Below are 71,166 nucleotides of genomic sequence, written 5' to 3' on the forward strand. Positions count from 1 at the left end.
GATGGGGAAACAATGGAAACAGTGACAGACTTTACCTTCTTGGGCTCCATAATCATTGCAGATGGTGATTGCACCCATGAAATTAGAAGATGCTTGCTTCTTGGACGAAAAGCTATGACCAACTTTTTAGCATATTAAAAAGCAGAGACATTACTTTGCCAACAAAGGTCCATCTAGTTAAAGCTATGGTTTTTCCAGTAGTCATGTATGGATGTGAGAGTTGGATCATAAAGAAAGCTGAGTGCTGAAGAATTGATGCTTTTGAACTGTGGTGATGGAGAAGACTCGAGAGTCTCTTGGACTGCAAGGAGATCCAACCAGTCCATCCTAAAGGAAATCAGTCCTGAATATTCATTGGAAGCACTGATGCTGAAGCTGAAACTCCAATACTTTGGCCACCTGATGGAAAGAACTGACTGATTGGAAAAGACTCTGATGCTAGGTAAGATTGAGGGCAGGAGGAGAAGGGGGGGCAACAGAGGATGAGATGGTTGGATGGCATCACCGACTCAATGGACATGTGTTTGAGCAAGGTCTGGGAATTGGTGATGGACAGGGAAGCCTGGCGTGCTGCAGTCCATGGGTTGCAAAAAATCAGACATGACTGAGTGACTGAACTGACTGACATGAGGGAATGGTGCAGAGCAGTCTGCTCTGGAGAAGGCAAAACAAAGTCGAACTTAGAAAGCATGGAGCATTTGAGACGGGGTCCAGGAGAGCCTCTCTGGGGCCATGTTATTTGAGCGGAGTCTCAGGCAATGGGAGGGCGTTGGTGCATGGAGAGAATCTCATTCCAGGCTCTTGGCATCTCCCTGGCGCTTCGATGATCATTGAATTCATTCCTGGGCCCCAAGGAGGGTGAATGAAGCGGCAGGAACACAGGCGAGTAATGAGATGCTCAGGAAACTGCAGGCAAGGCGGCTGCTGCCTGAGGCTTGGCACAGACTCACATCAGAAAGCAGCGGTAAGAGACCAAGCTGGGCTGGCTCGTCACGGCCAGAGCTCACACGGCGACCAGGGCTGTCTGCAACTTCAGAGAGCGCCTCCAGGGACAAGAAGGTCCAGGGCATCCCCTGCACCCCAGCCTGACTCCCTGCTCCACAGAGCGCCCTCTGGGCTTCGGCCACTTTGGGAGAAGAAAGGGGCGGGGATGGTCCAGGTGGCTTCTCAGCCATAACTGACCCAGGCTGCCTGATCCTACCTGATCTCTGACTCCTGCTCTGCGTCCTCACTCCCGGCCCTTGATCTGGTGGCCAAGTCTCCTGGCCTGGCCCCAGGGAGTTGTGCCTTCGTTGGGCCTGGAGCCCCAGTGTGGGTCTGGTCTTTTCTTCCTGCCTAAATCTCCAGCCTAAGTCATTAGGCTTCTCCAGCCTGAGACGCTCCCGGTTCTGGGTTTGCACCCTGCATAACGACTGGACTGCCCCCACATACTGAGGAGTCACTAGATCCCAGTACCACCCTTTCCTGGGGTGCAGCCAACCTTGAAGGTGGCCCCTGGGAACTCCACCTCCTGTGTGCGCCGTCTTGAGCAGACCCCGCCCACATGTGGCACCAAGGTTGGTCTGTGGGACCCGTAGAAGACAGCAGATGTTTCTGAGATTAGATTACAGAAGATCCGAGGTGCTCTCGGAATAATTGTGGGAAGTCAGCTGCCCTGTCTAGAGCGACCCACCTGGTACAGACTGAGGCCACCTGCCCATAGCCGCGTGAGGAAAGGAGGTCTTCCAGTCCAGCGGGGCCTTCAGAGACTGCAGCCCGGCCAACATCCCAGCCGTCACTTCACAAAGGATCCTGAACGAGAACCACCTAGCTAAGCCACTCCCGCATTCCTGACCCATGGAGACCCTGAGATAATAAAGTTTGCTGTCTTCAGCCGCTCAGTTTGCGAGGAATTTGTCACGCGACAAGGGATGACTAACGCTCATCTCAGCTCTTCCAATCCTCAGAGCAAGTCTACGCTGTGTAGTGATGGCTGTCTCATTATACAGGCAGGAAACGGCTGCTCCAACATGTCAAATCACTGGCCCCCAGTCTCTCAGAGAAGTTGTGTAGAGGAGTAACCTTGGGCATTTGCATCCATTGTAACCAGACCTCTGGATTTCTATCCACTTCACATGTTCCCACTCAGCGCGTATGTTCTCAGCTGACGGCTTTACTCCTCAAAATAAGCCCTGGGGAAATACTACCATTTGCAGCAACATGGATGCAACTAGAGAGTATCATCTAACTGAAGTAAGTCAGACAGAGAAAGACAAATACCACAGGATATCACTTATACGTGGAATCTAAAATGTAGCTCGACAACCCTGAACATTCACTGGAAGGACTGATGCTGAAGCTGAAGCTCCAAAACTTTGGCCACCTGATGCAAAGAGCCAACTCATTGGAAAAGACCCTCATGCTGGAAAAGATTGAAGGCAAGAGGAGAAGGGGACGACAGAGGATGAGACGGTTGGATGGTATCACCGACTCGATGGACAGGAGTTTGAGCAAGCTCTGGGAGTTGGTGATGGACAGGGAATGCCTGGTGTGCCGCAGTCCATGGGGTCTTAAATAGTCGGACACAACTTAGTGACTGAACAACAACAAACAGAAACAGCCTCATTGATGCAGAGAACAGACTTGTGATTGAAAAAGGGGAGGGAGGAAGGAGAGGGATGGACTCGGAGTTTGGGGTTGGAAGATGCAAATTATTACATTTATTTATTTATTATTTTAAAAATATTTATTTGGCTGCATTGGGTCTTAGTTGCAGCACTGAGAATTTTTAATCTGCAACTGTAGCACTTGGGATTTCTTCTTTTTTTTTTTTTTAAGTTGTGGCATGTGGGATCTAATTTCCTGACCAGGGCTTGAACCTGGGCCCTTTGCTTTGGGAGCTCAGAGTCTTAGTCACCGGACCCCCTGGGAAGTCCCTGAAAACTATTACAATTAAAATGGGTAAACAACAAGGTCCTACCGTACAGCACAGTAAACCGTACTCGATACCCTGTGATCAACCAGAAAGGAAAAGAATATAAAAAAGGAATGTACATACCCGTATAACTGGGTCACTTTGCTGGACAGCAGAGATCGGCACAACAATGCTTATCACTATACTTCAAAAAAAAAGTCCTGGGGTGCTTACTTTATAATCACCCCTATTTTATGGATGAGCAAACTAAGGCTCAAAGAACCCTGCCTCACTCAGGATCCACAGCTGAGGTGGAGGGATTCTCAGAACTCAGTCCGCTGGGGTCACTGGAAGCTGCCTAGGGGTGGCACTTTTCAGAGCAGGGGTCAACCCTGGGGCTGGAAGTGGGGCCTGTGTGACTTCAGGCTCTCTTTCCCCTACTCAGGGCTGTGGGGTCCCTCCTCCACCTCTCCCACCCCTCAGCCAGCAAAGGGCTCAAAGCATGGCATGATGGGGACTACAGGACTGAGGTTTCGAGAAGCTGTTTACTCTAGGTCTTGAATTTTAAAGAGTTTAAAGTCCAACTTGGACCCTCAGCTCCCGGGATGCCTGTAACCATGGCAGCAGCTCATGAACAATAGCAAATATTTGCTGATTGAGAGAGAGAGAGAGAAGAGAGAGAGAAAGGTAGGGAGGGAAACAGGGCTTTGTCCTGGGTGCCTGCAGATGGCCTGGGGGCTGTCCCCAGGGGCACACGGATGCTTCCAGTAATAACTCCTCTACTGAGGGGGGCACATTCCCCATCTCTGGCCCAGGCCCTGGGTTTCTGCCTGAAACATGCCTTCAGGACAGCACGTCCAGGGCCAGATTCTGGGTGGACCTCTGCACTAATAAGTTCCTTCTTTTTCTCGAGCCTCAGTTTTTTTCATCTGTAAAATGGGAATAACAGACTTGTCTGCCTTTTTAGGGAAAGTCAGGTAGCTTAACTAAAGGTCAGCTGCCCTGGAGCATCATCATGAGGAACTGTTGTAAAGACCACCCCCTCAATTGGATTCCAGATTGAAGAGATATCAGGAGCTCCAGGCCACTGTCCAGGTGGCCCAGAGAGGAGCAGTGGCTTGCTCAAGGACACACAGCAAGAGCAGCTGGACCCAGAAGCCAGCTACCCAGGCCTGCTGTCGTCAGGCCAGGAGGCCCTCCCCGACCAGCTGTCACCAGCTGAGAGGTTGTGAACAATGGCTGTCGGGTGCTTCTGTGCGGACATGCTTGGGGCTTAACTGGAATCTGGGTCAGGGCCTGGACAGTGTCTCAGCAGAGAGAAGCCAGGGAAGCAGACTCTGAGCTGCTGAGAAGGGGTTCAACGTTCCCTGCAGAAGCCTGAGGAAGGAATCAGGGCTCTCGCCATAGGCCAGCTCCCTCACCTGGGCTTTCCAGGTCAGCCGCTTCATGTACACACCTTGATTTGTAAATAGGCCAATATTTTAAATTACATTCTAGTGAAAAAAAAAAAAAGATTGGCCTCCTGGTGGCTCAGCAGTAAAGAATTCACCTGCCAAGAAGGAGACGCGGGTTCGATCCCTGGGTTGGAAGGATGCCCTGGAGAAGGAAATGGCTCCCACTCCAGTATTCTTGCCTAGAGAATCCCACAGGCAGAGGAGCCTGGTGTGCTACAGTTCATGGGGTCGCAAAGAGTCGGGCATGACTTAGCAACAAAACAACAAACAAAAAAACAAACAAAAAAGTTACATCATATTATTAAGAGAAGAAGGTGTACAGACCAAGCACACAGAATGTACTAAAGGCCTGGAATTGAATCTTAGCTGTTTTAGAAATTTGGGGCCTCAGTCTCCCCACAGGTAAGCAGGGCCCCCACGTTGCCCAAGCTGGGAGCCAGTCTGAATGTTCTCAGGAGACACTGCTCTGAAAGTTTCCTCAGCGCCCTCTCCACTCTGCCTCCTCTCTCATCTGGAAGCAAGAATATATTTATTTATTCCATTTTCCTATTTCTTGCACTGGAAACTCCTAAAATAGAGCAGGAGGTGGGGCTATGAGGAGAGGTCCCTGGGCTCTGAAAGCTCCTCTCTGAGGGACCACAGGCACCTGGGACTCTGTCCACGAGGTTGGGGGTGAGGGCGGGTGGAGGTGGGGGTGTTTCCTGAGCGCACCCCGCCACACCCACGGTGCGCAGACCTGTCCTGGGTCCAGGAGGATGGGATCTTTTTGATTGCAAACTATGGTTAAGCCATACCTCGATTCTTCTGCTTTGCCAGAGGCCCTGGCTTCTAGCGGGTGGCTTGGGAACCAGCGCTGCTGCCCTGGGGAAAATGACGGCTGCGTCTGCAGCAACCGTGTGGCCCTCGGTCCCCCGGGGTAGAAAGACAAAGCCGGTTGGGAAGGAACTGGGCGTGCCCTTGTCTCCAGGGGGCGTGGTCAACCTCCGGGGGCGTGGCTGACCCCAGGGGACCACCCCGCTCCAACCGAAGGCCTACAGGCCAGTTCAAAACAGCAGAGACTCCAAGGGCTCATAGTGCCTGTTCCCAAAGGAAGGACTTCGGAGAGCTCCCCCCAAGTCAGATCCATTGCCCTTTTGGGGGCAGACAGATACCACTCAGTCATTCCACTGTCCCTAGACAGGGATGCCTGGCCTGCTGTAGTCCATGGGGTCGCAAAGAGTCAGACAGGACTTAGTGACAGAACAACAAGAGACAGGCAGGAACCCAGGCGCCCTGCCTTGGGAGGAGGCCTGCCTAAGGAGTCTTAGGCACTGGACCACCAGCTGCTGCTGCTGCTAAGTCGCTTCGTCGTGTCCGACTCTGCGACCCCAGAGACGGCAGCCCACCAGGCTCCCCCGTCCCTGGGATTCTCCAGGCAAGAACACTGGAGTAGGTTGCCATTTCCTTCTCCAGTGCATGAAAGTGAAAAGTGAAAGTGAAGTCGCATAGTCTGGTCCGACTCTTAGCGACCCCATGGACTGCAGCCCACCAGGCTCCTCCGTCCATAGGATTTTCCAGGCAAGAGAACTAGAGTGGGGTGCCATCGCCTTCTCTGGACCACCAGGGAAGTTCCTGAACAAACATTTCTTAAATAGAGCTGTTGGTTGTTGGTACGCAATTTATGATGACTTTTTAAACTGTGCCTATGTATTACATGTCTGTTATATATATGGTATCTGATGATAAATAGACTTCAAAGAAAGTAAATGCAGTATTTCTTGCCAGTCCTGAGTCTTGCCAAGACACAGACCCTTCATGACCCACGCCACTCCCTTAAGCACAGAAAGTCAGGGTTTGGGGTGCATTATTCCCGCATGACCTGGTCTCTCGTATATGATGAGTGACAAGGAAATGTCAATCTACCCACAAGCTTTAGTCTTCTGTGTTTTATTTCTGCTTGAACAAGGTTTTAAAATGTGCTCATGAATACTTGCACTGACAGCGACAGAGACCAGGACTGCTGCTTTGTAGAGAGAAGTAAAACCGTCCGGTAAATTTGCCTAGTGCTTCCTGAAGAAAACAGTGGGAAGCCAGCAGCCTGTCAAGGCCAAAGTCACATAACCAAACACGCACAGTCCTGGCCTTGACAGGCTGCCTTGTTATGTTGAAGTCCCCAGTAACGATCAAATCGCTTCCGTGTGACTGAGCAACACCAACCTCAGGCAGTCAACTGGTGGTTCTCTGAGCCATCGAGGTTGAGGTCAATGGCCGCATTGGTTCGTTCACAGCTGAATGTGGAGCAAGGAATCATGAAGGAAGAAGACCCCCATGGAAAATGCCCAGCCCCCAGCACTGACCACCTACAGCCTTTTTTTTTTTTTCCGGCTGTGCCAAGTCTCAGCTGTGGCAGGGGATCTTTGATCTTTGTTGCAGCATGCGGGATCTTTGGTTGTGGCAGAGCTCAGTGTTCTGGAAGGAGTACTTTGGTCCCATGTTCTGGGTTCAGAGCTTCTCCAACTGCAGGAAGGAAATTATCTGACTCAGCAGGGGTTCAAAGCCCTGATGCAAAGGTTTGCTCCTGGAAGAGGCCATGTCAGGGAATCAGGTAAGGTGAGCCCAGTGCTTAGCATGGGTGAGAAATAAGAAAACTCCTCAGCACCGTTCAGGGGGAGATCTGAGTAGCTGCTGGTTTCATCATGAAGGAGCTTCCAAATAAACCACTCTCCACCTGATCTCAGCACTTTTGGATTCCACGGGCCCCCAAGCAGGGAATCTGGCCCAATTTCATGTTCCACCCAACACGAATGATTGAGTTCCTGCCAGGTCATAATACACAACATTGAAAGTGGACTCCAGGGACCTCAGCGACCCAGGGATGAGCTTGGTTTTAGAAGTCACGGCTTCCACTGCGGCCTCAGTATCGAGTACACCCAGCCCATGGTGTCGTTTGGTTCCAAGACTGGACTCTGCGCCCTTAAAATAGACATTCAGGTGTTTCCATTTGGGAAAGGGACAAACTGAGTTATACTCTGCAGCTGCTGAAATGGAATAAAGATACAAAGTAGAAAGTGCTTATGAGGGGGGCATTCCTGACCTTGGGGGAGATGAGGAAAAGCATTGACACATATGCCAGGGCCAGTGGACACAGACAGAGGCACTGGCACAGCACGTTGGCACTGGGTCCCCTCGGAGCCAAAGGCCAGAAGGCGGGGGTGGGAGTGGAGGGAACTTCAGAGTCACAGGCTGGCTTGGGTCCCAGCTCTGCCCTGGGTCAGTTGTGTGTTCCCAAAGTCATGTTTTAATTGTTCCATGTATTCACCTGTCAACTGGGGTAAACTCTTTCAGGGGGTTGTGAATAGGACTAAATGAGATTTTATGGCAGAGCATACACCGAGCAGACTTCCTTGGTGGCTCAGTGGTAAAGAACCCATCTACCAATGCTGGAGACGTGCGTTCAACCCCTGGGTCAGGAAGATCACCCAGAGAAGGAAATGGCAACCCTCTCTGGTATTCTTGCCTGGGAAATCCCATGGACAGAGGAACCTGGAGGGCTACAGTCCTCAAGGTTGCAAAGAGTTGGACATGATTTAGCGACTAAACAAGAACAATGCACAGAGTAGGTGCTGAACAGGTGTCCCATCTAGGGCAGGGTCATCAAGTGAAGCTGGATTCCCAGTCGAGATGACAGGGACAGGCTGGGGACAGAGAGACTGGGTGGAGCCTGCAATGCACCCCAGACTGAGCTGGCTGGGGCTGGGGAGGCGAGGGTGTCCAGCACCACACCCTCCCCCAGGTGTTCTCCGCTCCCCTGCGGCTGCCCTCTGGGGCTCAGCCCAGGCTGACCAGAGAAGCCAGCCTTCCGCCAGAGGTTGCGAAGCCCCAGTGCTCCCTGCCCTCAGCCCCAGACATGGAGAAAGCAGACACCGAGGCTGTCTTCCAGTGCATTTTAATCAAAATTCCATCATCAGAAGAGTTCTTGTAGCATACAGTGTTAGGATGGGCATGTCAGTTTGGTCCTACAAATGGAACTTTCACAGATCTGCACTTTGAACATGTATGAAAAATAAAATATATAATATTTAGCTGTATAAATTTCCCCACTGAACCACATCTATCTTTTAAAATAAATGATGTCCTCTGTCCAATAAACTATAAGCAGTCTGGAGTCACTGAGCAGGCACCAGCCAACGACATCCGTTTCCTGAAGAAGTAGTTCTGGGGGAAATAGTGGAGACAGTCGGATGCTCACAGGAATCCACGTGAATTAAAATGAGCACGTGCCTCACAGTGGGGCAAGATGTCAAAAAACCGGGGCGGGTTAATGGCTGCTCTTTTCTGTTTGGGGCAGTGGGGGTGGTAAAAAAAATAAATTTCCAAACCACATGGCATGGTTGTAAAAGCTGCACTTTTGGCACCAGTGGGAAAGACACCTTTCAAAGCCAGCCAGGATTCCGCCAAAGCGCAGGTCAGAGGGCAAGCTGACAGAGGGCGGGGGGACAGCGGCCCGGGCCCTTCTGTGTCCAGGGTTCCTGTTCACAGCCCCCTCCCTGGAGCTGTGGATGCGCCCTCCACCTCGGAGATCAGGCAGGGCAGTGTCTGGACAGCCTGCCTTCCTCTACAAGCTCAGGAGTTCCTGGGACAGAAAGAGTCACAGCGTAAAGAACACCAAGAGAAAGACCCTTTTTTGGGCGGGTGAGGGGGAGAAGGGCGGGGCTTCGCTGCGTGCTCAGCTGACAGCAAGGGTGTATGCGACACACCAGGGACACGGCCGCTCCGGCAGGACGATGCACGGCCTTCGAAGGGGACGGACAGACGGCGCACACGAGACACCAGGGATCCGTGACAGCGGGCAGGGTTGGGGCGCACTAGCGTTCACAGGGGTTCTGAGCAGGAGTCCTTCCACGGCAGGAGTCAGGAATCCGTCCACCTGCGGCTCAGGGCTTCTTCCCTGCCCCAAACCAACAAAATCGTGGTTCGGAACAGATAAGCTGGTGACAGATGCTGCCACAGAGCCTCAGGCTTAGAGATGCTCTGGGAGGGGCTTTGGGGGCCCCCCGCCCACTGTGGCAGGAGGTTCGTGCCCAGTTCCACTTGGGGCATGAGGAGAACGGCCCGGCCCCTGCCTCCTGGACAGAGGGGCGGGTGGCTACAAGTCAAGGAGACGCTCCTCGCAGGTCTCCACCGGCCACTTGGAAGCTCCTCCGAACACGTCCACGTTGTTGTCCACCCAGGGGATGATGTTGCCCGGCATGTTCGTGGAGCAGTTGGCGATGTTGATGATCTCCTGTGCACGGAGGACGCGGTCCCAGATGTTGAACTGGCTGAGCTCCCCTACAAATGCCTGCGTGGCGTCGAACCTGCCGCCGACTGTGTCCTGGGGAAGGGGGACACAGTGCGTGGGGGCAGGCTCAGGGCGGACATGTCTGTCCCGTCTCCCAGGCGTGTGACCGGCCTGGCGGGGGAGCGCCAGCTTGAAAGGGACGTGGGGCAGGGGCGGACTCCCCTGACTCAGATGGCACCCCCTGACCACTGAGTCCTGCTGCTTCCAAAGGGTCTCATGAGGCCCAGGAGAGGGCGTGGCTCAAACCACCCCACTTTACGGAGGGGAGACTAATGAGAGAGATCCTCCAAGGCCCCTGAGCTGGAACTAGACCCGGGTCGCTTGACTCCCAGCCCCTCCCAGGGGAGAAGTAAAAGGGAAGTGTCTGGGGGGCATGGTGCGGAGAGAGCCAAGAGCCCCAACTCAAGGCCCCCCAGAGGACCGGGGTCTATTCCCTTGATTTCCACCAGCAAACCCCAAACACGGGCTGAGACGTGAACTCTTCTCTGCCCTCCGCTCCAGGGGCGAGCTTTCTGAGGGCGGCCTCTGAGCCCCCGACCTGTCTCAACCATAGATGTGGTTCCCCAGGTGGCTGTGCTGGGGATCAAGGTCATGACCCTGAGCCAGGAGCCCCTGGAAGATGCCAGTGCCAGCCAGGGCCCAGCATCCCGAGTCAACATAGCGGCAGGCAGAGGCCAAAGGGCCAGAGGCGGCCCGGCGTCCCTGCGGCTCCGGGGACGCTCCTGCCCGTGTTGCACAGACGCCACTCTAGAATCTACAGAACCCACCGCACCAACCTGGTCCCTGCTAGGAAGGGCAGGACGTGTCCCCATCCCTGCCCTCACCCCCTCAGGCCACAGGACAGCCGGAGTTAGGCCAGAGGGGACCCCAGGTGTCCAGCCCCGGCTGTCATGCCGCGGTGACCAAGGCCAGGTCCGGCAGGCAGAAGGCTGGGCAGGGCCCCGGGCGGGGAGACAGCCATGTGCTGTGTGGCCAGCCGCTGCACTCACCTGCTCCTGCCCGAGGATGAGCACACCGCCTGGCTTGATGGGGTGCCACGGGGCCAGGTTCTCCCCGGTGCCCAGCTTCTCCCCGTCCTGGAAGGCCTCCCACATGCCGTCCCGTGTCGTCCAGGTGACACAGATGTGGTGCCACTTGCCGTCACTGACAAACAGGGGCAGCTGGGCGACCTGTGGGTGGCAACATGCAGATGAGGGCCCCTCAGGGTCCCCAGGAGTCGGACCTGGGGGCACTGGAGGCCATGAGCCCACTGCTGCTCTCATCGGGAAGTGGGGGTCCCTTCTGATCTCCCCCCTCTCTGCTCTGTGGGTAACATGCCCAACCCTGCAAGCTCACAGGGACCCTTGGACTAGAGACACCATATACATCACAGACTCTTAAAGGGAAAGGGGTAGGCTGGGTACAAGCTGCTGACCCCAGGGGGACCCTGCTCTCGACTGGACACGCTTGGATCCTGGCTTGGCTGAGGGTCTGGGATACTGTGCAGACCAAGCAGATGAGACGGACAGCTCCCTGCTCTCATGCTCGTTCTGAACGCCCCTTGCTGGAGACCCCAAAGGGAAGTCAGAGCTCTACTGGGCAACTTCTTTAGAAAACAGTCAGACCAGGCATCTACACTCTGCTAGTAAGGTCCCAACAGCCATCACGACACTTGGGGATCTACACACGTGTGTGTCCTCCTGGAGACCCCAAAGGGAAGTCAGAGCTCTACTGGGCAACTTCTTTGAAAAACAGTCAGACCAGGCACCTACACTCTGCTGGTAGGGTCCCAACAGCCATTGTGACACTTGGGGATCTACGCGTGTGTGTGTCCCCCTGGGCAGGCCACCCACCACTATGTGTGAGCGTTGGGGGGAGGGTAGGAGTGCACACAGGGCCCTTCCGCCCCACACCATCTCCCCGAGGTCCTGTAAGTCCTCTACAGACCAGCTCTGCCATCAAGCATCATGTTGTTACTGTTGGTGTCCTAGCAACCCGGAGCTCCCTCCCAGGAATTGGCTGTTTACACGACATTGAAACCAAGAGGAAAACAAGGCTCTCGGCTCTGCTTTGTCCAAGCGCGTCATTTAGAACAATTAATCCCCAGCTCAAGGACGTGGTCACTGCCGGAAGGAGCCCCTCAGGTGGATTCTGTAGCGTTTCCCACTTAAACAAACTCCAGCCAGAGCAGTTCAGTAGAGACAGGCAGGGTGGGGGCCGAGTGCCCGGTGAGCCCTCTGGGGCTGTGCAGCCATCCGCCACTCAGCCCCAGGAAGGAGGATGTGAGGCTGCATGTTGGGTGACATGCAGCCCGCCTTACATTTAAGTGAGGCTGCAGGAGGGTCCCACAGACGCCCAGAGCTGATCTCTTAAGGAGACCATGTTCCTGAATGTCAAAATAAGCCAGTCTATCAAAAAGGGACATTTACTCTGGAAAAGGCAGGACTGGAGGGACAGGAGACGGATGGGTGGTTGCCTCAGGCTGGGGTGGGAGCAGGAGGTGACTATAAAAGGGAACAAAAATCAACACAACATTGTAAAGCAATTATCTTCCAATTTAAAAAAGGGAAAGGAGGAAATCTGGGTAAAGAGGAAACTGTTTTATATTTTAATTGTGGTGGTTACACAGTTATGCATTTGTCAAAACTGGTTGAACTAAAAAGTATAAATTCTACTGTATGTAAATGTATTTCAAGCTCCCCCCGCCCCCGAAAGACATGCTAATGAGAAATATCACACAATTGCACACACATACACAAACACACACCCTCCCCTATTCCTGGGGAACCGCCCTGACTGACTGGCCTGAGGGCCCCTGAAAACTCAGGCTGTCCCGAGGAGGCCCAGTTCACTCTGACCCTCCGTGGCTTCTTGGTGGGACTCACCGCTTGGATACCCACAAGCTACAGCTGCCTGGCCCTCTGCCCCCTGCTCGGTCACCTGCCCAGAGTGGGACTGAGTCAGGGCCAAACCATCCCCTTTGGGGAAAGGATAGCCTTGTGGTCAGATGTCAGACTTCCTGCAGCATCCCAACCTCGATGGCCACCTGGATAGGGGGGAGGGTGGCGGCCGTCCCAGTGAGCTCACCTTGTCATTGATGAGCAGCTCGATGGGGTTGTTGCCCCACTCAATCAGCACGATCTCGTTGGCCTGCCCGGGCACGGCATAAGAGAACGGGGTGCCGATGCCCGGCGAGGCACTGGACCGCAACCACAGGCAGATGGTGAAGGCATACAGCTCAGGCAGCGTCTTCTTGATCTTGCCGTACAGGTAGTTTGTGCGGAGGGGCAGGGACACTTTGAACGCATCTGGCGACTTGAAAGCACTGTTGCCTGGGGGTGGTGGTGGGGCGAGCGGGATGGGGAGGAGGGGTTGACAGCGTGTGAGCGCCCCTGTCTCTTTCCCCAAAACCAGCACAGCCCAGAGCAGCAGTTGACCTGGACCCCCTCCCTGCAAGCGGGTCCCCTAAGCACAGGGCACCTGCTATAGACTGACCGCTGTCCAAGGTGCTGAAGTGGGAAACAGGCACATCCTTGCTCTTGGAAGCTCGAGGAAGGGGGAAGAGGCACGCTGGATTTAACCTTCTGGTTAAACTAAGCCAAAAAACCCCTTCCTCAGCGAAGTTCTGTTGCCTCTGCTGTTTCCTAGAAATCTGGCTCCTTCAGCAGGGCTGGGAGGGGGCCTGCTGGACTTGGGCTTGGAGGTGGGACCCCGGCGCTCCATAAACACTTGTCCACCAACGAGTCCATGTCACTTCTCCCCCAGAAGAATTGCCACTGCCTGAGGTAAAGGAGTCAGGCACCTGTGACTCGATATTACAGCTGAACTCAGAAGTGGCTTTTGGACTAAATCCCTGAGTGAATTGCTTTGCTCAGGACCTGCCCGTCCCTCCTCGAGAGAAAACCAAGTTTACTGACCCATTTCCAGCAGGAAGCAGATTCCTGACCCACTGAGGTGAGCCCACCCTCCCTGAGCCTTGATCCCTTGGGGCCTACTTGGGGCTGTCCCCAAGCATGTGGTGCTTCCGAAACCTTTGGCAAACAACTGAAACTCTTAAATAGGTCTAAGTCATTTTTGGTACAGTTTTGGTTGAAGCTTGAAATTAACAATATCATAACTAAACACACAGAGGACAAGCCACTGTGTGCTTATCACAGATCCCAGCATTTGCAGGGGACTGCAGACTCTGTGCACCATCACAGCAAAAGCTTCTCTCTTGTTGGGGACCAGATGCTGCCAGGGAAGGAGCCTAAATGCCCGTCACTCCTTCAACAAGTATTTATTAAGCGCTGACGAGGGGCCAGAGGATCCTCATTTCATCAAAGACAGGCAGGCTCTCTCGGCCTGGAACCATACTGCCTGTGTCACTAATGGATGAAATCTGCTCCTTCCTCGCCCTGCTCTGGAGAACAGGAGCCAGAATGGATGAACCATTCTCCACCACGAGCCCCCAGTCTCATTTTTTAAAAAAAGATTTTTGATGTGGGACATTTTTAAAGCCTTTATTGAGTTTGTTATAACAATGTTTCTGTGTTTTATGTTTTGGTTTTTTGGCCATGAGTCATGTGGGATTTTAGCTCCCCCAACCAGGGATTGAACCTCCACTGCCTGCATTGGAAAGCAAAGTCTTAACCGCTGGACTGCCAGGGAAGTCCCACCCCAGACTCATTTACTGCCACAGTGAGGAACACAGACACGTGAGAGAAGCTCTTTGGTGCACAGTTCACACCCCACCCGAGGACCTTCTGACCTCTCTGGAATGGGCAATGTAGAAACATCAGAGTCTATGCTTCATATGTAGTATTTATTTCTATCTGCTGACTATGCAGTCTTGCCTGATCCCTCCTGACCTCCCAAGGCTGCAGAGTGCCGGGAGACGGGTGGGAAGACCTTGTTGCCTGGGGAAGCTGAGGGCAGGGCCAGGCCAGAGGTTATGCTGAGATGGGCCCCCTGTGAGGCTGAAGCAAAGCTGAGAGACCCAGAAAGTCCTGGATCCCTGATTTTTCAAATTTCACAGTGGCAGCAGCAAGGCTCAGAAAAGGGTACCAACTTACCCCAAGTCACACAGCCCGCAAATGACAGAGCCAGGAATGGAAGTTGTACTTCCCAAGACATGCAGCTGCAAATACTTAATGTGCAAATGCTTGTGTTTTCATGGGATGTGATTATCTAATACAGGGAAATGGCTTCTCTCCTTGCAGATGGGCAGGCTTGCTGATTTGATCAGACTTGGGGTCGGTAATATCATTAGCCCAGTGATAACAGATCGGTTCCATCAACGCTGGGAGAGCCAAGGGGCAGCTATACACTGAAAGCCGGCGCCCTCTATTCATATAAAACAGCTTGGAGGTTCAGAGGAAACTTAGTTAAAACCAATTAAGGAATTAAAGGGCCTGACCGATAAATCAGAGACTGCAGGTGGCCGACAAGCCAAGGATGGGGAGCAGCCTGGGGCTAAGAGACAAGGGTTCCAGCGTTTACTTCCGCTCTGAGCTGGGCTCTGCCTGGCTGGAGCACCCGGAGTCCCGAGGCCCCCACAGATGAGCAGGTCTCCCAGTAAAGAAAGCGAGCACCCTTGGGACCTGGGCGGCAGGAGCATCCACACGCAGGGTTGGAAGCTCAGCATTGGGCTGGGAGGAGCCTCCCGCCCAGCAGGGCTGAGGCCCACATGCCACTGTAGGCTGCAGTCTCCGTGACTCTGGTCCTTGGGGGTCGCCGCCTACCACCACCCCAGCTCTGCAGTCTGCCGGCCACGTGAAAGCGGGTGTCACTCGGTTCTGACTCAGTCCCTCATCTAACCAAATCCCATCTCACTGGGTTGTCGCGGGGATTACAGGAGACACAGAACATGGAGCTCAGAGCCTGGCATCTGGCACAAAACAGGCACTTAACAGGCAGGAAATGGTGCACGGAAGACCAGAGAACCCCCAGGGCCCCCCTCCGTGTGTGGTTGAGGTCTGTCTCCCCTGGGCTCAGCAGGATGCTTCTAAGGAACACAGTGTGCTTTCTACTCATGGTACATTTGGGGGCTGGCAGCTTCCGTCTCTGCTCACACCTGTCACATACATGACAGACACAGAGAACTGCTCAGAAGACAAATGATCACCTTCCTCAAAGACTCACCCCAGGGCTGGGTGGAGCACACAGGATTCTAGAGCTCTCATCCAGGGGTCGAGAGGCAGCGGACCCTGAGCCACTGCTCAGTGCCAGGGTCTGCAGGCTCTGTAAGAATGGCCCTGTCCTTGTGGAGTCCAGCTCTAGTTTGGACACGGACCTCCCCTCTGTGCCAGGCAAGCTCCGCAGGCTCCGCAGCACCCATGAGCATGGGTGCAGGAATCAGACTGGCTGAGGTGAGGCCTCACTGTGGCTTTCTGGCTGCGAACAGACACACCAAGGTCGGGAGGGAGAGTCACAAAGGGGCAGCCCCTGGGTGGCCAAAGCCACGATGAAGGAATTTGGAGGAACCCATGTGAAACTCAGAACCACCCTGGAGTCACAGAACAAGATGGGGAGGGGCGGCGTTATGTGCCTGTTGCCGTCCATTAGCCAGTGGCCTGGGCCCCACCTCGACCCCCTCTCCCCGAGACAGATGACAGGTCTGGCTGAGAACTTCGGAGCACTCTTTCTCATCTATGAAATGGGTATAACAAGAGTCCTGTCTCCCACACTCGACTCAGTAGACTTCTACTAACCCGCTTCCGTTAACCCACTTCCTTGTAGCAACTCAGCCACCAGGCCAAGCAAGGTACACCGCCACCAAGGTCTCTGGCAAAGCCCTCCCCTCACTCTGCAGCCATCCCCTCCCATCAAGGTACTGAGTAACTGCAGTGTGCCTGCTCCCTCGGCCTGCAGGTCCCACGAGGGCGAAGCTGGGCAAGGGAAGGTGAGCCACCCATCCCTGGCCCCAACGGTGCCTTCCTCTCCTCCTGCCCAGTGACAGAGAGGTAAGTTCCAGCTGCTCTCCCTTTGGGGAAGGCCTTTGAGACCTAAGGAGCTTCCTGAGGTCACCCAGCAAGGGAGGTGAGGCAGAGAGGACTTTTTTTAACTCAAGAATCCAAGTGCAATAATAATGGTAAGGAAGGAAGAATAGGCTTTCCTGGAAGAGGAGAGCAGGAGAGGGATGAAGGAACCCTTTGACTTTGGGGGTGCTGCTGAAAAAATGACTAAATCAAATGAAACAGAAACACTCTCTCCTTGGATGCCTCCATCTGGCCCAGCTGAGCCGACGTGGCTGGAAGAGTATGCGGACATTCTGCCACTGGACATTCACCTGCCAAATCATACAACTGAGTCATCAGAAGCTGCCCTTATCCGGTTAGTGCATTTGAAAGGTTATAATCCTATACCCACAACCAGCAAACCTAAAACTTCACACCCAGCACAGTCTGAATGATCTAGGGCCCTTGATCCCTTCCCTTCCTTTTCCTGTGGGAGAAACTCACCCACGAGAATCTGAGCAGAGAAGAGAAAGAGACTCAGAGTCCGCTGCAGGGTCTAGTTAAGGGACTGAAATGCCTGTGTGGCAGGAGGTCAGCAATCAGACTGGACGAGCGGATCTTGAGTGTCTTGCTTTTTCATGGACAATGCCAGTGGGGCTGGGGACAGGGTTAATTCCAGAGATGGCTGTTATCAGTCACCCCGATTGTTTGCTCAAACAGCCAGGAACCACCAGGCAGGCAGGGCCACAATCACTGCTGACAACGGGTCTGAGCACAAGTAATGAAAACCAGGACCCTCCCAGCCGCTAGCAGTGCCCCTTCCATCTCCACCGAGTCTCTGACAGGGCACACTCTGTGCACCAGGAGATGACTCAGGTTGAAACAGCAACACCTGGCCTGAGAGGTGAGAGGCAGGAGGGGGAGGCGGGCTGCGGCTGGGACGGTAAGGAGTCCGGTGGTTTTCTGCCCCCAGCATTGGAGGATCAGAGGTGAGGACGGGAGAGCAGTCTCAAAACCGGGCAAACTCAGGAGCAGAGCTCCCCGCCAAGAGTCACCAGGCAGGGGTCTAGCAGTGACCACTCCCTCAGGGGCCCAAGTGGCCGCGTCTGTCAGGGGGCATGATGGCAGTGCCACGGGCTCCTCCGGGCCTGCCCTCCCTTGCTCTGAGCTCCGCTTCACCCCCTTACACGGCAGCCAAGTACCAAGACGATGGACTGGGGGCGGGGCGGGGGGTGGGGGTGGTGGGGGGGGGGGTGGAGAGGCGGCTGATGGACGGCCGCAAGGGGGCGGCAGAGACACCAGCCCGGCGCTCACCTCGCTCCAGCTCGGTCACCCTCTGCAGCAGCGCGTTCAGGGCGCTCTCCGTCTTCTGGCGGTGAGCCGAGGTCTCGTTGTGGAGCAGGGACTTCTCGTCCTCCAGCTCGGCCACCTTGCGCAGCAGCTGTCTCTCCAGCTCCCCCAGCCGCCGCTGGAGCACCTCCCGAAAGTCGCCGGGCAGCACCGCGTTGGACACGTTCGCTCGGAGCTGGTGCTTTCGGTGGAGGAGGGAAGGGGGTGGGGGGCACAGGCGGGAGAAGTATTAGCGCCAGTTTAAAAAGGAACTGTGAAATGGAGCTCTAATGGCCCCCACCACATAGGGAGAAGCTTCCCAAATAGGAATATTAAATCGTGTCAATGGCGGGAACGGGAGCATTTCACTCATTTGTGGGGGGTGGGGGGGGGGTACGGAAAGGATTTAAAGTCAAACAGCAATTACTCTGCTGCAATATTTTAAATTTAGTAATCTCATTTCCCTTCTCAGGAAGCTGTGTTCCTCCTCTCACTAAAAAGTCAAAAATTTTACCAACATCTATCATTCTCAAGTAAGGACCAAAATACAGCTAGGATTTTTTTTTTTTTTTTTTAAAGAGGTAATCAAATGGTCCTCAAAGAAGACGAGCTTTCATCTAGCACCCCCCTCCCCAACCCCCGCAACCTCCAAGTTCCGGTAGGGCCCAAAAGTGCATGACTATGCTTGCAGAGATGTTACTGGAAAATGAGAACTTTAAAACAGGGCTAGTCTGAATTCCAGGAACCTTCGCTTTTAATGCTGCTTTTAAATCCTCACCTCCTATTTCTTTTATTCCTCCACCATTCTGCTGGCTCTGGAGGATGCCGGCTGCTGTCTAGCCACCAGTCCTTGGCAAGCTGTCTACCCCTCCCTCTAAGTGTTCCAAATTGTAAAACAGATTATAGGATCTGCCTGGGGGGGTTGTTGCACGGGTTAAAATTAGATAATATGCCTGGCGCATATTTAGTGTTCCAGAAACGTTAGCTCTTATTAATCATAATGAATCGAGGGATATACAGATGCTGCAAATACTGTATTTAGCCATCATGCCAGAGGAAACTCTCAAATAATTTTGCAATAATTACCACCTGTAATTGGAATCTAGTTTTGCTAAGAAGTATTTTTGTGAACGTGTGTAACAGAAACATCCACATTTCTTAAACGGGGCGGAGAGTAAAAATGGAAATTAAATGAAGATTTCTCTCAAAGTTCCAAACTGCAGACACCTTCCGAGAAGGGAAGAAAGTCTCTTCCCCCAGAGCAATCGGGAGGAGCACCCTAGGATCCGCGCGCGCAATTGGGGGACAGCGTCTTTGAAGTTAACCAGCTTAGAGGTGCGCCTGGTGTGAACCGTGACCCGCCCACGTTCGCCTTCCGCCGAGACCCCGGGGCCTCCGCCTGCTCTGGTCCAGCCGAATTTGATTTATAAAAGGTAACACCGGACGCCCGGGGCTGCTGACCTCCCGCGGAAGCTGCCTGTCCCCTGAGACAAGGTCCAGGAGCGCGTCCGGCTCGGGGAGACTGGGAGATTTATAAAGGGGGGGGGGGGCCGTCCCCATTCGCCAGGCTGGACCTCGGGGAGTGAATGGCCCCATAGCTGGCAGGCCTGGCACGGCTGGGTGGGGTGGGCGGGAATTTAACCTTTTCCTTCCAGCAAAGAGATGGGGAGGAGGGATGCGAGCCACGCAAGTTAAGTTTCGGAGCCAGACCGAGAGCGCCCCTGACCCCAAACCCAGCTCGCCTGGCGTCCGAGCGCGCCCGGGCGGCGGTGTCCCGCGCAGCCCAGAGGGCAAGACCACGCGCCTCTCCTCTGCCCCGCTCCTCGGGGTCGTCCCCCCAGGGACCCCGCGCCCTGCTACCTCCAGGCTCTCCAGGCGGTCTTTGAGGGTCTGCAGAGAGCGGCTGAGCTGCTCCACGACGTGGCCGGGGTCCCGCGGCAGATCGCCCATGGTGTCCTTGCCCGAGGCTGCCCGGCCCGGCGCCTTGCCCCCTGCCAGCCCCTCGCAGCGCGCCAGCTTGGCCGTGAGCTCGCGGATGGCCTCGCGCTGCGAGCCCAGCGTCTCTTTCTGCTGTACGACGGTCTCACGCAGCTGCAGCACCGCGGCCCGCAGCTCCTCCTCGGGGCTCAGCGCGCCCCCCTGCATGGGCATCGCGGGCAGCGGGCAGCCGGCGCGCGCCGCCTCCGGGGGCAACGCCGTGCACACGAAACGGTTGCTGGGCGCCGGGCCGTCCTGGGCTCCGGCGGCCACGGCGAGCACCACGCCGGCGGCCAGTAGCGCCAGCATCCCGCCGTTGCCTCTGCGCTCACTCCAGCGTCCGCGGGCAGGCCGGCTAGCCGGCGCCGTCGGGGCGCGCGGCGGGGGGCGCCTGCGCGGTGGGCTGCGGCCGGGCTCGCCGCTCGAGGGCAACGTGAGCGCGGGAGCCCGCTGAAGCCGCCAGCCGTCGCGTAAGCCGCGCGCTCCGTCCGGCTCTACGCTCTGACCCGGCCGGGCCCGCGCGCCCTTTCTTAAGCTGGAAGGGCGGGGGCCCCGGCGCGTGGGGCGCGGCGCCGCGAGCTCTGATTGGCCCAGCCTGGCGCGCGTCACGCAGGGGCGGGGCGGGGGCGCCTACTCGCCGAGCTGCGTACCAGCGGGCGGGCGCGTGGGCCGGAGCCGGGGGCGCTAGCTTGGGGCCCGCGGCCCTCAGGAGGGCACGGCTGAGGTTAAAAAAAAAAAAAAAAAAAAGGTCCTGGGTGCCTTCAGGGACCTCGGCCGACGAGTCCAGGCGCCCCCTCGGAACCCCCCTCGGAAGTCCGCGTCGTGGGCTGTGGAGAAGCCAAGAGCCCCCTGGTGCCCCTGCGGCCCCTGAGGCGGCTCTGAGGGCGCCAGGCCTCGCTCTGCGTTCGCCTCAGCTCCCGGGCGGGGACGACCCCCGTTTCACAAAAGAGGAGGCGCCCCGGGCGGGACTCGAACCTTGGGCTGCCGTCGCCGCCCGCCCGCCCGCGGCCGGCGTGGGCCACCCGGGGCAGGGCCGCGGCCACCTCACCCCAAAGGCGGGAAAGAGGCACGACAGGTCGCGTCCGCAGTCCCGTCTCGGAAAGAATTCTCAGGTCTGCGGCTACCAGAAACAGGCGGCAGATGCCGACGGCGAGGAGGGGTCGCCCGCGCACCCTCGCGCCACGTTCCGTCCAGCTTGGGGCGCGGAGTCGCGAGGCCACTCGCAGGGCTGTCTGGCGCGGGTCCCGGCGCCAGCCCGCCGGGTGGTGATCTCCGCAGCAAGGCTTGGGCCACATGGGCCTTGATCCGACCCGCAGTCGTCGCCATGATGCCAACATGGTGAAACAGCGCCCCACTCTCGGGAAGAGGGTGCCCACCGTGTCCAGTGTCCCCGTTAGAGACGCTGTCCTCAGACTCTTGGAGGGAACAGAGGCAGAGAGAAACCCCCCAAAGCAGGAGCAGATTGGTTTCAGAATCTGGGCTGTTTGCAAACAAGTTCACAGAGATTTTGATGCAAAGCAACAGACAGAGCTGGTTTACTGCACATTGAAAATGGAAATCTTTTACTTTTTTTCTCTGTTTTTAAGAAATCCTGTGGCAAGGTCATTAATAATATTATCCATTATACCCGAAACAAATGGATTTGTCATTTCTGCACAGAAGCTGAGGTTGATTCTGAAAACAAACTATATCAAAATAAATGAAATTATTATGATAATGTAAAATAGACTGCAGTGATTAATCTCCAGAAACCGAATTTTTGACCTGCTTTGCACTTCAAACAATAACTTCTGTTATGTAAATAGTTGTGGGATTTTCAAGGATAATGTTGCTAAATTACCAGAAAAGTTCTATACATGAAAATCTCTTCGTGGATAAACATTAGAGACAGGAAATCTGGTCTACATAACACCAGAGGCAGAGGACAGTGGAAGTAATGATGGCTCAGGTAAGAATATTCATTAGTAGAAAATGTAGGGGGTGGGGGTGGATGATGGGCTAATGTCTCTTGATCAGCAACACCTGGAAGTATCCCTTTCAAATTTTAAGTATGACCTTGAATAGATTCATTCCTCCTACATCCTTTTTACTTCAGCTCCTTAAAAAACTCCCCAAGTTCAAATGAGCCCTCCTATACACAGATTGCAAAATGAAGGTAACAAAGTTGCAATGCACTTAAAATGTTACATTTTAAATGATTCCACAATGCACCAAATCCAGACATGTTCAGAATTATTCAGATAAGGCTTTGACTTTTCAAATTTTCACTCACAGGTTTGATGTTTTTTTAACTCACAGTCCTTGGTGGATCTTAATTGGATGTGACAATTAGGGTAGTATGCTTGTATTTTTCCATATAGCCTTTCTTGGCATAGACTGATAGAGTCATATTTGCAACTTGAAATAGAGGCTTGTTCCTTTAATAATTAAATAAAATCGACTGTATTTCCAGAATTCTAATTTCCTCCTGAATGAAGAAAACAGTGGACAAGAAGACTCAGAAATAACAAAGCATATATCCGTAAGTATTTACTCAAGTTTCTCCGAAGATTTTCAATATGAGAAGTTACAGTGAAACTGCTAAGGCCCAGATGGAACGACCCAGGCATTTGAGATGTTATACCCTTCAGAGGCAGTATAATGAGAGGGCTTACTGAACAGGGTCTATGCTCTTTGGGGCTTTGTTTTGTTTTCCTGGTGCAGTGGAAAGTCTGCTGGCTCAGGAATGAGCCCTCATACCAACTCTGTCACTAGCTAAGTGGTTTGGGACGAGCCATTTCTCCTCTCTGGACATCAGTTTCCTTGTGTATGAGAAGAAGGGATTAGAGCAGACTCTCCAAAGGCCCTTCTGACGATGCTCGAGGACTGGTAATTTGAGAAAGAATCACTGTTCAGTATGATAAACATTCCAGAACCTTGTTCTTTCCTTTTGTGTTGTGAACCACCTGTAACCAAGGGTGACTCTGGGAAAGCAGAGCATTTGTGATACAGCAGGTAAGCCTTCACACAAGGAGAGGCCATAGCTGGGGTTGAAATCTGCTCTTGACAACATGGAGCTTCATCCTCGATTTACTCACAGTACAGTAACCTCGTCTACCTGAAGGACCCTGAATATCTGACTCATGCCACCTATGAGGGTGGTTACATGTGTGGCAGAGATCAGGGCCCACAGAATCTCCTTCACTTGAAAAGTCGTGCAGATCTGCAGCTGTGAATCAGCTCCACCTAATCTCTTCGTGTAACATGCTGCAGCATAGTAACCACCCACTCATTCACTATGTCTCCTGGCTCCCAGGTTAGCTGAGAGCCCACTATGGAGGTAAACCGTGTGCTGGGAATCCTGATGAGCTCATTCCGCCTCCATTTTATTGCCCCATCTGTTTGGTTCTCCGGTTCTTCTCACATGCATTTTTATCTTGGTCTTCTGGGAAATGTGCTAATTTCCACCATGGTGTCAGAGGATCCCATCTTATACTTTTTTACATTTCCTCCTCTCTTTCTCAGTGCCACTTGGGAAGTCAAGAATGGGGGTGTGAGCTCACTCACAGAATCCAAGGACAACTTCCTGCAAACATGACTCAGGAACTGTCCTCGGTTCTGAATTTCAATTAAGAGGGAGAACTAAGAGTGTGTGGTTGGTGGTGGCTGTTTCTGTTTTTTTTTTTTTTTTTTAAATGTAGGATTCAGTGCACATACAACAGAATTTGGAGGTTCCAGAGAATCCTAACTAGTAATCTTTTAAAAAATTCTAAATAATAATCTGTTATGCTTAAAATGCTAAGACCCTCTCAAGAGTGGATTTTTTATTAGAATGAACTGCATGGTCAAGTAGAAAGTGCTTGAGCTTCAGAGTCAGACAGCAGTTGCTTCAATTCTAGTTTTAATAACTTTCCATTTGACCTTGAGAGGATAGCTTAACCCCTGTGAGCCTCAGTTTTCTCAACTTGAACATCAAAGCTTAATTTACTACAAAGTATTGTCAGGCTTAAGGTAATGTATGTGAACATGTTTGGCATAGAACAGGTGCAAAATAGATCCTGATTATCCTTTTCTTCCCTCTTTCACCACTGAATTCAAAGATGAATTATATGCATTTAAAAAAAGCTTTTAAAAATGTCCTTTATTTTCTATGACACCAAGTAAGAAAGGATTCTTGGGAAAGAAAACACCAGCATCTTTGGAGGAAAGGCAAGATGAAAATTTCAGAAAAACTTACTGATATCTCAGCAAGAGAATGTTTTCCTAATTTGTGTGTGTTTGTTTAAGATAAGCCATTGTATTTATTAACTTTAATCAGAGGATTCAGTCAAAATGAACTATTTTACATCAACATTAACTTAATATATGTACCACCTGATGCAAAGAGTCCACTCATTGGAAAAGATCCTAATGCTGGGGGGAAATGAGGGCAGGAGGAGAAGGGGGAGGTAGAATATGAGATGGTTAGATAGCATCACCAACTCAATGGACATGAATTTGAGCAAATTCCAGGAGATAGTGGAGGACAGAGGAGCCGGACATGCTGCAGTCAATGGGGTCACAAAGAGTCGGACACAACTTAATGACTGAACAACAACAAAAATAAATGTGCCTGGACCTTAATAAAAGATTTGCAGTGACTCTGCATTTGTATTGCTAAGGGATCCCAGTAGAAACAGGGCCACCAAATAAAGCAAATGTTCTTTCTTCAATGCATCTGGGTTCTTCTCAGATAACATATTTCTGGTTTAATTTTGGGAGCATGTGATATGAGACACTGAGTTTCAGGAAGTGTTCCTGTATTAGTGTATGATCACATGTGACTGGAAAGCCATGATTTAAGGGGATTGATTATTAATATGACCCAACTGATTTCAACAAACAAAAAAGAGGCTTTTGGTGGCATTCTCTGACTTTAAGCATTAGAACAAGACACTGGATAAACTGAGGATAATGTCTTAGCTCAGTTTTTAAAAGTTAAGGATGACAGGGGATGGGAGGAACTGGAGGAGGAAACCTCATCATCTTGGTTTTCTTGGAGGAAATACTCTGAGAACATAGTCTCAGTTTTTCTATATTAGAAAACAGAAAGGGCCTCGGTTTTACACAGACTACAGCTAGTGAAATTGACACGTATCTAATAAATATTTGTAGCTCAGTGTCACTGTGTGGTCTAGGTACATGAGTAGCTTGCTTCAACCTCTGAAAGTGAGAGTTGACAGAGATTTTTATAGAATTTTGAAGTTTAGGAAGTAGTTTGCTGCTACTGCTGCTAAGTTGCTTCAGTCGTGTCCGACTCTGTGAGACCCCATAGACGGCAGCCCACCAGGCTCCCCTGTCCCTGGGATTCTCCAGGCAAGAACACTGGAGTGGGTTGCCATTTCCTTCTCCAATGCAGGAAAGTGAAAAGTGAAAGTGAAGTCGCTCAGTCGTGTCCGACTCTTTTCGACCCCATGGACTGCAGCCTACCAGGCTCCTCTGTCCATGGGATTTTCCAGGCAAGAGTACTGGAGTGGGGTGCCATTGCCTTCTCCAGGAAATAGTTTAAGAAGGGTCAAAAGGTCATATGGCCACCTAACAGCAGAGCCAAGCTGACACTGAGGTTCTCTGGTTCCCAGTCAAGGGCTCTTTTCTCTGTACCCCTCCCTAGCTTACTAATTAACCCTTTAACAGGCTTAGCTTCTTCAAAAATAGCTTTCTTAAAATTAATAATTTGCCATGCCTGATCCAATGATCATTTTCATATATTTCTCCTGGAACTCATTATAGCATTCAACATTGCTGGCTAAGTCTCTCTCTCTCTTTTTTTTAATTAAAACTTTATATTATTGCTTTCTATGATATTGTATTCTTCTGATTTTTTTTCTTGCTTTCTGGGAATTTATTCTTTCTTCTCTGGATCTTCTTTCATTACCTGTACATGTGTCCGAACAGTTTTGTACTTTCAGCTCTGGTCTCTATGTTAGTCTTTTTTCCCGATTTTTACAAAGCTTCATGATAAACGTGATAAACCAATCGCATGCCAGACATCTCAAGGATATGTTACCAGCAATCCTAACTCAATACGTCCTCAACTAAATAATTTTTCTCTTCCCCATCTCTCTTTTCTTCATCTTTTCTTCATGTATTAATGCTTCTCAAGTCATCCAAATTTAAAACTTTGGAATCTCCTTCCCAGTGTTCCAAATCCATTCAAATTCTAGTCCGTTTCTAAGTTCTAATTCTCCTTTTACAATATGTCAACTCTATCTTCACTGATACAACCTCATTACTTTTATTCTAAACTATATGGTTACCTCCTAACTAAACTCTGCACGTCTGCCACCTCCATGTCAGCTTACATTCTATTGCCGGATCAGTTTTCCTGAAGCACAACTCTAAAGCACTTAACCCTTCTGCTCAGAAGCCTGAGTATCTCCTTATGCATGTTTGTAAACTCTTTAGTCTCCATTATCTGTCTCCCAAAAACTTCTTAGTCATCCCTTTCCCTACTATGTCTCTTAATCTACCCTTCACTCTAATCAAAGTAAACTATGCTTTTCATATATGATGCACACTTTCCATCCTTCAGATTTGGAGCTCTGGTCTTGTCTACATCTGTAATGACCTTCCCACCAGTTCTGAAGACACAAAACTCATCCATCCTACACAGCTCTGCCATACATGTCACCTTGTCCACAAAGTTTACATGATTTTATTCAGTCTGAAATGACATTATAAAGGACAGAATGGCAACCCACTCCAGTGTTCTTGCCTGAGAATCCCAGGGACGGTGGAGCCTGATGGGCTGCCATCTATGGGGTTGCACAGAGTCCGACACAACTGAAGCGACTTAGCAGTAGCAGCAGCAGCAGTTTGTCTTTGTGTTCCTTATTTCTCTTGCTCCTTCAGCCTTTATTATAATTACCTGCTGTACTGGGCTATGAGCTCCTTAAGAGCAACATCTAGGTCTGTTGTACTTCCTCCTTTCAGTAAATGTCTTGTTGGGTATCTTTGTGCACAACAGTGGTGTGTGTTTGGGTGTGTGTGCTCAGTCGTGTCCTACCCTTTTCAACCAAGCTCCTCTGTGCATGGAATTTTCCAGGCAAGAATACTGGAGTGGGTTGCCATTTCCTTCTCCAGGGGATCTTCCTGACCCAGGGATCAAATCTCCTGCATCCCCTGCATTGGCAGGCAGATTCTTTGCCACTGCGCCACCTGGGAAGTCCTCAACAGGGGTAGTGCTATGAAAGAGAAACAAAGTTTTGCTCAATACATAACTAGTGTTTTTTGCGGGAAGAAAGTCATAGTATTGGAATTGCAAGGGACAGTTTCATGGAGAAGTTGGGAATTAACCCTTGAAAGGAGTAATGAAAGGCATAGCAGATAGAAAGTGTTGAGCATCTGAAGGAGCAAGCAAGAGAAGGGAAGTTAAAACCACTGGGAAGAAAACAAGAGATGTAGTTGGTAATCTCTGACTTTTAGTCTTCTGTTCCAAGTCTGTTCTCTGTTTCCAAGGATACCTTAAGATAAATTTATCTCATTTCCAGTAGATATCACTCATCTAGCGTCCATAAGGAAAGACAGGGTCTTTATTTTGGCTGAGTGACCACAATTGTTGCTTTCAAGAATGAACAAAGTGTGAGTAGTAACAATTTTTTTTTTTTTAATTGAGCAAAGGAAAGTGGAAATTTGTGTCTGAAATGTCTACACATTCCAGACTTTCTGAAATGCTCCCATCTGGATACCCAGATGGAAGTGTCACAGAAATGGTGGGGAAGGGTTAGTGTTTTTTTTTTTTTCTTCTGGGGGTTAATGTGAAATTACAAAAGAATGAAACTCTCTCTGAGTACTGTCAGAGGTTCTGAGCCCTAGGAGCCATTGAAGTTAGAGGGTCAGAGATAAAATAAGTTCTCCAATGACATTTATTCTCAACACATTAGGTTCAGTGCATCCTTGAGCTCCGAGCTAAAATTTTTATTGGCTCTTTCATCTCAGCTGAATCAGTTATTCCCCCTAGAATCCTGATGTTCATACCTGGAACAGCCTTTGCTGGAAAAAAATGTGCAAAGAGACTGCATATTTTAGATTGCTAATCAGAGAGGAACTGCACTGTTACCAGCTTCCATTAGGAAAGTGTGCTCATGTGTGTCCCAGATATCTCGTCACCGTCTCCACTCAGCCCTAGACCGCATGAAGGGACCCTTCATGTACATCCCTGCTTTTGTTGCAGAGATGGCAGCCTATTCCATCCAGACTCTCTTTGCTCTGTGATTCAGTCCGGCTAATGAACAAGCCTTCTGGGTGAAGAGAAGAGAGGACATTTTCCTGAAACTTAAGACACCTAAAACAAATAAATTCCCCAGCCACTTTTTTCCCCTCTTCAATAAGAACCAGTTAGACCATCTCTATTTTACTCCCCAACTCAAATGAATCCCAGTTGGGATTTATTAAGAAATATTTAAAAGTGCTTAGGATGAAGGAAAAATCTTTTGTGGAAAGAGATACTGTGTTATTAGTTTTTAAGTCTAGCTTCCTAAAAACTACATAAAGTAGTAAAAGGGTTCTGAGAACAAAGGAATAATGCTGTACTGCAGCCTTGAGTCTTTGGGTTTGACAGATAAGGTCAATTTAATGCTTAAAAAAAAAAAAAAAAGACCAAAAACCTCTCATGACATATGAAAGCAAAAGAATCTGAGTCAATGTGTGGTATTTTAGGTCAAAGCTTAGGCCTCATTCTTTTTTATTGTATTTCATATTTTTCTTTGCCATTTTGGCACTGGAAAGAATTCTCTCAATTTCCAAACCCCATAACAAAATAAATATGTATTTAGTATACTACTTGAAATTGCAGCTCATGCTTTGATGTTTAATCTTTATTTTTAAACAAATAAGCAGTATCATGAGTCCTGATTTGAAAACAACCTAGGCCAGGAAGTGTAAAGAATGTGTGTTTGCTGAGGGTTATGGCAGGGGTGGGTGGTGGGGTGGGGAAACTGTAATTTCCTTTGCAATTGAAGTCAACATTAATCTTCAAATTATTGCATAAATGTAATTCATGTTGCTTCAAATCTTGCTGAAGTTTTTGCTTATAAAGTGGCTAGTAAACTGGTAATATTTCCTCAATTGACAGTGATAAAGGATTAACACTTTGTTTTTGTTTACTTCTGTGTCTCTAGCACTAGAATAGTGCCTGGCACATCATAAGTGCTCAATGAATATTTGTTGTGAAAGGTGTGTTGTTGTGTAGAGGGGCTGTGTGCTTCACCCAATATTTCCATGAATAGGTGGTATTCTAGCTTCTTGAGACAGAGGATTACTCGGTGGTCTGATTTGCTTCTGAAAACTTCAGGCAAGGCTACCACGTTGCATTTTTAATTACACAGTGGAAATGTGTAAGTCCAGGAAAAATTAGAGAAATGGAAGCCCTCCTAACTGTGACTTCCTCTTAGGGAATTAGAGAATGGTGAAATGGCCTCACCCAAGAGTATCCTTTGAAAAGCAGGATCCACAAACAGAAAAAGCCTGAAAAGGTTTTTCCATGGGAATAAGCCTCAATTATTCTGTCTACATCATTGTAATTAACATTCCTTATGGAACTTCAGGCTTCCCTGATGGCTCAGTGGTAAAGAATCTGGCTGCAATTCGGGAGACAAACATTCAATCTCTGGGTCAGGAAGACCCCCTGGAGAAGGAAATGACGATCCACTCCAGTATTCTTGCCTGGGAAATCCCATGGACAGAGCAGCCTGGCGGGCTACAGTCCATGGGGTCCTGAAAGAGTCAGACATGACTTAGTGACTAAGCAACAACAACAATGTGGAACCTCAGCCACCACCTAAGCTACGAAGACACACAGACATTGCAAGTGGAATTTTGGAACTACAAAGCAAAATGATGATTTACCTCCAATATTTCTTGTACCCTGGTTGCTATTATTCTGGAGCTATAATGTTTACTGTAAACACAACTCTTGGGTTGACTTGGGTTGAGCAGGAGTTTTTTCCTATGACCCTCCTATCCCCATGGGCTAATATTGATAGCTCCAAGATACAAAGGGCTTGTATGTCCTCTTAGCCCAAATTAAAAGTGATCCCCCCCTTAAGTCTTGAATCATCAATCATCATCACATGCCTTTAGAAGGCTATTTTGACAAATCTAAAACAGAAATGGTTTTGTTAAGAGCTAGCACATTGACCTGTTTTCTGATCAGTATCTGAGCTGGCAGTTTGGAAAAGAATGGTATTGAAACTCAATTTCACAACACATCTCTCTGGTGGAAGAAATGAAAAGCAACCAAAAAAGTTAGCAGCAGAATGAGGGGGAGGACCTGCCCTTCGAAATTTGACATCTTTTCTAGTATCTGTAGAAGGACTAGGGAATATGGTTTAAGAACTGACTGTGAAATAAGAACTTGAGATCATGTCAAGTAGTTGATGATCTAAAAGCTCAGCCAGTACCCTCTTATATAATGCCAATTTTCATTCCAGACTGAACATCCTAATCTTTGAACACAACTAATACTAAATAACGGATTCATTGTGGAAATGGAGCCTGTTCTTTTGGTCATTATTGCATAAGTTGGGTGAAGATAAATTACGCCATCAAATTCCCAGTCCACTGGAACACCCCTATCTGTAGGGATTTAGGGCAGTAATAAATCAATTCCCTTCGTGGCCAAGTGTGGCCTCAGTATTCTGCATATTTCTCTCAGTTTCTGATTTCCCTAGGACTTTCTTACTATCTTCTCAGGCTCTTTGATGTTTTAAAGGAATTTTTTTTAAAAAACTGAAGTATAGGGATTTGCCTGGTGGTTCAGTGGCTAAGACTCTACACTCCCAGTGCAGGGGGCCTGGGTTTGATCCCTGGTCAGGGAACTAGATCCCACATGCCAGGATCCCACACTAGGACCCAGTTCAACCAAATAAATAAATAAATAATAAATAATTTTTAAAAATTAAAGTATAGTTGATTTACAATGTTGTATTAGATACCAGTGTACAACAAGTTCAGTTCAGTCACTTAGTCGTGTCTGACTCTTTGCAACCTCACGGACTGCAGCACACCAGGCCTCCCTGTCCAGCACCAACTTCCAGAACTTACTCAAACTCATGTCCATTGAGTCGGTGATGCTATCCAACCATCTCATCCTCTGTCATCCCCTTCTCCCACCTTCAATCTTCCCCAGCATCAGGGTCTTTTCTAATTAGTTGGCTCTATGCATCAGGTGGCCAAAGTATTGGAGTTTCAACTTCAGCATCAGTCCTTCCAATGAATACTCAGGACTGATTTCCTTTAGGATTGACTGGTTGGATCTCCTTGCAGTCCAAGAGACTCTCAAGAGTCTTCTCCAACACCATAGTTCAAAAGCATCAATTATTCGGTGCTCAGCTTTCTTTATAGTCCAACTTTCACATCCATACATGACTACTGGAAAAACCATAGCTTTGACTAGATGGACCTTTGTTGGCAAAGTAATGTCTCTGCTTTTTAACATGCTGCTTTTTAATGCTGTATTTTTAATATGCTGGTCATAACTTTTCTTCCAAGGAGCCAGCGTCTTTTAATTTCATGGCTACAGTCACCATCTGTAGTGATTTTGGAGCCCCCCAAAATAAAGTCTGTCACTGTTTCCATTGTTTCCCCATCTATTTGCTATGAACTGATGGGACCAGATGCCATGATCTTAGTTTTCTGAATGTTGAGTTTTAAGCCAACTTTTTCACTCTCCTCTTTCACATTCATCAAGAGGCTCTTAAGTTCTTTGCTTTCTGCCGTAAGTGTGGTATCATCTGCATATCTGAGGTTATTTCTCCTGGCAATCTTGATTCCAGCTTGTGCTCATCCAGCCCAGCATTTCTCATGATGTATTCTGCATATAAGTTAAATAAGCAGGGTGACAATAAACAGCCTTGACATAGTCCTTTCCCAATTTGGAACCAATTTGTTGTTCTGTATCCAGTTCTAACTGTTGCTTCTTGACCTGCATACAGATTTCTCAGGAGGCAGGTCAGGTGGTCTGGTATTTCCATCTCTTTAAGAATTTTCCACAGTTTGTTGTGATCCGCACAGTCAAAGGCTTTGGCATAGTCAATAAAGCAGAAGTAGGTGTTTTTCTGGAACTATCTTGCTTTTTCGATGATCCAAGGGATATTAGCAATTTGACCTCTGGTTCCTCTGCCTTTTCTAAATCCAGCTTGAGCATCTGGAAGTTCACAGTTCACGTACTGTTGAAGCCTAGCTTGGAGAATTTTGAGCATTACTTTGCTAGCGTGTGAGATGAGTGCAATTGTGTGGTAGTTTGAGCATTCTTTGGCATTGCCTTTCTTTGGGATTAGAATGAAAACTGACCTTTTCCAGTTCTGTAGCCACTGTTGAGTTTTCCAAATTTGCTGGCATATTGAGTACAGCACTTTCACAGCATCATCTTTAAGGATTTGAAATAGCTCAACTGGAATTCCATCCCCTCCACTAGCTTTGTTTGTAGTGATGCTTCCTAAGGCCCACTTGACTTCACATTCCAGGATGTCTGGCTCTAGATGAGTGGTCACACCATCGTGATTATCTGGTTCATGAAGATCTTTTTTGTATAGTTTTTCTATGTGTTCCTGCCACCTCTTCTTAATATCTTCTGTTTCTGTTAGGTCCATACAATTTCTGTCCTTTATGGTGCCCATCTTTGTATGAAATGGTTCCTTGGTATCTCTAATTTTCTTGAAGAGATCTTTAGTCTCTCCCATTCTATTGTTTTCCTCTATTTCTTTGCATTGATTACTGAGGAAGGCTTTCTTACCTCTCCTTGCTCTTCTTTGTAACTCTGCATTCAAATGGATATATCTTTCCTTTTCTCCTTTGCCTTTCACTTCTCTTCTTTTCACAGCTATTTGTAAGGCCTCCTCAGATAAACATTTTGCCTTTTTGCATTTCTTTTTTGGGGGGATGGTCTTGATCACTGCCTCCTGTACAATGTCATGAACCTCCATCCATAATTCTTCAGGCACTCTATCAGATCTAGGCCCTTGAATCTATTTGTCACTTCTACTGTAAAATCATAAGGGATTTGATTTAGGTCATACCTGGATGATCTAGTGGTTTCCCTACTTTCTTCAAGTCTCAATTTGGCATGAGGAGTTCATGATCTGAGTCACAGTCAGCTCTTTGTCTTGTTTTTGCTGACTGTATGGAGCTTCCCCATCTTTGGCTGCAAAGAATATAATCAGTCTGACTTCAGTATTGACCATCTGGTGATGTCCATGTGTTGTTGGAAGAAGGTATTTGCTATAACCACTGCATTCTCTTGGCAAAACTCTATTAGCCTTTGCCCTGCTTCATTCAGTACTCCAGGGCCAAATTTTCCTGTTACTCTAGGTATTTCTTGACTTCCTACCTTTGCATTCCAGTCTCCTATGATGAAAAGGACATCTTTTTTGGGGTGTTAGTTCAAGAAGGTCTTGTAGGTCTTCATAGAACCGCTCAACTTCAGCTTCTCAGCGTTACTGGTCAGACCTAGACTTGGATTACTGTGATAGTGAATGGTTTGCCTTGGAAATGGATAGAGATCATTCTGTTGTTTTTGAGATTGCACCCAAGTACTGCATTTCAGACTTGTTGATTATGAGGGCTACTCCATTTCTTCTAAGGGATTCTTGCCCACAGTGGTAGATACATGGTCATCTGAGTTAAATTCACCCACTGCAGTCCATTTTAGTTCACTGATTCCTAAAATGTCCATGTTCACTCTTGCCATCTCCTGTTTGACCACTTCCAGTTTGCCTTGATTCATGGACCTAACAGTCCAGGTTCCTATGCAATATTGCTCTTTACAGCATCAGACTTTACTTCCATCACCTATCACATCCACAACTGGGTATTGTTTTTGATCTGGCTCCATTTCTTCATTCTTTCTGGAGTTATTTCCCCACTGATCTCCAGTAGCATATTGGGCACGTACCAACCTGGGGCGTTCATCTTTCCAGTGTCCTATCTTTTTGCCTTTTCATACTGTTCATGGGGTTCTCAAGGCAAGAATACTGAAGTGGTTTGCCATTCCCTTCTCCAGTGTCCAGCAAAATGATTTATAATAGTTTAGAGTGTATATATATATATATATATACACTTCAGATTGTTTCCATTATAGCTTATTACAAGATATTAAATATTGTTCCCCATGTTTAGCTATTTGTATCTGTTAATCCCAAACTCTTAATATATCTCTCCCCCTGAAAGGAATTTTTCAAAGCAGATTTTAATTGTTTTCAGTGACAGGATTGGTCCAAATACTCTAGTTCCCTAACTCTGTTGAGCTCAAATTGTTCAGACTAGTTAACTCAGAGGGGAGAAGATGAACAGATGCTAGGCATGTGTGAGGATATGAGATTGCCATTTTCCCTTCCCTCTCCTCTCACCAAAATTTACCCAGAATCAAAAATGGTGTAAATTAGAGGGAAGCTTGGGTGTCATTTGGAACCACTCCCAGAATGGATACATGTGTACATGTGGCTGAGTCCCTTGGATGATTACCTGAACTAGTATAATATTGTTAATCGGTTATATCCCAATACAAAATAAAGCATTTAAAGTTTTTTAAAAAAATAAAAGCAGACTTGTAAATGAGAAAAAGAAAAGAACTACTCCCAGATTCTAGGGTTGAGAATGTTGAGATCCATAAAGATATAGGGACTAACCTAAAGTCACATAGTTAATTTGCTGCAGTTTGAACAAGGAACTTCGGACTTTTCATCCAGCATGTTTCCCATCTTACCTTGATTATTTCTTTGTCCACCTCCTCTGCAAGGATGTATCAAAGACCAATTGCATTGACTTCACTATGTCTTCTCTGTGGGCTACAGTTGTTTATCTTTTGGGTCATCTAAAATAACCCAGTGAAGTCACTGGAGTCTGGGACAGAGAGAAGAAAGAAAGGGGGCAGAAAAAAATGTTTGAAGAAATAATAGCCCAAAAGTTTCCAAAACTGACAAAAACTATAAATGCGTAGATCCAGGAACTCAGTGAATCCAAGGCACGATAAATGTGAATACAATTACACTGAGACACACAGCCAAATTTCTTAAAACCAGTGATAAAGAGAAAAGTATTAAAAGCTATCAGGGAAGCCCTAAAAGCAGCTAGAACATCTTTAAATTACTGAGAGAAAAATTTGTCAATCTAGACTTCTATAACCCAATAAAAATATCTTCCAAAGACTGAAGAAAAATATAGACTTCTCCAGACATTTGAAGTCACAGAAAATTATCACCAGCAGATCTCAGTATGCTGCTGCTGCTGCTGCTAAGTCACTTCAGTCGTGTCCGACTCTGTGTGCAACCCCATAGATGGCAGCCCACCAGGCTCCCCCGTCCCTGGGATTCTCCAGGCAAAAACACTGGAGTGGGTTGCCATTTCCTTCTCCAATGCATGCAAGTAAAAAGTGAAAGTGAAGTCGTTCGGTCGTGTCTGACTCTTCGCGACCCCATGGACTGCAGCCTTCCAGGCTCCTCCATCCATGGGATTTTCCAGGCAAGAGTACTGGAGTGGGGTGCCATTGCCTTCTCAGAAATCTCAGTATAAGAAATGTTAAAAGAGGGGACTTCCCTGATGGTCAACGGTTAAGAATCCAACCTGCAATGCAGAGGAGACAGGCTCGATCCCTGGTTGGAGAACTGAGATTCCACGTGCCGAGGGGCAACCAAGTCTGTGCGCCCCCACGAGACAGCCTGCGTGCCACAACTACTGAAGCCCGGGCTCTTTGCAGCCCATGTGCCGAAACTAAGACCTGATGCAGTCAAGTAAATTTTAAAAAGAAAATAAGTGTCAAAGGAAGTCTTTAAGCATAAGAAGAAATATTCCAGGTGGATATATAGATATAAATGAAGGAATGAAGGAATAATGAACACCAGAAATGGTAACTACATAAACTACATGATTGTCTATGGAGAAGATCCTATGGAATCTACAAAAAAAAAAAAAAAAGCTACTAGAACTAAAAAATGAGTTGAAGATTTCAGGATTAAAGATCAATGTACACAAATCTGTGATATTTCTATATACTAGCAGCAATTGGGAATTTTAAATTTATAAGAGCACCACAAATATGAAACACTTAGAAATTTCTAACAAAAGATATGCAAGACTAGTATACTAAAAACTACAAAATGTTGCTGAGGAAAAAATTAAAGAATTCCCTAGTAAATGGAGAAATATGCCATGTTTGTGGACTGGAAGATTCACCATTGTTAAGATGTCAGTTCTCTCAGGTTTCACCTCAAGATTCAATGTAATCCTAATCAAAATTCTAGAAAGCTATTTTGTAGAAATCAATAACCTACTTAGAAAACTCATATGAGATTCAAAGGACCTATAACAGACAAAACATTTTTGAAAAAAAAGAACAAAGTTAGAGGTCTTACACTATCTGATTGCAGCTCTTATTTTAAAGCTGCAAGTAATCAGGATAATGTGGTTTTGGAATAATGCGAGGTAAATAGATCAATGATACAGACTAAAAAGTCCATAAATAGCCCCCGCATATATAGTCAATGGATTTCTAACAAAGGTGCAAAGTCTAATGGAGAAAGGAAAAGTTAAAAAAAATTTTTTTATTCCCATGCCAAAAAAAAAAAAAGACCGAACTTTGGTCCATTCCCCACATAATATTAAAAATAGATTATAAATCTAAATATTAGGCCTAAAGACCAACCTAGACAGCATATTAAAAAGCAGAGACATTACTTTGCCAATAAATTTCCATCTAGTCAAAACTATGGTTTTTCCAGTAGTCATGTATTGATGTGAGAGTTGGACTATAAATAAAGCTGAGTGCTGAAGAATTGATGCTTTTGAACTGTGGTGTTGGAGAAGACTCTTGAGAGTCTCTTGGACTGCAAGGAGATCCAACCAGTCAATCCTAAAGGAAATCAGTCCTGAGTATTCATTGGAAGGACTGATGCTGAAGCTGAAACTCCAGTACTTTGGCCACCTGATGTGTAGAGTCAACTCATTAGAAAAGACCCTGATGCTGAGGAAGATTGAAGGTGGGAGGAGAAGGGGATGACAGAGGATAAGATGGTTGGATGGCATCACCGACTCAATGGACATGAGTTTGAGTAAGCTCTGGGAGTTGGTGCTGGACAGGGAACCCTGGCGTGCTGCAGTCCATGGGGTCGCAAAGAGTTGGACACAACTGAGCAACTGAACTGAACTGAAAGCTATAGACACTTCCAGAAGATTCACAGAAAATCTTTGTGACCTTGGGTTAGGCAAAGATTGCTTAGATACAACACCAACAGCACAATCCGTTTTTTAAGGATAATCCATTAGATTTCACACAAATTAAGAACTTTTGCTCTTTAAAAGGCACTAGTAAATGAGTTTTTTAAAAGCCATAGACTTGGAGAAAATATTTTCACTTTATAAATCTGACCAAACACTTGTATTCAGAATATATAAAGAATTGTTAAAACTTTAATCATAAGGAACAAAAACTCAGCTCATAAGTAGCAAAAGATTTAAACAGATACCTCACCAAAGATACATATAAATATATATATATATGGCTAATAAGCATATGAAAAGATGTTCAGCATTCATTAGTCATTGAGGAAATGCATGTTTATACCACGAGATACCACTCACACCCACCAGAATGCCTAAAATAAAGAGACTTACCCTATTAAGTGTCGGCAAGGATGTGGGACAGCCTGAACGCTCAATGACTGCTACAGAGTAGAAAATGATACAATCACTGTGGGAAAGTTTTGTTTCCTAAAAAGTTAAATATATGATGGTAACAATAACCCTGTATACAAGACAGCAAAAGAGACACTGATGTATAGAACAGTCTTATGGACTCTGTGGGAGAGGGAGAGGGTGGGAAGATTTGGGAGAATGGCATTGAAACATGTATACTATCATGTATGAAATGAGTCGCCAGTCCAGGTTCGATGCACGATACTGGATGCTTGGGGCTGGTGCACTGGGACGACCCAGAGGGATGGTATGGGGAGGGAGGAGGGAGGAGGGTTCAGGATGGGGAACACGTGTATACCTGTGGCAGATTCATTTCAATATTTGGCAAAACCAATACAATATTGTAAAGTTTAAAAATAAAATAAAATTAAAAAAATAAAACAAAGGCAAAGAATTATAAAAAAAAAAAAATTAAACATGTGCTGTACATATGGCCCAGCCATTCTACTGCAAGGCCTTTACCAAAGAGACATTAAAGCTATGTTCACACAAAACATTGTGCGTGACTGTTTATCACAGCTTGATTTGTAATAGCTGGAAGGTGGAAACAATCCAAGTGTGCATCAGTAAATTGATGAGTAGGTGAAAGGCGCTAGTTCTGTCCAACTCTTTTCGACCCCATGGACTTCTCCAGGCCAGAATACTGGAGTGGGTAGCCTTTCCTTTCTCCAGGGGATCTTCCCAACCCAGGGATTGAACCCAGGTCTCCTTTGCATTGCAGGTGGATTCTTTACCGGCTGAGCCACAAGGGAAGCCCTGATGGGTAAGTAAATTATAGTAGATACTCATCAATAAATTGGAATGAGCTATCAGCATATATGCATCAATAGAGGTGAATCTCAAAATAATTATGCTGACTGAAAGGAGCTAGAGAAAGAAGAGTATTCTCATGATTCCATTTATATAAAATTCTACAGAGTGCAAAATTAAAGCAGATAAGCAAGGGGAAGGCAAAGCAAAGAAGGGCAGTGCCAAAGAATGTTCAGACTACCACACAACTGCGCTCATTTCACATGCTAGCAAGGCAATGCTCAAAATCCTTCAAGCTAGGCTTCAAAAGTATGTGAACAGAGAACTTTCAGATGTACAACTGGATTTAGAAAAGACAGAGGAACCAGAGATCCAAATTGCCAACATCTGTTGGATCATAGAGAAGGCAAGGGAATTCCAGAAAACCATCTACTTCTGCTTCATTGACTACACTAAAGCCTTTGACTGTATGAATCAAAATTCTTAAAGAGATGGGAGTACCAGACCGCCTTACCTGCCTCCTGAGAAAACTGTATGTGGGTCAAGAAGCAACGTTAGAACCGGACATGGAACCACTGACTGGTTCAAAATTGGGAAAGGACTACGTCAAGGCTGTATATTGTCACCCTGCTTATTTAACTTCTGTGCAGAGTACATCATGTGAAATGCTGGGCTGGATGAGCACAATCTGGAATAAAGATTGCAGAGAGAAATATCACAGCCTCAGATATGCAAATGATGCCACCCTAATGGTTAGAAAGCGAAGAGGAACTAAAGAGCCTCTTGATGAATGTGAAAGAGGAGAGTGAAAAAGCTGGCTTAGAACTCAACATTCAAAAAACTAAGATCATGACATCTAGTCTCATCACTTCATGGCAAATAGATGGGTGAAAAATGGCAACAGTGGCAGATTTTATTTTCTTGGGCTCCAAAATCACTGCAGGTGATGACTGCAGCCATGAAATTAAAAGGTGCTTGCTCCTTGGAAGGAAAGCTATGACAAACATAGACCGCATATTAAAAAGCAGAGACATCACTTTGGCAACAAAGGTCCATATAGTCAAATCTCAGATATGCAAATGATGCCATCCTAATGGTTTTTCCAGTGGTCATGCATGAATATGAGAGTTGGACTATAAAGAAGGCTCAGAGCCAAAGAGTTGATGCTTTCAAATTATGGTATTGAAGAAGACTCTTGAGAGTCCCTTGGACAGCAAGGAGTCAAACCAGTCAATTCTAAAGAAATCAACCCTGAATATTCACTGGAAGGACTGAAACTGAAGCTGAAGCTCCAATACTTTGGCCACCTGATGTGAAGAGCCAACTCATTGAAAAAGACCTTGATGCTGGGACAGATTGAAGGCAAGAGGAAAAGGGGACGACAGAGGATGAGATGGTTGGACGGCATCACCAACTTAACGGACATGAGTCCATTTGAGCAAACTCTGGGAGATAGTCAAGGACAGGGAAGCCTGATGTGCCGCAGTCCATGGGGTCGCAAAGAGTTGGACACAACTCAGCAGCTGAACAACAAGAAGCAAGGAGAACATGCTACTAGAAAGGGGCTAAGAGGGATTACACATGGCTCACAGAAGACTTCCAGAAGTGATGGATATATTCATTATATCAATTGTGGTGGTGGTTTCACGGTGTATACGTATGTTAAAAACTTAGCCAAATTGCACGCTTTAAATATGTGAAGTTTATTTCATGTCGATTATACCTCAATGCGGCTTCCCTGGCAGTTCAGCAGTAAAGAACCCACCCGCAATGCAGGAGACTTGAGATTGATTCCAGGGCCAAGAAGATCCCCTGGAAAGCAAATGACAGCCCACTCCAGTATTCTTGGCTCAGAAATCCCCTGGATAGAGGGGCCTGGTGGGCTACAGTAAATGGGGTCGAGAAAGAGCTGGACGTGCCTTAGCCACTAAACACCACCAACAACAACATACCTCAATAAAGCATCATGGAAAATGGAGGAAAAACATAAGCCAATAATCACATTGGTACATCTAATATAACATGAATAAACAGATGCACTTTTGTGCATATGGGATTCTGTAAATCTAAATAATGCAGTATATGATATAACTATATGTAAAGGTTAATAGATACACCAGAGAAGCCATAAATACGCATTTGAGATAACATATCACATTCTATGACATTTGTAGTGGGGCCTAGCATGGAAATGTAATGTGATTTTAATAGAGGAAAACCAAAGAATACATTTTCATCCAATGAGCGTTAATTTCCTTCCTCCCTTCTGAACTAACAGTCCCGGCTCATGACATGAGTAACCTGTTTCCTGCTGTGAACCACCTTGTCTTATTACTCACTTCGACCTCAATAAGAAAAACACAATAGTCAAGCCTTCCATGGCTCTCAGATATAAGCTGGCAGCCTGTTCACACAGCACACCATTTGTTCAGGGACATTGCAGGTTGAGTCAAGAGGATTACTTCCTGAAACAAAATACTTTCAATAAAGCCACAAAGGAGAAAATGTCACCTCTTAGAGAAGCACATTGGGTAAAAGATGTAGAATTTAAAAAAAAAAAAATTATTCTTTTCTTTCTGCAAGAGGCCAAATCTAGGACTTGAGTTAGTGCAAATCCACAAGGAAGCAGAGATAAGCAATTCTCAACAATTTACTTGGACCTTGAGTGATTTTTTTTTTCAAGGTTAGTAAAACCGATCCTTAGAGAACCTTCCTGACATAATATAGGAAAAGACAGTTATATAAAATTGTGACAGTAATACGAGTCTTTTATACCATTCACTTTCCCTCCTTCCTTCTCTCTCCCTGCTTTCCTCCCCACAACTCACTCTCAGCACACACATTCTTTCTGCCACTCTTTCTTTCCTCCCTACCCACCCCAATACAGTAAATCTGTGAAAGAATACCTCTGGGCGACATTCCCTCATCTGTAAAATGAAGAGTTGCAGTATCTCTGAGGCCGTGAGAGAGCATCCAGCTTGCAAATGCTCTGAGATATACTGTTCAGTTGACCACTGGGGTTCTAGCAAAGGCTATATATTGAGGCACAGACTAAAAACTTCCACGAGATTGTGCTGTGTGATGTCAGAAAGTTGAAGAATTTTAAAAATTTAGTAACTCAACCTGTCTTTAAGATCTGAATGACATCAGCTGGTTTAACTGATTTTTTTCAATGGATTAAAATCATATCTGCATAAATGAGTCTCAACCCTGCCTGTCCTTTAGACTCACCTGGGGATTTAGTTAGTCTGATGGCGGGGCCGTGAAGGGTTTTGTCAGTCTTTCTGCTGCTCATATTCTTAGGCATTCAGGGCAAGTCTAATGTGTGGTCAGGGCTGATAACCCTTCATTTATACTTCACCAAATATCAGGTTAAAAACAGGCCACAGTCCAGCTCTCAGAAACTTGAATATTTGGATCTTGCTGGCTTTGTGTAGATCCAGCCTGAATCTGAGACAACACCTGGGAGTTTTGACTGTTTCTTTGCTGAAACCCAGGCCTGTCATCCCCTAGATGGTCACACAGGTCACTGTGCAAATCAAAAGTCAGTTTGTGCAAAGCAAGTATCTTTTCAATATTTTTAAAATTTCACAGGTAATTCTTGCTCGTTGTAATAGTTCAAATAACTCAGGGGTAAATAAACTTATTTATCTATTTGTTTCAATGTAGCACCCATAGAAATTTCTTCAGTGATCTAGATGGAAGAAAGGGTCAGCAGGGCTGTTGATTGTACCTTTTTTCTTGTCCCTATTTTTGCTAAAAAAAAAAAAAGTGCTAGTTTCTGATTCGTTGTCCACTGTTCAGCAAAGCACTTCCAAGATTCATTTATTTTATTTTGGTTATCCCACGAGGTGTGTGGGATCCTACTTCCCTCACCAGGGATTGAACCTTTACTTCCTAAATTGAAAGCACAGAGTCTTAACCGCTGAATCACCAGGGAAGTCCCAAGGGGTAAATAAATTTTAAAATAATAGCGTTCCCCCTCCTCTCTAACACAACTTCCCTGGTATAACTCATAACTAATGTCAGTGGCAGGGAGCGATTGAAATTCACACACAAGCACGTACAAATATATGAATTCATGTATTACAGTTTTGTTCTTTTTTCTTTCTCCTTTGTCATATATAGAAAAGAGACATCTTTGTATTTTTTCCCCTGCTGTGCTTTATTCACTTAATCTATATCCTGAGAGTTCAGTAAAACCTGGTGGATTAAATACCCTCCTGCAACCTCACTTAAAATGGCAGCAGAGGGACTAAAAAGGACATAAGCTGCAAGGATAAAGAGACAGCAAAGGAGACGAGAACAATAAAATCTCGGAGCTGGAAGGCAGAAGGGGGAGCTGCAGCTGTTTCAGGAAACGGAGAGATGAGAACTGGACCTTGGAGAGAAGCCCCCAAACCCTGCTGCTTTCCAATACAAAACCCAAGGCCGTGGAATCGGGGGCTCGGATCCCACTGCACGTGGGTGTGCAGGGAATGCTGTTGTTTTCCGTCTTCATGTAGCCAGTGTTTCTCACCAAGCGAAGAGTAACTGTTAAATTGTGAACGTGATGCTGAAAAAGAAAGCCCACAGCCAGCAGTGGCATTGTATACAGTTGGAGAATCCAGACTTCAGATTAAACAGCCTGTGTTCAAACCCTGGCTTCATCTCTACCAGTCTTGTAACTTGGGGCCAATTACCTAACTGCTGATATTTAATTTCCTCTCCTGTTTGTTGTTATTCAGTCACTCAGTCGTGTCCAGCTCTTTTCGACCCCTTGGACTGCAGCACACCAGGCTTCCCTGTCCTTCACCATCTCCTGGAGCTTGCTCAAACTCATGTCCATCGAGTTGGTCATGCCATGAAATCATCTCATCCTCTATCGTCCCCTTCGCCTCCTTTCTTCAGTCTTTCCCAGCATCTGGGTCTTTTCTAATGAGTCACCTCTTCGCATCAGATAGTTCAGCTTCAGCATCAGTCCTTCCAATGAATATTCAGGACTGATTTCTTTTAGGATGGACTGGTTGGATCTCCTTGCAGTCCAAGGGACTCTCAAGAGTCTTCTCCAACAGCACAGTTCAAAAGCATCAATTCTCCTACACTCAGACTTCGTTATGGTCCAACTCTCACATCTATACATGACTACCGGAAAAACCATAGCTTTGACTAGACAGACCTTTGTTGGCAAAGTAATGTCTCTGCTTTTTAATATGCTGTCTAGGTTGGTCATAGCTTTTCTTCCAAGGAGCAAGCATCTTTTCATTTCATGGTTGCAGTCACCATCTACAACCTTTCCTGTTAAGAGCTTACTAATTAACATCGTCTCATTGGGTTGTTTCGGGGGTTAGAGGAAATACTCTCTCTTTGTACCAGAGCATGGCACCTGGTCAACAGCAGCAATAATAATAATTAGTAGTAGTAGTAGTAGAAATACTAAACTAGTATTACTGGTACTAGTAGTAGTAGTAGCAGTAGTGGTAACCACAAAAATGAAGAGATCTGATAAAGTGATATCATCGACCAATCTGGTGACTCATAAATGTCAAGGACTTGTACGTGTTCAGTTTGCCCTTTATTATACCAATACTGTGTCAAAAAAGAATCCTATTTCTTATTTTTCTTTCATCCATGGTGAGATGGATTTTTCATTCTACGCATGGCCTTTTGGGAAAAGGCCTAATAGCTTATATCTCTATCTGTAACTATTTCTGAAACACAGCTTCAAGGTTTGAAAGCCTTCTCTTGTCTACTTCTCATTGTTAACATCACATTTAATGGTGTCTGGAAAAGATTCGAGTTCACAGTTTATAGGGGTGATCTGTCTATTCCAGGCATATATAGTACAGGGCAGAGATGGGGCCTGGGTTCAGCAGAGGGTACCACACATTCATGGGAATTCATGGCTCTGGGGCTTGTCCTTCACTGCACTGCAACACTGGAAGTATCGTGAACCAAATACCTGGTTAATGTCGGGGAAGCAATTCTGATACAACGTCTGTTGTCAAGAGATAAGAAAAACACCCCAGATAAGAGTGAGCATGTGGAAGCAGGTGGTTTTCTACTGGCTTAGCATCCCTGGTGTCAGAAGAGGATTCCATCTCCGCCAGGCCAGAGGCACATTCTGAGACGGCTGCGGCAGGGCATAGCTATTATCCTCATGGAGTCAGGGTCTGAGAGACTGGGAATGGTGACAGACAAGAGAGGTGACATTGCTGCTTTTTTACCATTTTACCACCATCCTTACTCCGTAGAGGGAGACAGGAAGGCTGCCTCCGGGGGTCTGTGCATGGGCTTGTCCACGTGGGTATGGCATCGCCACTCTGCCTACTTATCTATCCTCTCCTCAGAAAGCATCCACCAAGCATCACCCCCGGTCTCAAATGATCATCTTAAAAGACACAGACACTCAACAAAAACTGCTGAAAGGAACACACACACGCATGCACACCTCTTCTAACTCAATCATGCTTATGAGTGCTCAGCTCTTTGTGACTCCATAGACTGTATGTAGCCCGCCAGGCTGCTCTGTCCATGGGATTCTCCAGGTGAGAATACTGGATGGGTTGCCATTTCCTTCTCCAGGGGATCTTCCCCCACCCAGGGATCAAACTTCAGTCTCCCGCACTGGCAGACAGATTCCTTACCACTGCGTCACCTGGGAAGTCCCTCTAACTCACAGACAGCACTTTAAAACACATGCAGGATTTTCTTAGATGTTTTGCTATTTGATACCAATAACAACGCTGCATAGAGTACTTTCTTAGAGTTGAGGAAGCCAAAGAGATAAATGGGTGAATGATCTCATAATTAGTAAGTTGTGGAGCCCGCATTTGAAGCCACATCTCTAGAGATGACATATCTTTTCCATGATGCCATGCTGCTGCTTCTAAAGTAATAAGAATAATTGCATATATAAATATTTATTAAGCACTTACTGTGTGCCAAGTATATGGCTCTAAGCACTTCACATATGTTAAGTTATTTAATCCTTAAAACAATCCAGTTTTACAGAGAAGGAAACTGGAGCATAGAGGACTGGAATTTTTTTTCTTCAAAATAATAGATGACTGTCCTGGGAGGTTATGTCACATTCAAAAGGGGTTCAGTATTCTTGAAGACCCCACTTTGAGTTTGTTTTCTACTAAAAGCCAAAGTATTCTGCCAAATTATGTATGTCGTTTCAGTAGCTGAAAGACCTGTTAGCAAATGCCAACCAGATGTTTCTCTGGTTGCTTCCAAGGCTGTGTGGGGCTCTTGAAAGAAGCAACTCCAGAGAGGAGTGACCCCTCTATATAGTGCTCCCCTGACTTTGTAGAAGGGGCAAGGCAGAGATGAGACTCCCCAGGTCTTCTCAAAGTGATGGATGTGCTCGTTTTTGCCTCTGCACACACGTCTTCTTCCTGCCGTTCAAAGTGTTTATGTATCCTCACATCCCTGTCCTCAAGGCCTCAGACACCTGTGATTCCAGTGCCCCCTGCCCCACACCTCAGTCTGTGCACACGTGTCCTACATTACTTCAGAGACTTCCACCCTGTGCCCTGGGCCTCCACCTTCCAAGCCAGGTCCCTAACTTGTCCCTAACTTCTCTCTTTCTGCAGAAATCACTTCAACTCCTCGCCTGTTTGGTTGGCTTCTTTGAGATGCCCTCCAGATCCCTGGCCTTTCGCCCACAGTTCCCACAGCCAGAGCAGCGCCGAGCACTTCTGTAAAGGTCAGTGTTGAATCCCATTTCTGCCAGGTGAGTTCGTCTTCCTCATGAGCTCGGTAGACACCGCTGTCCTATGTGCTCAGAATCTGCACTGAGAACAAGTCCCACGCTCTCTGTTTGACCAAAGGTGTAATTGCCTGCCATAGCGTCCATCTATCTTTCCCTTCTGCTCAGTGCTCCACTGCCCACCCGCATGTATTCACTCGTTCATTTAGGAGACTATGAGCAGGGCACCCGTGAGGAGCTGGAAATACAGCGATGGCTAAGACAGTGAATGTCATTGTCTCCCAGGGAGGCTGTGCATCGTGTGGCTGGTGGACACACGCGAGAGGATGAGAGGCAGCGAAGAGGAGCTCCCAGCTTACACTGGGGCATTGCAAAGACTTCTAAAACAGCGGTCCTCAACCCTGTTGGTGCCAGGAACCAGTTTCGTGGAAGACAGCTTTTCCACAGGTGAGGCAGGGGGATGACTCTCAGAAGGAGCACACAAGTTTTCCCTTGGAAACCGCTCGCGTGACGCGCAGTTCACAGTAGGGTTCAAGATCCTCTGAGAATCTAATGCCGCCACTGATCTGACCGGAGGCGGAGCTCAGGTGGTAATCTGAGCGATGGGGACTGGCTGTAAATACAGACGATGCTTCGCTGCTCACTCACCTGCCGCTCACCTCCTGCTGTGTGGCCGCGTTCCTAACAGGCCTAAGACCATTACTGGTCCATGGCCCCAGGGGTTGGAGACCCTTGTTCTAGGGAATACACGAAGTAGAGAGTGAAGGAGAGGAAGTGTTAGCAGGTCAAATGTGCTTGAGCAAGTGGTTATGAGGACGAAGGAGGTAAGGGCAGAAGGGGCCATTACACACGCACGCGCGTTAATGCACAGGATTGGTACAGCCTTAGGAAGCCAAAAGGCCTTCCTAAGGTCAGAAGCTGAACATTCAAAGGACATGTCCAAAAATGAGGCTGCAAAGATAAGCAGAAGTCAGATCATGCAAAGCCTTATGAGCCATGATAAGGCGACCGGACTATTCTGAGGGCCCTGGGAAGCCGTGAAAGGGTTTTAGGCAGGATGGGATCAGACTCCCCTTTTGGAAAGGTCACTGGCTGGAAAACGAGGAGGAGCCTGGGGTGGAGGGAGGTGATGAGGGGCTGGCTGCACCAACAAACGGAGGCCGCGCCACATGTGTGTGCCCCTAGGGGGCCCCAAGGGCCCACCGGTCACTCAGCTGCCTGGGGAGGTGGCTGACAGTAGCCCTCAGCCCAGTCCCTGTCTGGGAAGAGTCGCCTCCCCCCAGAGCCACGCTGCTCCTCCGGGGCAGCCACGTCAGACGACCGATTGAGGGCATCAAGGCTCAGGCCCTGTGCCCTCGGGACGACTCTGAAGCGCGTCCCAGCCCCAGAGCGTCTGTGGTGCAGCCATGTCCCAGTTCAGGGTCCTCATCCTTCCTTCCCCACCCCCAGGCTCCCCAGGAAACTTCCTGCCTGCTCCACTCAGCATCTCAGAGCCTGTTTCCCAGGAAAGAGCTGGGATCGGGGGTGGTCCAGGGAAGACCTGCATCCCCCACCAGGTGGCCGGCCTGAGGCGGTCCACAGGTGGTGGCGCTCTGTCAGCCCTCGTGAGCTGTGGCCCCACAGCTGTGAAGGCTTGTGGCTGGTGAAGGGGGCTGGGTGGGGTAGGGTGTCCTGGCAGGGCCAATGAATAGCTCCGCTTTTGAGAGGTCAAGGGCATGAGATAATATAATGAAACGAATGAGCCCAACGAAATGAGATGCTTTCTAATGAGTGCCATTGATGCCTCAGAGAAAAACCATACAAAGCCAACTGTGGAATTCAGAGTGCCTTCAAAACAGTATATAAAGAGACTCTTATCTCCTGCATCCAGAAGGCAGGAGAAGCCAGGCCCAGGACTTCATGTGGCAGTAGCCCCAGTCCTCCAGGGCACAGCGGATTCTCAGCCCCAGCAAGTCTGCTGTGTCAGCGCAAGCTCTGATTCAGAAGGCATGGGACCCTGAGGACTGAGACGGGGTCATCTGGGCAGATGTACTTGAAAGCCCCAAAGCCCCAGACCCCTGGAAACCCCCTACCCTGCAGCTGTGGCCCATGGCTTTGCTTAGAGGCTAGCTGAGAGACCACACAGAAGGCTCAGCCTCTCAAGGCAGTGTGTGCCCACTCCCCAGGATGTGCCCTCTCCTCCCCTCTGGGCACCAGGCCAACCTCAGGGGTCAAGTCCTAACACAACCCATCTGGGGAAGCACAGGGCCTGCTAAGGGATGAAGGGGATTGTTCCCCAAAGGAAAGGGCTATGGGATTAGATCGGGGGCGAGGGGGAGCTGACGGGAGGGGGCATCAGACTGGACGAGGGAGAGCTTGCTGATGTGAAAACACGTCTACAGATGTTCTGCACTCAACACCCCGGCAAGGACCCCTGGTGAAGGGGCCAGCACGCTAGCGGGACACGTCTTGGGAGCTCAGAGGAGAGCAGGAGTGCGCGTTCAGTGAGGTAGGAATGCCCGAGTGCTATGGCAGGTGTGGGAGGACAGCCCAAAAGGCCCAGAAGTTCAGCTGCCCGTAGACTTCCTGCGGCAGAAACCCAGGCCCCGACCGGAGGCTTCAGATAGCTGAAAAAGTGTGTTCATATTAGTAGCTTACAGTGAATTCATTCCACTGTGGGGGGAAAAGGTTGGTTGGTTTGTTTTTTATTTGACTGCTGTGTCTTGGTGGCAGCACGCAGGATTTTGTTGCCATGTTCTGGATCTTTATTGTGGCATGTGGAATCCTTTTTTTTTTTTTTTTTTTTTCAGTTGTGATGGGTGGGATCTAGTTCCTTGACTGAGGATTCAACCCAGGCCCCCTGCATTGGGAGCACAATCTTAGCCACTGGACCACCAGGGAAGTCCCAAAACTTTTTAATTTATAAGAAACTTTGTCAGTTCACTTGAGGAAAAATGCCCCTCAGTTCGCTTGAGGAAAAATGCCTTTTGTGGCTCATGATCATTTTGAATATGAAGTATTTACTAAAGGAAATTTTCTTTCCTAAGAGGTCTCAGAATGCAGAATGTTCAATTTTTCTTTTTCAGAGAAAGCTCTCTTCTGTATCTTTCTTGAGAACAAATTTGCTCAATTCTTATCTTCCTGGCTGGTGAATAGGTTTACCCTGGATAGCATTACTGCTTGGCTTTCATTATTCTATTTTCCTGGCTGTGCTGTGTAATTTCTGTCCTTGTGATTTTCCTTGGTATGCCATGTGGATCACATAAGAAGTTTGCTTTGAGGCGTTCGCCATTAGTTTGGCTTCTGGGTAACATTTTCATTTTACCAACCGTGTCTTAGACCGTGTCAAACAGTAATATTGACACAGCAATGCTACAGTGATAACTTACAGGGAGTGAATACTTTGCATCAGGCACTGTTCCCAGGGTTTTCCATATCGACTCATTTCATCTGCACATTGGCCTTGTCTCTAGTCCCCTACCCCTTTAAGAAACCTCTCATAACATAAAGTAGACAGATTGGGAGGCTTCATCTCCAGGTTACAGATGGACACACGGAGCCACAGAGGTCGTCCTGCCTTGCCTGTACGTGAGCCCTTCCCAGGGAAGAAAGCTCAGGCTTTCTCAGACAGTCCCGATAAGGTGGGGCTTGGTGTCAACACTCTGAAGATTTGGTACTCAGAAATCTCACAATATCCACCGCCTACGCCCAACAGATAATGAGTTAGGCTGTGTGGGGTTGCCAACCATGGATGGAAATTTAGGTAACCAGGCCTCTAGTCCTGCCCTAGGAACAGGTAACATTTCCCGTTGGGACTCAGTCTCTCCATCCATCAAATAAGGGTGTAGACCAGATCAGGAATAGCATATTGGTGTCATGAGGGACACTTGGTGCCCACAGATGTGTTTTGTTTAGGCTACCCATTTCATTTTGCTTTGATTTGGTTTTTCAGAGTGAGGGGGTGAATTCCTTTAAGAGGTAGCCAGTTCAAACCATGCTCCATGACACCTTATGGTCTTAAACAAGTCGGAATTACACATTTATGTACTTGCCTGGTGCCTATACTTTTGAGATTACAAATGCAAATGTGGGATTAAATTATCTCTGAGACTCACCAGATCGATCGTGTATATTTCCCTCTGGAGTCCCTGAGCCAAGGAGATGGGAGAGCCCCCAAGTGAGGGGGGCTGTAAATGAGGGAGCAGGAGCAGTTGCTGGCCCTCCACGTTCTTAGTGTCCTGGGATCTGAGGCGCCCAGCCGGCCTTGTCCGGTGCTGCCCGCTCTGCAGCACCAAGGAGAACCTCGCAGCGGCGTGTCCTGGCTGGGAAGCTGGAGAGGTGTGTGGTGCCCTGCTCTCGTTCACAGGAGGTGGGTGATGGGTGGCAGGCCTGCTGCGGGAGGCAGACCTCAGCAACAAACAGAGACACTGTCTGGCAGCCCCTGCAGTTGCTGGGACCCCTGCACCGGGGCATGTGGGAGCCACCTGCAGTCTTCAAACCACATGAGGCTGTGGGAACTGCCCCAGTGGGTGCGGACCAGCCTCACCTGTGTACCGTCGGCCTTGACAGATCCAGCTCACCTCTGGCTTTTGCTCTCTGTGGTTGTCATAGTTACGAGGTTTCGTTTCCCCTGATTCCTCCTCTTCACGGCGGAGGGGCTCAAACCCACTTCTTACCAGGGGCAAACACTGAGGTCACCCCAAGTTTGCGCTGGTAACACCAGTTTGGCCCCATACTTCCTGGAACATAGTAAGGGCCCCATTTCTTTAACATGCATGAACGACCTTGACTTTATCTTAGAGTCTGTCTTCACTTACTTATTCCATGCCCAGCTCTGTGACTGACACAATCAGAGCTGGTATTATCTCTCAAGCAAGATGACATTTCAAAACACACAGGCCTCAGGTGGACGGAGATAATGTCAGGGGAGCTCAGTAGGGTTCCTCTCGGGCCCTAATGAGAAACACAAAGGAGCAAATTATGGAGACTTTCTATAGAGCCCTTTGGCGTGTGCAGGAAGAGAGAGGGGAGGAAAAAAGAATCCTAGCGGTAATAATGGCCTTTTTGAGAGGAGCTAGTGTTATTCATCTGCTCTCGAGTCCAGATTGAGTTCAGTAGGTGAGAGAACACCGTTCTCTCTTGGTGGATTTCTCCATGTGAGCTTTGGGAAAACATTTCAAGCCGAAGAGAGAATTAGATCAGCCAAAGACAGTGTGCACATATACCCCTGGCAGAGGAGCCCGTGAGTGAATTCCGTTCCTTTGTTTTGGCTCTCAGCTAGAATACCATGTTTAAATTAACGTTTTTAACAGCATTATTTAAGCTCTGCCAACATTTTCCAAGCTAGTCTTAAGGTCGGAACTTTGTTTTACTTGTTCATTTCCACAGAGCTTCGTTGAGGTGCAATTGTATATAGGGGAAACTGAGTCCTACAGAGACAATGTGTAAGCGGATTAAAAAAAACCTGTGTACTGTTACATTATTGTGACATAACATACTTGAGAAGCCAAAGGTCCTTGATAAAGTGTTTTTTTTCTTTTCTCGTAAACCTTGTAGCACTGAACATTATACCTTATACATACATAGTAGGCACTCAGTGGATGTAAGTAGCATTGGGTTTATCAAATATTTATTATGTCTTCTACATTTAATTATACAGTTTTGCTAGAGTAAGAATCCTACTCTAATAGCTTCATTCCAACTCAAGTTTTGCAGGGCAGACTTAATTTGCTTAATTTATCGCAAATAGCTCAAAAACTTATGCAATGTTTTGTCATTAACATAAGTCATTGGGAACTAGACCTAGGCTGCACATTCTTCTTACATAGTGCAGTTGGTACGTGGCTTAAAGTTAAGCCAGCAGAATCCTTAAACAGGTTTTTATAAACAGCCTTCTCCTTGATTATTGAATAGCATTAGTCTGATCCTTTAGAGTCCCAGCCATCTTAGAGCTCAAAATAAGCATGTGAACACTGCAAAGCAAAAGAAGAAAAAAAGAAAAAAGAAGCTCACCATCTCACCAGCCGCATGAAGAGGAACTCCATTCCCACTTGTCGGCGTCCAATTGAACCTTTATGAACTGCCAATGCCACACACCCAGAAGGAACTGGATTAAAGACCTACAGGAGATGCCTTATAGATCTTCTTAGACAGGTGCTCTTCACACCTCTGCAGTTTACCTGAGGCTCGCTTCACAGAGTCGTAGAGAGAGCTCTGCCCTTCCTGAAGCACATGAAGTAAAATAAACCCAGAGCTGAAAAAATGAGATGTGCAGATTCAAACCCCAAATTGTGGGAATGACAGACAAAAGGTGGACAGTAAGTCTTTTATTATTATTATTAAAAGCCTGTGTATTGGGGGGATTTCCCTGGTGGTGCAATGGATAAAATTCCACCTGCCAATGCAGGGAACCATGGGTTCGATCCTTGGTCTGGGAAGATTCCACATGCCACAGAGCAACTAAGCCTGTGGGCCACAACTATCAAGCCTGTGGTCTAGAGCCCAGAAACCAACTACTGAGCCCAGATGCCCTACAGCCCATGCTCTGCAACAAGAGAAGTCACTGCAATGAGAAGCCTGCTTCTGCAACTTGAGAAAGGAATGAAGACCCAGTTGCAGCCATAAATAAGTAAATATGAATAAAATTTTAAAAACTCCTGTGTATTTGGCGTTCACTATTTTCGGTGGAGGCCATCATCACTCACTCACTCACTCACGTGTTCACTCATTTGTTCATCCCATCTGGGGGGCACACCTGCTTTGGGGTGCCAGGAGTGTAAGTGGTCTCTGACAGGGCTGTTGGAATGACGCCCTGGCCCGCAAAGCCTGTGAGGGGCCTGGAGATATGAGTCGTGTGGACCCGCCTCACTGATCCGCACCTTGTGTATTTGGAAATATAGGGTCTTTAATTTAGTTTTCCCAGTTGCCCCACAGACTTTAGGTGAGGGTAGATGTGTTAGCCAAAGGAAAGTCTCACTCGGACTAAAATTATTTGTGATTCAAATTCTTTTAAAAAAAAATCCTAAGATTTCAGAAGGAGACTGTTATGGACTGAATTGTGCCCTCCAAAATTTGTATGTTGAAGCCCTAATTCCCAATATGACTGTATTTGGAGATACAGCCTTTGCAGAGGTAATAAGATTATAAGTGATCATAAGGATAGGACCCTAATCTGACGGGACCTATGTCCTTATAAGAAGAGGAAGAGACATCAGAGATCTCTGTGAGGGCAAAGGGAAGGTAGCCTTCTCCAAGCCAGCAGGAGAGGCTTCACCAGAAATCAACCTGCTGGCACCTTGATCTTGGAATTCTAGCTCCTAGAACTATGAGAAAACAAATATCTGTTGCTTAAGCTACCCAGTCTGTGATACTTTATGGCAGCCCTAGCAGACTAACGCAGAAACCTTGCAAAAATCCACTAAACTGTTTTCACAGGATTGTGACACTTAGTACAATGCTGAGCACACAGGGTGGACAATAAGCACTTGCCAAGCAAGGGCTGAAAAAAGAAGCAGTGACCGATTTTTATTTTCTTGGTCTCCAAAACCACTGCGGATGGTTTCTGGAGCCATGAAATTAAAGGACACTTGCTCCTTGGAAGGAAGGCTATGACAAACCTAGACAGTGTATTAAAAAGCAGAGACATCACTTTGCCAGCAAAGGTCCGTTATAGTCAAAGCTATGGTTTTTCCAGTAGTCACGTATGGATGTGAGAGTTGGACTGTAAAGAAGACCGAGTGTCAAAGAATTCATGCTTTGGAACTGTGGTGTTGGAGAAGACTCTTGAGAGTCCCTTGAATTGCAAGATCAAACCAGTCAATCCTAAAGGACGTCAATCCTAAATATTCATTGGAAGGACTGATGCTGAAGCCGAAGCTACAATACTGGGACCACCTGATGGGAAGAGCCAACTCCTTGAAAAAGACCCTGATGCTGGGAAACATTGAAGGTAAAAGGAGAAGAGGGTGACAGAGAATGAGATGGTTAGGTAGCATCACCAACTCAATGGACACGAATTTGAGCAAGCTCTGAGAGATAGTGGAGGACAAAGGAGCCTAGCGTTCTGCAGTCCTTGGGGTCACAGGGCTGGACACAACATAGTGACCAAACAAAGCGACTGGTGAAGAGAGAACTTAGGGCACAGTTCTCTGACAGAACAGAGAACCTGAGCCACGAGGTCCTTCCGTGGGTGGGGAGACAGGGACAGTGGCCCAGTGATGGAGCTTCCTGCTTCCTCTCCCCTCTCTAGAAACCACAGTTGCTCATCCATCTCTACTTTATGGGAAGACTCCAAAAAAGGCTGGATGATGACCCTAAAATAGCTTAAATCTGAAAACAAAAAGAAATGAAACTCTCGATCTCTAGCTCCATGCACTCTCCCCTGCCTGCTTCCTCCTTTTGCTAAAGAGTAAAGAGCAGAATGACAAGTCTGGGTCACCAGCATTTCTTGACCCGTGTGTTCATGGCAGCCCCCTCTTACAGGAAGATGCTCTGTCAGTCCTTTGGGGCCACATGAGTTACACATAATGATCTCTTTGGATATCAAAAAGATAAAGGCAAAACTATAAAGATGGCTTTGCTGGTCTTCTCCTTCCCACCCCTCAAAATGTGCCAGCTGCTCCCAGGTTACCTGATGTCCCTCAGCACATTGATCTGACAAAAGAATCCTTATAAGGTGTTAGCTGCTGCTGCTGCTAAGTCGCTTCAGTCATGTCCGACTCTGTGCGACCCCATAGACGGCAGCCCACAAGGCTCCGCCATCCCTGGGATTCTCCAGGCAAGAACACTGGAGTGGGTTGCCATTTCCTTCTCCCATAAAGCCTTAGAGATTAAGATTAACTAACATCTGCCACACTATAGGTTGGGTTTGACAAAGTTTACACACAGAAGCTATTTCTTTCCTTCTAGGTTTCGTACCTGAAATTTGGAACACTTCCAGCAGATAAATAATGGTGCTTAATCTAGAGACATGGTCCAATTGGCCAGACTTTCTGAATAAAAAGTCCACACACAAGAAAACCCCAAATTAGCATGTTTTCCACGCAGTTGAATGATTTCTATTAAAACAGGATTCATTAAAGTGATAAGTCTATTCACTAATTGTCACATTACTAATATTACCATGATTACACCCTACCCTCCAACTCCCCTCACTAGAACCTTGCCACTGGAAATGATGAGATGTCATAGCACATCATCTCTCTGAACTGAGAGCCACTACTGTAACCAGGCATGACTATCTCATCCTGGTGATGCCACCTGGTGTTACAGTGATTTGTGAACTTGGCTTTGATGAGTGTCTTCTGGCTGAGCCGTGTGGCTTAAGGCAGGTTGGTCAGCCATCAAACCACAAAGAGGCTGCTTGGACATAGCCTCAGGGCTTTTGCTGGGGTGCACTGCTCAGCTGCACACTGCAGCCCTCCAGAGGAACTTTCTGGAGTTTCAGAGGGGATCAGCCTCTGGCCTGTCTCTCTTAACCACTCACAAGACTCACAGCATGATCATTTATGAGGAGAAATCAAACTAATAATATTAACACAGGCCCAACCAGCTCCTTCTCTCTGATCAGCACACTGTATAGGGAGCTAAACTATAAGCAGAAGGTGGCTTAGAGAACCAGGAGCCAGAGCAGAAGGGAGCAGTTAAACCGTTCTGCAATTAAAGCCTTTACCCACATCAGGTTCTGTATATGAGTCAGGTTTCCAGAACCGTGATGCTGGGTAACAAGCCTAACAGCTCAGTGACCTAAAAACAAAACCGTTCATTTTCCATTCACATGTTTTCAGGTAGACTCCAGAGGCTTTATTTCTTCAGGCTGCAGGCAGGGTTCAGGTCATCTCCATGTGTTATCTTATTCTGAAACCAGACTAAAAGGGTTACAGGGGGAACTCTTCTGGCAAATGACAGGAGGCAGGCAAGCTGTGTGAGGCTGTTGAAAGCTCCGCTCACATCATGCACTAGCATTCCATTGGTTGAAGCAGGCCAAAGACAACCAGTGGGGAGTAGATTCCCTCTCAGGGAAGCCACAGTGAAGGGCAGAAAAGGAAGGATGAGCTGTGCACAAATAATGCCACCTGCCCCCCGCAGGCAGCCCGGGAAGTGCCTCTGAGCCACAAGAAGTCCCTGCGATGGGGACCAAGCCAGGGCGTCACTGAATCGCCAGGCAGTGCCGGGCGGGTGGGGGAGGGCCTCTCGGGTGACTTTCCTTCTGCTCAACGGAATCCTTCTATATAGAAGTTATGCATTAAATTCAATTACAGTCCTGCTGACTGACGACTGTCTCTTAAGGTGACTTTGCCTCCTCAGCTCTGACGCAGGAGGTCTCGAGTCCATAATTCAGCTCCAAGGTGAACCTTCTTTCCCTCACTGTCCAGTTGCTTTGGGGTGCTTCTCTATTGCCCCGCTGGCTCCTCCACGAGACAGCTGGACCTCGTGGACAGGGACCATGGATTATTCATCTTAGAATTTGCTGTGGAGACCCAGGTTCGATCCCTGGGTCACGAAGATTTTTGGAGAAGGGAATGGCTACCCACCCCAGTATTCTTGCCTGGAGAATTCCATAGACAGAGGAGCCTGGCAGGCCACAGTCCATAGGGTCGCAAAGAGTCAGACATGACTGAGCTACTAACACACGCATGGCTTGGGTGGTTGTGTCCACCCCAAATTCATATGTTGAGACCTTACCACCAGAGGCAATGTCATTAGAAGATGTCATTAGGAGCCTCTGGGAGGTGATTAGGTCATGAGGATGGAGCTCTGATACATGGGACTTTTGCCGTAATAAAAGAGACCCCCACAGAGCACCCAGCCCCTTCTACCAAGCGAAGAGCCAGGGAGAAGGTGCCGTCTGGGAACCAGGAAGCTCTCACTAAACATCAGATCTGTTGGCGCCATGATCCTGGAGTTCTCAGCTTCCAGAACTCTAAGAAAGATACGTTTGTTGTTCATAAGGCGCCCAGTCTGCAGTATCTTATTATAACAGCCCAAATGTACTAAGACAGGATTTTTCCAACGATCTCAACACACCTATGTGGACTGAGTACTGGCTTCCAGGAGTTTCAGGGACAGTAACGCGACAGCGCCCATCTTCACTGTCTGTGTCCCCACGAAGCACAGGGGAAGGATGATGTCTCGACCTCCAGGGCGTCTGCAGCGCCTAGAACGGTGCTCGTCACAGAGAGAGTTTACTCATGACTGCGAGCGAGTGGGTTGTCGCTCCTCCCCTTGTGAGCTAACAGCGACTCCCTCCCTCCGCTCAGCCTGACAGTCTGAGAATTCTCAAGGGCGTCTCCTGTATCACCGTCCCCGCCAGGACTCTTCTCACCGAGCTCAGAACAGGACGTTCTCTCCCCGACACCTTCTTCCATTGATTTCCCCACTCGCCTCCCTCAGACTCAACAATGGCTGATTCAAGGCCGTGAGTCACGCTGGCCCCAGAGTGAATTCACGAGGCCGGCGTGCGGACGTCACAGGACTCGCACCCCGCAACAAGGTGGGTGCTCTCTCTATCTGCCCGGAGACCAACAAAGAAAAGCTCTTCTGGCTGTCTGGGCGGCCAGAACTCCAGCCCCAGAGCCCCCCCACCCCGTCCCCAGCTGATCACCCACCCAGCCCCCGGCCTTCCTCCCCCCGCACATCTGCGAACGCTGCTCCCCGCCTGAGAGCCCCCGCCCGACCGGGCGTGCCACCCGAGGAGGCCACGGTGTCCCACTCATCTCTGAAGACAGTGCTGTGTCCGTGAGCAGACGCTGTGCCCGCTGCCTGAGCACCATTCAGAAGCGAACACTTGAGCCTCCACTGACTGTTCTGTTCGGCTTTTACTCACTTTTTTTTTTTTTGCTATGCATTCAATAAGGGAGCAGAATGTGCCCTCTTCTCTCCACGTACCTGGTGGGGAGGGGACAGCGTGTTCCCGTTCCTGCTCCCATCTCTGAGGTTAATTGGTGTCCACCAGGTCTGCTGGAGCATTTTCAACAGCATTTTACTGGTCAAGGGGCATCTTTTGATCACAGGAAATCAGATAGAAATGAGAAACAACTTTCACCTCCTGGGCGGCCCTTGGGGTCTCAGCTGCTCCTCCAGCAAAGTGGTCAAGGGGACCACAGTGGACCACATGTGGGCCGAGCAGCCTGGCTCCTGCTATCGGGTTGTTCACTGTCTTTGGCTACGAGAGAGACAGGGACCCAAACAGTGCACTGCCCCCGGGTGGGAGCCCTTAATGCAGTTTCAGAGGAAGCAGGAGATTCCTTGGCCTTTCGATTTCACTTTTTTTTTTTAAATAATTTAATGTATTTATTTTATTTTTTATTGTGCTGGGTCTTTGTTGCTGCGAGGGCTTTTTCTCTAGTTTCAGCGAGCAGGGCTACTCTCTAGTCGTGGTATGCAGGCTTCTCATTGCAGTGGCTTCCCTTCTTGCAGAGCATGGGTTCCAGGCCATGCAGGTTTCAGTAATTGTGGCACGTGGGCTCAGTAATTGCAACTCCCGGGCTCTAGAGCACAGGCTCAGGATTTGTGGTGCATGGGCTTAGTTGCTTCGCAGCATGTGGGATCTTCCCAGATCAGAGATCAAACCTGTGTCTCCTGCATTGGCAGGTGGATTCTTTACCACTGAGCCACCAGGGAAGCCCTCAGTCTCACCTTTTCAGGAAGGTGGAAGAATTCTGATTTAGGTCGAGAATGGCTATCAGAATACCCTCAGGACTCTAGTGGCTGAGCCAGTAGGAGAACACACTGTTGGGTATCAGAAGAATTCTCTCTCCCCTTGGACTCTCCCCATTCCTGTCTTCTTTCCAAAGGTGCCCTTGACGCAGCACAGCAGGCAGCAGCCAAGAACAACAGAACAGCAAATATAAGAGCACTGTACAGCTTCTGATTTCACATGTTATCTTATTTAATCCTCACTACTGATTTACATAGGTGGTGATGTAAGTGGGTCGTTACTGTGCCCGTTTTATAGATGAGAAAACTGAGGCTCACAGAGGGTAAAGGATCTGTCCAAACCTAATGAGCAGGGAAGTCAAGACCCAGCTTTGTCTTGGGTCAGCCTGTCACATGCAGATCATTTCCATCGTTCCAATGCAGGAGGAAGGGTGATGCTGGGACCATGAGGCTGTGCTCATCCACAGCCCTGTGGGGGAGGCTCCTCCCAGCTGTGAACTGAGGGGCACGCAGCACCTACGGGAGGAGCAAGCCATACAAGGGGCGCTTGGGAACCAAGACCTCAGCATCTCAGGGCAGGGAGGCACCCTGGGCCTTCCACAAAGCCATGCTCAGGCTGGCTTACAGGGGCACAGCTGATTATTCTGCTCCAGCAGCTCATTAGTCCCCATTAACTTGGCTAACTGGGAAGTGTACCCTCAGCCTCCCACCAGAGAGGTCCCCTCCACCTCCCCCAAAGTTTTTCCTTATTTCCTAATTAATCCACATCCTGCCACTGCTGCAGTAATTGGAGGGCAAACACTTCAAAACCTTACACTGCGTGAAGATGGCACATTTTAAAAAAATTGCTTCTCCAACCAATAGTGCCCATAATGGAGTTAGAAAAATGAGCCCCTCTCACTAGCCTCTCAGATCCATCTCCCAGGCCTCGGCTTCTTTGTCAGAGGAGTCGTCTTGTTGCTGTTGAGTGTGTCTTGTCGAACATCCAGCCAGGGTTTGGGGGCAGGGAAGGAGTCGGACAGAAATAAAGAGATCTGGGCTCCTTTGTGCTAAGCAGACAGATGCCTGAGAACTTCCCGGTGCTGATAAAAGGAAAGTCTATCTGGTCACGAGGCTAGTCTATTAATTTCGTCAAGCCTACAAAGCAAGTTCCTCATCCGACTATTTTCTTCTTTTCTGATAATTGCTGCAGCGCCTGGCTCTGACAGAAAGAAACTACCGCTCCGCCTTAGAAATAGTTGTGGTGCCAGTGTCCTAATGACACAAGGGTGGCGGCCTTCGTGGAGAAGAGGAGACAAATGTCAATTAGCACAGACTCTTGAATTCGAGCCAGCAGTGTCTCAAAGCCAAGGCCAGCAGCCATGGATCAAGGGATCCTCCAAGACACACAGTTTTGTTTTGCCTTCTCTTAAATTAGCCAATCTCTCTCTATATACATATAAATTGGAACCAGTACAGCCCCACCCCTGCCATCAATTAGTGGTTCCTCTGGAACACAGGATCTAAGACATCCCAAAGCCAGTGTGACCTCCAAACACCACCAAATAAGTTAACAATTTTTAAATACGATTGTCCCTGCATTAGTTCCTCATCTCTGGCCTGAACTCTTTCCTCTCCCTCCCCTGAACAGAGCAGGCCTGCCCTAATGGGTTCTTCTGGAAATTTCCTGGTCTTTAGGATCACAATGGGAGGAATGCAGTTTGGACCCCACTCCCTTCAAGGACCTTGGAGGTCCTGGCTGAAGCCACCAAAGTCACGTCCTTATTTGTCTCCCCCTCCAAGTGCCCCATGTTTCTCTCTCCCCCAAGCCTCTTGTAGATACCTCCCTGCCTGGGGGAGTTGGGGGAGTAAGGAGGCAGTACAGGGGGAGGGGGGCCTCACTCTGTTGGTTGCCGTGGAAACCAAGATTAATTGGGTGCCCTGGATTTCAATTCTGACACTGGCAGCGTGTCTCAGTATTAGTCTTTGGCAATAGTTCTCCCAGATGGCATGACTTTCTCAAATAAAGAATGCCCACGGTCTGCCCTGCTCCACCCAGCATTTCCTTCCCTGTGCGTTGTCGTAAGATTTTCCCTAGAGTGTTACAAACCCTCCAGGAAGTGGTCCACTCTACCCCGGGCAGGATCTAATAAACTGCTCGAAAGGGAAGCATCTGATGTTGTCTGAGACACAAAGTCTACTTGGGTTTAAATTCTCCCCCGGGCACTGGGCTATCTTTTCTGCCAGCAAAACTGAGCAAAAACACAAAGAAGTGAAGCCGCTCACAGGGAACCAGGAAGTCCTCATGCCTCACCTGGTGTTGGTAAGATGTTCACACACTGTAAACTGACTCTACCTAAGCATTTACAGTGTGGACCAGACAGGACGAGTAAGTGAAAATGCTGCCAGTTACGACACAGTGAGGAAACGTGAGGAATCCTGTGATAACTTGAGGACAGGACACATGTCCTGCTCTTCACTCATTCATTCATTCATCCATCTACCCATCCAACCCTCCATCCAGGGTGGGTGATTAGCCCCTTCAGCAATTAGCATAAAGTCAAGTCCACAGTGGGGGTTAATTATGCTGGTAAATGAAGAACCTGCAGAATATACTGTGGACGGAATACCTGCCAGAGCCTCAAGGATGCTCAGACGCGTGCCTCTTGTTCCACTGGCATTATTAAAGGGGTAAGCCAAACCCTCTACTTAGTATGCGTCTGATGAGGTGTCAGAGAAGCTATACAGAATGCAACTGACGCAGGCAAACCAGATGTTCCGGGATATTTTCACTGGAAGAATTCTTCTCACCACTGATCCCCAGCCCATGCCTTGAATTCTGGATCGTCTTTCGGGAACAGCCTTTGAGGTCTGACTGAGGCTGGAGCTGAACAGGTCCTGGTGCTCTGGACACACGGAGGCCCTGGGGAAGGACCCCAGGCAGTTGCTGCCCCTTAGTCCTGTCTGCCCTGTGGTTAATGCAAGCCTTTGTTACTGCTGCTCCCTTATTTCCACTGAACTCACGAGCCACCAAAGCAGATTTGGATCAGCCGTTCCGCTGGACCGGGTGCACGCTTCTTGTTGTCTAAAGCAAACTGAACACCCAAGCAGTGCCTGTCACTCCCGAGGGCTAGACAGCAGCTCCCTTCGACTGAAGCACTGATGCATCAGCGTGTTGGTGCTGGTGTCATGTTGGAGAACAGTCCTCCACTGTGTGAGTTCATTACATTGTGTAAAACCCTCTGACTCTGGTTTGTAATTAAGCTCATTTGTATTGGTTTTTTGGGGGGGTTCTGCATATAAATGCAGAGAAGGCAATGGCACCCCACTCCAGTACTCTTGCCTGGAAAATCCCATGGGTGGAGGAGCCTGGTGGGTTGCAGTCCATGGGGTCGCTAAGATTCGGACACGACTGAGCGACTTCACTTTCACTTTTCACTTTCATGACTTGGAGAAGGAAATGGCACCCCACTCCAGTGTTCTTGCCTGGAGAATCCCAGGGACGGGGGAGCCTGGTAGGAGGCCGTCTATGGGGTCACACAGAGTCGGACACAACTGAAGCAACTTAGCAGCAGCAGCATATAAGTGATATCATACGATATTTGTCTTTCTCTGACTTATTTCACTCAGTACAGCATTCTCTAGGTCCAGGTCCATCCATATTTCTGCAAATGGCATTATTTCATTCTTTTTTGTGGTTGAATAATATTCCATTGTGTATATGCGTGTGTGTTAGGTCGCTTCAGTCGTGTCCAACTCTGTGGGACCCCATGGACTGTAGCCTACTGGCCTCCTCTGTCCATGGGATTCTCCAGGCAAGAATACTAGAATGGGTTGCCACGCCCTCCTCCAGGGGATCTTCCCAGCCCAGGGATCGAATCCACGTATCTTACGTGTCCTGCATTGGCAGCGGGTTCTTTACCACTAGTGCTGCGGGGGAGGCCCTGTGTACATACACCACTTCTTCTTTATCCATTCCTCTGTTGATGGGCATTTCGGTTGCCTCCCTGTCTGGGCTGTTGTAAACAGTACTGCAATGAACACTGGGGTGCATGTATCCTTTCGAACATGTTTCTCTCTGAATATATGTCCAGGAGTGGGGTTGCTGGATCATATAGTAGCTCAATTTTTAGTTTTTTAAGGAACCTCCATACTGTTCTCCACAGTGGCTGCACCAATTTACATTCCCACTGACAGGGTTGGAGGGCTCCCTTCCCGCCCAGGGCCTGAGGGCCCCCTTCCCGATCAGGGTCAGAGGGCCCCCTTCCCGCCCAGGGTCAGAGGGCTCCCTTCTCGCCACACCCTCACTAGCATTTGTTGTTTGTGAATTTTTTTGTTGACAGTCATTCTGACGGGGTGAGGCGATATCTCATTGTAGTCTTGACTTGCATTTCCCTAACAATTAGTGATGTTGAGCATCTTTTCACGTGCCTCTTGGCCATCTGTATGTCTTCTTTGGAGAAATGTCTGTTTAGGTCTTCTGCCCATTTTTGCTTGGGTTGTTTGTTTTTATGATATTAAGCGGCATGAGCTATTTGTAAATTTTGGAGACTAATCCATTGTCTGTCATGTCATTGACAGATACTATTTATAAAACAGAAACAGACTCACAGGCTTAGAAAATGAATTTATGGTTACCAAGGGGGAGGGGTAAGGAAGGATAGTTAGGGAATTTGGGATTGACGTGAACACACTTCTGTATCTACAATGGATAACCAACAAGGCCTGCTGTATAGCACAGGGAACTTTGCTCAATATTACATAACAACCTGAATGGGAAAAGAATTTTAAAAAGAATAGATAAATGTATATGTACAACTGAATCATTTCGCTGTACACCTGAAAGTAACACAGCGTTGTTAATCACTTATACTCCAGCTAAAACAACTAATTGTCAAAACCAAAAAGCCCCCACCTGACCCTATGTCCGGTGGTCCCGCCCCCCGGGCAGAAAGGAGTGGGGAAGGGCAGTCAGGAGACCACGTCGAGTCCCCCGTGTGCTTCATGTGAAGCATCGCAGCCGCTTCTGTCGTGGAGAGCATGACCTGGAGAAGCGAACTCCCACAGCAAAGCCTCCCTCTTCTCCCTCAAGAGAAGCATCACTTCCCCTGGTTTCTAAGGAGGCAGCTGACAGGGCCATTCCTGTCCTGGGGGCTGGTGGGGTGATGTGGGTTAGAAAGCGATGGCCCTGATGCCACAGCAACCTGAAGCACGCAGACGTGTGATTACAACGGCCGCTGCCGTGTCGTGCTCACGTGGCGTATGCCAGGCTCCGGCTAATAAGCTCATCGTCTCAGTTAACTCTGGAGACAGCCTTGTGATAGAGACCGTTCTCCCCACACCAGACCAGGAAATGAGGCTCAGCTCAGTAAAACTTGCCATCCTTGTCAGCCCAGGTCGTCAGTGCTCTGAAGCTGTAACTGCCTCTCACGGGAACAGAGACTGGAAGGGAGTGTGCAAAATAGAAAATGGTGGTGTGCCAACTCCCACGTCCCCATCCCTTTCCTGCGAGTGTGCTGTGTCCTCCGGACGCTCCTGGTGACCCAAGTGCACCTCAACTCTGAGCCATCATCTCCCTCTCCTGGCACCTTTGTCCTCTAACTGAATTTTCTAAGCCAGATACAAATGCCTTGAAGGCGACCTTGCCTCTTGCCACCCGCCATGTCCACTAGGAAATCATCTCTGCCTTGACCCCGCCTTCCTCACGCTCCCTCCTCTCTGACTTGCTCCCTCTCATCACCACACCCTGCCTGGCATCCACATCTGGTCCTGTCAACCCATCTGCCCACAGACTTGGCACAGCTCTCCACCTCCTACCCTGTTGAGACTCTCCACCGAGGCCTTTACGGCCCAGCCTCAGTTTACCCTATAGTCTCATTTACTACCATGGCCCCTCCCTGTCCACACACCGCCTATCCCCCTCCCCTCCCACGGCACCTCCATCCCTCAACAATGCCAAGCCCTTTCAGAGCTCAGCAACCACACCCCGCCCCGGATGGCCACGCTTCCCAAGCTTCTCTCTACCAGGTACACCTCTAAGCACCTCCCCTCCCCAGCTTGACCCCACACTTCAGCAGGGAGGGGCCACCACCCGTCTTTGCCCCCCCACTGCCTGGCTCAGAGAGGGACTGCCGCCTGGGTAAATGAATGCAGCAATCAAGAGGAGCCTGTGGGCACTCCCCGAGCCAGGACCTGGGTGAACTTGAACCAGTTCCAGGCAGTAAAGGAGAAAATGCACAGAACAGCCTGGGGCTCAGAATTAACTACCAGCCTTCTCTTTGTCTGCACCTGATGAAAGTGGAGTTGATGTGCCCTCTGGGTTGGAGGAGGCTGGGTGCCAAGGTGAGCGCCTTCTCAAGCACCCCGGGCACCCGAGTTTCCTTACCTGGATGAGTTGTCCTTGGGCCACGACTGCCCACAGCCTGGTGCTGCCGGCTCCAAGAGCACCCAGGCAGAGGCACGCACCTTCCCCTCCTCCCACCTGCCCAAGGGCTCCTGTGCCTGAACTAAATAGGCAATTACAGGCCCAGATGCAGGCTCTGTTCCTGACTGCACAGTTCTGCCAGGATTGAGGAAAATGTCCTCCAGAAACCATTGAGGACATCAAGTCCTTTGAGAGCCTCTTCATTTGGTTGTTTCCTTCCCTAAGAGGCCAGAAACCCACTCGTGCATCCAATCAGCGGCTATTCTGCTTCAGTGACTATGCAAAGCTGTTCATTCAGTCCCGTGAACATGGAAAATAAGCCGTGAGCATCCCTGGGGGCTCTGTTGGCTACCCACCAGCATCCCCCGTCCAAGCGTGACAGGACCAGAATCCCATGAAACATCAAGCTGGCCACCTTTGCATGGGGCCAGCTTTGGCCGTCCAGACAGTCAGGGTGATCGCATCCCCCATGCCTCAGTGACTGTTCCACGTGACCCAGAATTCAGTGGGTCAGCCCAACATATTCCTGATATTGCCTTGGGAATGGAGGAATGACATAATTTGGAGCAATGACACAGGAAAATTTGCTAGGAAATTCCTGGAGTGGGGAAAAGTTTCCTTGCTTTTCTGAAAGAGTCTGAAGAAGAGATATGGTAGCAGTTGTGAGGGTTAGAACCTGGGAGGCCTTTTTGCCACCATGAGGGAAACTGCTTATAGTCCAGGCTTCTGTACTATCTTGGAGGGCAAAGACTGAATGAAAACAAGGTGCTTGATAACATTGTTGAGCTGCTGAATCAAGCCAACCCTGAAATCCATCCTCCCTCTGAATCTTCCCAGTTCGTGAGTCAGTCAATCCCCTTTGGTGGTGGAGCTAGAATAAGATGAGTTTTCTTTTTCTGACAGTCCTAACAGATTCAATCCAATGGAAAATGCTGGGAAATGGCTTCCTACAAAGGTGGGAGCTCTCTACTAAGAGACAAAAATCTGTGTCACCCTGCACCACGGTCTGCCATCAATAAAAGAGGTAATGCATCAACCTGATGGGCTTCCCTGGGTCAGGAAGATCCCCTGGAGAAGGGAATGGCAACCCATTCCAGTATTCTTGCCTGGAGAATCCCATGGACAGAGGGGCAGTGGAGTGGGAGTGCAGATGTGATCATTGAAAAGTTCCTAGCACATAGTAGGAACTATGTAGATGCTCAAGAAATGATATTCCCTTCCCTTGCCACTTCAAGAGTCAGTTATTCTGGGATTTCATTATAAACAGCAATTGCGATTTTTGCCTTCCTTTCCTGAAATAGTTGCATTTAGGGTCAAATAAAGAGATGTGAAAACACTGAGAAATACAGAAGCCTCCACCTAATTAAGGCACGAATACGGCACTCAAAGGCACTCAGGCTGTGATCCTCCTAAGTTTTTGCCATCCCTGCTGCCACCTCTGTGAAGCCAAGCTCCCACAGCCCCGGTTGTTCTCCTTTGACCTTCCTCACAGGCACAGGAACTGCACATTATATGCCTGAATCCCTGCCAGACCCTATGTGGACAAGGACTGCATCTGCCTCTGCCCTCCACGCATCCATTTAGTATGTAGGGCAGAGGCTGGCCCTCAGTGAACGACTCGAGAGAGAGAGGGAGACTCCCAAGGTCACTGCATATGGCGCCTCTGGGAAATCAGAACAATACACCGCTCTTGACAACTGTAGGTCAGTGGACAGTGTTCTGGCTAGCAGAGAGCTCTCCCAGCTGCCCGGCCAAAGTCCTGGTAAAACCCTCGTTGCCAAGCCAGCGAGTGGCTTCCTGCTGTCATTCTCCACGTGTGACCACGCCTTTCTTTTTGAGCCCCCCCTCACACACACACAGTACATCTCAGTTTCTGCCGCATGTCTCTCCTGGTTCTCTCCCCGCCTCTTCATTTCCCCCACTCCAAAAGCCACAGGGATGGGGAGGGGGCTCTGGGGGGTTGAACACCACCAGGCCTCCCCACCTGGTCTCTTGCTTCTGTTTCCCTTCACACATCAGCTTCTTCCCCTCCCACTGTGATGAGCTTTTTCATTCTAAAAGGAAGGTGCTCAGACACAGCAGCTCGAACCCACACTCTCACAGCTTAGCAGCCCAAGAGGAAGGAATACACCTCCTCTGGCTCCACATTCAGAATCCTAGGGAAGCACTCTGATTGGCCTAGCTTGAGTCATGTGACTGCACCTTGAGCCAATCCCTGAGTTGAGCTGCAATGATTGGCAGCTCCACTAGACTGCCCTGTGGCTGTGATCTGTTTACTCCGGGCTGTTCCCACTTAGCTTGACAGGCGCCTGTCCCTCTCCCATCTCATGTCCCTGCCCCTTCCCTCACACAGCAGCCCTCAGGTGATGAAAGGAACCAGTGAGTGGCATCATCTGTCCTTCCTGATGCCCTCTTCTCACAGGACCACCTCCCAGCCCAGCACTCACTTATTTCTGTTCTTACTCCCAGATTCTCTTGCCCACCGCCCACCTAGGCTTAGAAAGGTTGCAGACCCCTCCTTGCCTGCAAGAAGTGAGCCCCTTCTCTCCAGAGACACGGATTGCACACAGAGAGATGCAAAAAGCAAGTTGAAGAAGAAAAAAGGCAAACTGAGACACAGAGGGGTCTAAAGGCCCAGCAGGGGTTCCGGGAATTACACTGTCATCCTCTCTCTGTGGCCCAGCCTCTGTGACAGCAGAGTCACTCTGCAGTGTTGTTACGTTTCTATCCCAAACCTCTCCCCCAGGGCCCACGGTGAGGCCCGTTTCATCCTTAGTCAGAATCCTGTTCTCCTGTATCTTTTCTGGGGATGTCAAGGCGCTGCACCAATTGTTAGTCTTTAATAACTTAGTGTGTGTTATCTAGTTTCTTAGTTTAGATGGCAGGAGAGCCCAAGCTCTTCTCCCGACAGGTAGGCAACTCGGGATGCTGTTAAGTGTGAAGAAAAAGGCTCTCCTGGGAGAAGAGGTCCTAGGTCCCCAGTGGGGATTCTGAGCAGCCAGAAATCACTGAAAACCTGGGTGCCGAGGAGGAGAAGGCTGGGGAGAGAGCACTTCTGTTGGAAATACTTGTGGCGTGCTAAAGAAAGCTTGACTTTGTTTAAGATTTTTTTTAAAAATAAAGGTAAGAAGTGGCCTGTGCCCATAAGTCCAGGTCAGTTCAAGTTTACAGACTGTAGGAACTGAAGAAACCCTGTGTAATCTCCAACAAATCTCTCATCAAACACCCAGACTTCCCATGATGGGACCTTGGGCAGAGTAAACAGGACCCCTCTTGAGAGTAAAGGTCAGTGGCCACTGAGAGTCAGGGCCCCCATGGGCTTTGGGTGAAGAAAATGCTCACAGTCAATCTCTGCTGAGCTGTGGAAGAAGAACCCAAGTCAGACTCTGGTGGTGACTAGCAGGGTTTGACTGCAGGAGGACCTGACCACCTCCCTCCCCCGCATTTCCACTGTTGTTTTAGTCATTCAGTCACGTCCAACTCTTTGCAACCCCATGGACTGCCAGGCTCCTCTGTCCATGGGATTCTCCAGGCGAGAATACTGGAGTGGGCTGCTATTTCCTTCTTCAGGGGATCTTTCCAACCCAGGGATCGAACCCGCATCTCCTGCATTGCCAGGGGATTCTTTACTGCTGAGCCACCAGGGAAGCCCATTTCCACCCTTCCCTGAACCTTGCTTATCTCATTGCCCCTTCTCAGCTACTGTGATGAATGAGGAAACGGCGACTGTCATTGCTATTCTTGTTAATTTCACTGAAAGGCATAGTTTGTAGAAAACAGGTGCAGATGGCTGCAGTAGAGGGTGAATCAGTGCTTTGAGTCAGTGAGGCCTGGGCAAACCCAGTCACGTGTGCGCAGGCTACAGGGGACCAGTTACCGGACACAGGCCCCGAGAGGGTACTCTCACCCTCCCAAGGTGATGAGTAAGGAAATAGGCTCCACTGTCCAGGTCTTTTGGGGATTTGACCCCGTCTTCTGGAGGTAACCACAGCAGAGCTTTTCAATAGCATAAACGTTTATTTGCCCTCCAACCCCTATGTCCCCTCAAAAAAAAGGGCAAACCCAAGAAGAGGACGGCAGGCAGGTTTTCTAGCATGTGCTGTGAACTGCTGTCAAACTTTAACGTCTCATTAACCACCTGCCCCGCCTGCCTCCCTGTTCCCTATGGCATCTCTGCTGGGTGCAGGCTCGTCTCTCCCAAAGTCGGCCCCCATCACCCCCCACCCCCACCCCAGCCTCTGGGCACCAACTCTGATGAGCAATTACCAGGTTCCTGGCCATTTGCAGTCACTGCTAATATCAAGTCTCCTCGGTGACCACGGTTCCAGGAAGCCGTGGAGAGCTCCGTCCCCCGCCGCCTGGAATTTCATTTGGCTCTGGCGCCCAGACCATCTAGAAGGGGTATAGCCGCGTGCCCAGGCGCTTAAGCCATTTGTGGTAAAAGGATCCGGATGTGCAAATGGCTGAGTTCCCTGTTATTGGATTGTTTTCTCCACTAGATGAAAAACAGATTTTTTTTCCCCTCAACTGGCTGCAGCTCCATTCAAGTTACTATGAAAAGAACTTATGGCGCACACTATATACATGGGAAGTCTTTAAAAGGGAAGGCCTTGCTTGGTGTGAGGCCCAGTGTGGTGGATACAGGATGGCTGACATTTTTGCCCAGTGGTTCCCAAGCTCCCTTCTGTGCATGGCACCTTGGCAGGCGGAGGGGCGAGGGCTGAGCCGAAGATGAAACAAGAGGAAGGAAGACTGTGAGGCAAGGAGAGGGTCTGGGCACCCTATGTCCAGGAGGCCTTGAAGATCCATGGCAAGGAGGATGTTGGAGGAAGAGGGAATCACAGAATACAAGTAATGCGGAGGATCCCTTGGGGGCCAGGCTAGACCTGGGGGCTGGAAATAAATGTCCTCTCAGGTCACCTGTTACCCGAGCTGTGACGCAGGTGAGGGATGAGGCAGGTGAAAAGGGATGAGGCCCGAGAAGGGAGGAAGGTTAGGAGGTTTCCTTGTCAAACATTCATTAAGCTCCTACTGTGTGCTGACAACATGCCCAGTCTGGAGTTGTGACAGAGAAAAAATACAGACCAGATCCTTGCCTCTCCAAGGCTTCCTTCCATTCTTGGGTGATAGGAGACGCGAGGAAACAGATGTTTATGCATAGAAAAGAAAACAAAGAGCAGAGCAGGAGGCGGCAGCGGGGAGCTGGCCGTGCGGGGTGTTGGCTTTGCTCCAGCTGACAGTGAGCACAGTGGGATTAAGACCTTTAAAGGGATTTAGATCCACCGCTGAAAGCATGCACTTCCCTTTCAGATGGTGTGCAAGTCCTGGAGGAAACACTCCAGAAACATACATTCGGCCCTTCAAGTCCATTTGCACGACTCCCTCTGGGCTGTGTGATAAAAGGAATCGAGGATCTCACTATCTCTTCCTATGAAATAAGACCTTCCAGAGTGAGGTCTGAACCTTTCCCTGTGCCTTTTTTTTTTTTTTTAAAGCTCACACTCCTAATGTGAAACCTGGCCCGTGTGGGTACCCCACATGGGCAGAGGTGTTTTAAATGCAATGTAGACAGAGCACAACCAAGCCATGTCTGGATGTTGTATTTTTTTAGCCACACAAAAAGAACAGGGCTTCGACGGTACTGTGGGTGATTAAGCCTCAAATAAGTTAGACCTGAGAGCTCAGCAGCTGCTAAGGCTGCCGCCCAGTTAGAAAGAAACTCTACAAAGAAGAGCACCGCCAGGATGTGTGACCTCAGCCTGCGTCCACACTGTCACCCCCGATCACAGTGAAGACCCCAGCACACACACTCACTCAGGGCTCCTCTGGCACTCGGGAAAGGCTATTGCGTTCATTTGTGCCCTTGGTTTCTGGGCCGTTTGGTGGTTCAGGGCACCTCGAGTTGAGGACATAAGAAGTAATTGGTCTTTTCAGGCCAAAGGTTCCCTCTAAAGCCTGCTTATCCCCAGCATGGGGGTCAGTTGGGCAAAACAAAGCTCTCTGGCCACACCAGCCCCCACTGGCAGAGAGGATCAGGAGCTCCCAGCTCCTTGATGGACTGTGTGAGGCGGTATTTCCCTATTGGGGA

General features: G+C 48.5%; 1 protein-coding gene and 2 long non-coding RNA genes across 3 annotated transcripts; 1 reads left to right on the top strand and 2 right to left on the bottom strand.

Annotated features, from left to right (window-relative positions):
• Positions 1 to 8,256: 8,256 nt before the first annotated feature.
• Positions 8,257 to 20,383, bottom strand: NPTX2 (neuronal pentraxin 2). Its single transcript, XM_002698218.6, has 5 exons — positions 19,774 to 20,383; positions 17,899 to 18,115; positions 12,734 to 12,978; positions 10,657 to 10,836; positions 8,257 to 9,700 (listed from the first exon to the last, which is right to left on the bottom strand). The coding sequence occupies exons 1-5, from the start codon at positions 20,197 to 20,199 to the stop codon at positions 9,473 to 9,475; spliced, it is 1,296 nt and encodes a 431-aa protein (XP_002698264.1). The 5' UTR covers positions 20,200 to 20,383; the 3' UTR covers positions 8,257 to 9,472.
• Positions 20,380 to 39,940, top strand: LOC132343878 (uncharacterized). Its single transcript, XR_009492885.1, has 3 exons — positions 20,380 to 21,838; positions 22,343 to 22,411; positions 38,315 to 39,940. It is a non-coding gene; the product is annotated as an uncharacterized lncRNA (long non-coding RNA).
• Positions 39,941 to 49,670: 9,730 nt separating this feature from the next.
• LOC132343877 (uncharacterized) lies at positions 49,671 to 57,130 on the bottom strand. Its single transcript, XR_009492884.1, has 3 exons — positions 57,044 to 57,130; positions 52,031 to 52,240; positions 49,671 to 50,971 (listed from the first exon to the last, which is right to left on the bottom strand). It is a non-coding gene; the product is annotated as an uncharacterized lncRNA (long non-coding RNA).
• Positions 57,131 to 71,166: the final 14,036 nt, after the last annotated feature.

The sequence above is a fragment of the Bos taurus genome, chromosome 25, assembly GCF_002263795.3.
Source record: "Bos taurus isolate L1 Dominette 01449 registration number 42190680 breed Hereford chromosome 25, ARS-UCD2.0, whole genome shotgun sequence".
NCBI classification, from domain to species: domain Eukaryota; kingdom Metazoa; phylum Chordata; class Mammalia; order Artiodactyla; family Bovidae; genus Bos; species Bos taurus.

Coding starts and splice junctions, on each gene's coding strand:
- NPTX2 (XM_002698218.6), bottom strand. CDS start 20,199: ATGCTGGCGCTACTGGCCGCCGGCGTGGTGCTCGCCGTGGCCGCCGGA. Junction 12,979..17,898: donor GGTGACCGAGCTGGAGCGAG/GTGAGCGCCGGG, acceptor CACCACCCCCAG/GCAACAGTGCTTTCAAGTCG. Junction 9,701..10,656: donor TCATCCTCGGGCAGGAGCAG/GTGAGTGCAGCG, acceptor CCCCTTCCCCAG/GACACAGTCGGCGGCAGGTT.